A 72,089-nucleotide genomic window follows, 5' to 3' on the forward strand; every position below is an offset into this window, starting at 1 on the left:
ATAAAATTGTTACAAATCTCTAGTCTGCAAGATAAAATTAAACTAGTGGCTTAATTTTGTATTTTCTTTTCCTTTAATTCCATGAAAACTTAGCCAACATCTATAAAGACCATTTTTGGAAAATACTTAAGAAATTTAGTTCTCTAAAGCTTTTATTTCCATACCGTAGTTTTAAATCTAAAGGTATTTTCAGCTTTTCAAATTTTTTTCTCAAAATAATATGACTAGAGCACAAAATATGAACAACAGGTACTGTTTTTAATTCTGACTCCATCTTATTTATACCATCACTGAATAACAGTCCTTCTAGTTAAAACAAAATATAAGCAAAGATTAAGATTTCTGGTCATTTGTTATTTTATATGAACACAGAAAATAATTATAGCATATGTTTATATATTATTTATTTATTTAAAAGGCTATCAATTTTGCATCTTGACTGTTCATAGAGCAAGAAAAAGGCACTATAGAATCATCCTGTCAATGTAGACCATTTGTATAGTAACTAAAAATTTACACAGAATCCACAATTCGGTAGTATGAAAGGTCATTTATCAAGCTTTAAAGACAAAATAATTAATCAGGAAGGAATATGCTTCGTGTGCTTTCAGGTAGAAATATCACATCTTCTTTGCAAGATGAATAGTATTTCACAGTAAATAATAATGTCTAAAACATGATTAACCTCAGAAAAATTGATCTTAGAACCTTGACAGAATATAATGTTTATATTGATGAAGCTAAGTCTGAAGTTTATCTAGTAATTTCCATTCATTGTTTTAAGAAAAAAACTGACATAGAAGATTATTCATTGGCTCTTTAAAGACAAATACTCTCAGTATGATAAACATTCATCCATTTTCTGTTATAATTTCTAATAATTTGAGCTAAATGAAATAAATTAATAAAATAGAAATTGCAATTTCACAGAGTTCCACCTAAATGTATAAGCAAGAAAACTAAGGAATTGAAGAGAAAGAAATAAAATGTAAAGAAGAAAGCTTGTTTAGTAAAGTCAGACAATACTCTAATTGTGTCATAATCAAATTATTCTAAAAACAACTGAGGAAAATCACAAAAAATTTAGCACCCAAATGGCTCTTACACTTTGAAAAATTTACGTAAAACATTATGAAGTTTAAACAACCAATGCACATGTGACATGTAAATTTTATACTTTGACTTTGTGTTATAATCAGGTGTCTAATGGACAAGAGATTAATAAAACATTCTACTCAACACTGAATAGTTAAGCATAATGAGTGGATAATTCTGATTATAATTTATAGAAATTAACAATGCATTTGCAAGAAAAGAGATACTTTATTTTTCTCTAAGAGTTGACAATGGCAGGGCTTTCTCACCCTTTTTGGACTTAAATTGTAAAATCATTTTGTAGGGACTGCAGATGGTCTATGAAACCTTACACCTGAAACTGCTCTAAGTGAAAACCCAAGGAGCAATTCGGCATAAGTTATTAACAATGTGAATGTTTATCATATATTCTAAGTAATGAATCAACTACATAACTGATGGAGTTTGAGGGTCAACTATTTATAGTAATTTAGAATATTGATACTGATCTGAGAACAAAAATGATAAAAACACTATTGATCTCAGCTTCAGTTTGGTAACATAAAATAGGTAGAATGTCAAAACCAAGTGAAATGTAATGAGGCAATTTGGCAAATATTGTTTAGATTAAGATATTTATAGCTCAGAACTAAAATATTCAAAGCCCTTGGTATAGGGTATAAGACGTTATTGCTAATAAGCCTTACATAGAGTCACATTAATCCTCAAATAGGACTGGCTGTGGTATGAGCCAGTCCTACTGCTGAATAGATTATCTTTTCTTTGACCCCTTAATTTGTTCAGAGTGTTACTGTGTTTTATCAGTGCTCACCACTTTGGAGGATCAAATGTATTTTATTAAAGGAACTTGATCATAATTTTTTTATGGGTCAAGGAGGAAGAAACATAAACAGCTCCCCTTCTAGCATGCACACTACAGCAAAATAAAAAATACTACATGGCAGAGAACATTAGATCTCTGGTACAGATTTTAAAACATGAATGCAAAGTCTCTCCAGTATCCAGTATTATGACACATGTAGTTTGCTCGTTTTATGAATTTGACTTCCTCAAAAAATAATGTCGCATAGTAGAAAAACTGTTATCCAGTATTCTGACTGGTACAGACCCTATGTGAATTAACTAAGAAATTTTAAAAAACAAAAGAGAAAAAGCATCTTTCTACATTGTTTCTGGTAGACAGATATGACTGAAGAATGTGAGGGTGTTGGCTAAGCCCATGGTTTTCTTCTCTCATCACTACACATTCTCTTCCCCTTGTCCACACAGATGTAGCCCTCACCAATCTGTTTCTTCTAGGCACCCTGAATTCTTCCAGGCTACTTGTATTTGGTTTATGGGTAGGCATTTTATCTGAGCTTGTCAAATAAGAAATTTCTTTCCTGAAAACTTGGATTTAGACTCAGTGGCAACAGTTAGAGTCTTAATATATATACAAAATACACATATATACATGTATGTGTGTACATGTATGCATGTATGCATATACTTTTTTTCACTAAAAATCGATCTGTAACTAGTGCTGGATTGTTCATTGGGCATTATAGTCTAAGTGATTTCATCAAGGTCCATGTACTAAACACCATCTACAGTTGAAAAGAACTGTGTTAGTTATGTATTGTTGCATAACAAATTACCACAAATTTAGCAGCTTAGCAGTTTCTGTGTGTCAGCAGTTTATGTGTAGCTTAGCTGAGTCTTTTGCTTAGCATCTCACAAGCCTTCAGTCAACATGTCTTCCAGGCTGGCTGTATTCTCAGCTATGTTCTTGAGCTATAACTCAACTAGTAAAGTATCTACTTCTAAAAAACTCTTCCAGGTTTTTGGCAGAATTTCTGTGCAGTTCTCGATCTTAGGGCCCAGCTTCTTACTGGTTGTTGGAGACAGGCTGCCCTCAGGTCCCAAAGGTCACCTTCAGTTGCCTGCCATGTGTCCCTTATCTGTGTGGAGTTCACAACACGACTTTGCTTATTCAAGGCCAGCAAGAGAATCTCTTCAGGCTGCTAAGATACTTATATACCTTAAACATGGGAGTGACATTCCATCACCCTTGTCATAGCGTATATATCATAAGTAAGTCATAGGTTTATAGGTTCTGCCTATAGTCCAGACGAAGGGATTTGGGGAGCCTAACTCATCAAAGGCCTGCCTAGTGTAGGTTTGCCGTTACAACCTAATGAAAATAGCTTTATTTGATCTCTCTCCTAGGCTCCAGACTACCCTACATCTCTTCTTGATGTTGAATATAGGCATGCCAAAATGAAAGTGTTAAAAAATTTGGTCTTATCCCATATGTAACCCCCAGCCAAACCTGTTTCTTCATTTCAATTGATGATACCACATTTTATACTTTTCTCAGGGCAAAATCATCGGAGTCATTATGATTTACCTCCACAGCCACCTACTATATTCAATCCATCAGTAAATGTAGTTGGCTCAACCTTCAAATCCCAAATATAACCACGTATCATATATCACATGTACTATTCGCTACCCTAGCCATGAAAAGTCTTCCTGTAAGGCTCCCAGCTCTGGTTCCCTATAATTGATTCCTGGCACAGAAAACAGTTATATTTAAAATAAGAATAAGAGAAAGCAAAAGAGGGAAAAACATGAAAAGGAAAGATAAGGTAGAAGATAGAGAAGAGCACAAGAAGAATAGGAATGTGAAGGAGAAGAGAGAAAATTGAGCATGAGGTGTATGTGAGAAAAAGGAGAAAGAAGAAAGGAGAGTTGGGGGCTGAGAAGAAGGCTAGACAACTAGAGAGAGACTTGAGAGAGAACAAGATAAAGACACAATGGAGTTAACCTTCTTTCTTTACTACCATCCACAAATGATCTATCACTAAATTCTATCCATTCAACTTCATCATATACCTGAAATCTGTCCATTTATTATCACCTCCACCACCACTACTCTAATACAAGCTATTATCTCTTGCCTGGACTACTTTGAAAGCTTCCTAACTGGACAACCTACTTCTGTTCTTGCTGAATCCCACAATCCATTTGTCACATAGCAAGCATAGCAATTCTTTTAAAATGTAAACGTGTGCTATCATTTCCCTACCTACTCTCCTATGGCTTCCCATTATACTGAGCAAATAATAACAATTCTTGATGAGCTGAACCCAGGCTAGTTCTCTGACCTTCATTCTGATTATGGTCCCCTTTGCTCATTCTTCTTCAGGTGCATTGGTCAACCCCAGGCAGGAATATGCCTCTTACTCTCCTACATCAGAACCATTGCTATTCCTCTGTGAGATGTTCTTCCTACACGTAGCTGGCTCCCTCCCTTTAATCAGCTTCCTGCTGGAACACCAACCTTTCAGAAAGACCTACATAAAACATCACCCCTTTATCTTCTTTTACTTTTTTTTTTTAAGATTTTATTTATTTATTTGACAGCGAGATCACAACTAGGCAGAGAGGCAGGCAGAGTGAGAGGGGAGAAGCAGGCTCACCGCTGAGCAGAGAGCCCGATGTGGGGCTCGACCCCAGGACCTTAAGATCATGACCTGAGCTGAAGGAAGAGGCTTCAATCTACTAAGCCACCCAGGCGCCCCTCTTCTTTTACTTTAATTTATATTTCTCCATTGCACTTACCAGCACTTGACATTTTAGTATATTGATCCATATTGGTTTTTTATCAGTGTTCTCCCACTTCCCCACAGGTATGCCCCCTGAAGACAAGGACTTGTTTTGTTTACTTTTGTATTTCTATTATCTAGAACAGTGACTAGCATATAAAAGGTATTCAGTACTATTTAATGAATGAATACAAGGCAACAGTGAATCTAGACTTATTCTTAAACCTCTGCCTGTTCGTTAGCATGAGAAAATATAAGCTAAATGTCCCTACTATCCAACTTAATTTAAACTGAGACTGACTGAATACCTTCAAAAGTCCCTTTAAGGGGCACCTGGGTGGCTCAGTGGGTTAAAGCCTCTGCCTCTGGCTCAGGATCCTGGGATGGAGTCCCGCATCCGGCTCTGAGCAGAGAGCCCACTTCCTCCTCTCTCTCTACCTGCCTCTCTGCCTACTTGTGATCTCTGTCTGTCAAATAAATAAATAAAATCTTAAAGGGGCGCCTGGGTGGCTCAGTGGGTTAAGCCGCTGCCTTCGGCTCAGGTCATGATCTCAAAGTCCTGGGATCGAGTCCCGCATCGGGCTCTCTGCTCAGCAGGGAGCCTGCTTCCTCCTCTCTCTCTCTCTGCCTGCCTCTCTGCCTACTTGTAATCTCTCTCTGTCAAATAAATAAATAAATCTTTAAAAAAAAAATAAATAAAAAAAATAAAAATAAAATAAAATCTTAAAAAAAAAAAAACTTCATTAAAAAAAAATTTCCCTTTAAGTTATAGTTGATCATTTGGACAACATAATAGATCTTTTAAATGACTGTCTCTATCTCCCCCTCTCTCTCTAAAATGGTGAGTAGGGACATGGATGACTAGGGAATGAGGCTCCTTGTGGCAATAAGAGACATGTAACTCTTAGGTAATAAATTTATTATGTCTTTTGTCTAGAATATTTTCTTCAATTATCCCCTCTTGTTTGATGTTTGCTTTTCATGCTACCTATATTTGACTTGTTTTTGTTACAGAAAGTATCAAAATTATAAATATTTTTATTTATATAGAAAATAAGCTATTTTCTGGGGCGCCTGGGTGGCTCAGTGGGTTAAGCCGCTGCCTTCGGCTCAGGTCATGGTCTCAGGGTCCTGGGATCGAGCCCCATGTTGGGCTCTCTGCTCAGCAGGGAGCCTGCTTCCTCCTCTCTCTCTGCCTGCCTCTCTGCCTGCTTGTGATCTCTCTGTCAAATAAATAAATAAAACCTTTTAAAAAAAAATAAAAAAATAAAATAAAATAAAAAAAAGAAAATAAGCTATTTTCTTGATATTTTAGAATTTCTGGTCATAAGTGGTTGTATGTTGCATACTCTTTGTCTTAAAATATTCAATAGAAACTTGATATTAATTTCTGATATTAAAAAAGCATGTGCTTGAATTGAATATGATCAAAGACACTGATTCCATAGAAACCGTTCCTTATACTTTTACTTGTGAATGTCTAAACTTGTTTAAGAAAAAGAAAAGGAGTCAGCCTGTATTTTGAAGATTATCAGCTGATGAATAGTACTGTTTGAATTTTCTTAAAAAAATGGATACGATAGTATATTAGATCATAAAACCCGTTTTATAATCAAAAGCATACAGAAAATTCTGTTCTGACCAGCACTGCCTGCCTAAGTAAATGGTTTTATTTCTAATATAATGAAAAGTGTTCTTGAGAAAAAATAATTTATCCTTTGAAGATAAGCTTTCTCCCATATATATTAAAAAACAAACGAACAAACAAACAAATCCACTTTGCTTTAATGAATCAGAGCTGCATGACGTATATTGACTCAGAAACAAGGAATTAGGTTGTTACAGTCTATACCATATTTGCTTAGATGGTGTTTTGAGAACCAACTCAAACCCTATCTTCTCCTTCATAACAGCCAGCAAAGCTATAAAGATAGGGGCTCTACAGCAACTAAATCTTGGCCCAGGAAACAGAATCCCTGCAAGACCCTAAGGGCAATTGGTGCCATTTCCATGTTTTTGCCTTGTTTCCACTACATCTAATAAATGAATTTTTGTACTTTCCTTCTAAGTGGTGCTAACAAGTTCTTAATTCACACGAACAATGTTGTTGACCTAAAAAGAATTAGAATAGACCTTCTATAATTCACTGCTACAAGTTGCCCACAGCAGATAAATACATAAAAGTCATACAGGAACCATGAGAGGTTTTAAAGAGTAGGGGAGGAAAGAAGGTGAGAGAGCAAAATGTGATTCAAGAGATGGAATTCAGAGGACATGCCTTGGTTTCCAAAGCTACAAAACAGTTGTGATAGCTTTTAAGATTTTAGCAAAACAAACAGAAAGACTTTGGCAAAATAAAGAAACTAGCATAATAGCAGAGACTATAAAGATCATTTGTTTAGGACAGCTGGCACTGAAGAACAAAGACCACCTAAAATAATAATTCTATTTTTTGCCAATGTCTAAGATAATGTACTAAAAGTATGTATGAGGGACGCCTGGGTGGCTCAGTTGGTTAAGCAGCTGCCTTCGGCTCAGGTCATGATCCCAGCGTCCTGGGATCGAGTCCCACCCTTGTTCAGCGGGGAGCCTGCTTCTCCCTCTGACTCTGCCTGCCACTCTGTCTGCCTGTGCTCGCTCTCTCCCTCTCTCTCTCTGATAAATAAATAAAATCTTTAAAATAAAATAAAATAAAATAAAAGTATGTATGAGTTCTTCACCTTTGTTCTTATCAATGCCTAAAGTTGTCAGCAAGAACTTCTGAAATGGTGTTTGAAATTGTGTTTATTACTTGACAGTAACTGAATTCCAGAATAAGTCATCACTTCCCACATAATTCTGTTGTGTAAGGCTGAATTTAAAACAAGTTATATTACAAATAGTCTCCCTTAGCATGGATGCACTAAACTTTCTGGTATATAAAAAATTAAAAATAAAGAGTCAGTAACTCTTAAAATAAATATTTTAAGTGACTAATGACCCTAGCATATGATTTTCTACCAAATCTATTCATCATTCATTATCTTATTAAGCAAGCCAGTTCTTTAATAATTTGGAACTTTAATTTTTCTTTTAATTCTGGGTTTTTAGCAGATTTACCACAACCTTCAAGTATTCAGTTTGGCAGAGAATTCATTAGGCCAGGTCCCATAAATATCAGTTACATGTACGTATCCACATATCAGACACAAAGATATCTCAGATTCTTGATTTTACAATAGACACCTCCTACGTATACCACAAACAGCCAGGAATTCAGCTCCTATATAGAGTTTTTCCACATTGATCTGAACAGATAATTCCAGATAAATAAGGACTTTAAAAGCAGAGGAAAAAGCCAAAAAAATGTAGAAAAATATATTTCTTTAACATATATTTCACTTGAAATACATGAATTTAAGAAGTTCTAGCAGTTCTCCAAATGACAATGTTTTCTAATATCAGAAAGAAATTTTATATATAAATTACATATAAATGCATGCATTATATTTCTAAAAATTTAAAGTAGTATTCTTAAATACAACTGTATATATCTTTAGCTTACCAGTTTCTTTTTTTCAGGTTACAAAGAATTCTTTGAGGTATAATTCACCTTCAGATAAAAAATATGGCATACTAGTTGCATACTTAATTATTCTTCAATTTCAGCTTGTGTTTTTAATATTGAATAGTAACTCCTAATCTTTTTTTTTAAGGTTTTATTTATTTATAAAAAATAAAGAGATCACAAGTAGGCAGAGGTAGGCAGAGAGAGAGGGAAGCAGACTCCCTGCTGAGCTAAGCCCAATGCAGGGCTCAATCCCAGGACTCTGGGATCATGACCTGAGCTGAAGGCAGAGGCTTTAACTCACTGAGCCACCCAGGCACCCCTATAACTCCTAATCTAGGGAGAGAATGAGTTAACTAAGATGTTATACTGATAGGTACATAACTATCTAACATAATTTACATTTTTAGGTTAGGAAACCAAACTCCATTCCACAGTCAAATAGTTATAAAGAAAATCCAAGTTATATAATAATACATGATTAGAAATTATCATGTGAAAACTATCAATGTGCTGACTTGACAACTTTTATGTGGTCTCCTCCAGCTTAATGTACATATAAATCATTTAAAAGAATGTGTCAAAACACATTCTGACTCTGTGGTTTAGAGGTAGTCTGAGATTCTAACAAATTCCGTAATGCTGATGCTTATAGACCATGGAACACGTTAAGTAAGCAAGGGAAGATTTTTGGAAACTCCTTACACACAGTATTTTAAATATTATAAATATTATCCTTTTATAAGCCATGCTAACCTCCTAAATATTAATCTAAATTAGCATGTGTATTAGACACAAGCTGAGGTGACTATCCAACTCACCTGGATGCTTCCAGTGGCTTTAGTACTAGTATCATTTCCAGTTGACTTCCACCCTTGTCAAAGGATATTGATCCAGTTAGAAACATTTGATCCATGAAGGCAGTAAGATTCTTTCTGGATGACTGTTAAAGCTTAGTCACGATAATGGAAGCCCCTCAAAACAAAAATAAATCTCAGGTTCCTGATACTGAGGTCCTTGCAGCTGCCTTTCTGAAGTTTGGTTGATCAATTCAATTTAATTCAAGTTAACTTCAATAGCTACCAAATAAGTCCTTCTCTTAATTTAAGTTAGTCAAAGCTGACATGTGTCTCTTGCAACCCTACAAACCCCAATAACACAATTTATCAGAGTAAGAATCAAAATAATAATTATTATGAACACCCCCTCTACTGAATACCATAAAATAGAAGTGCCAAAGTGCTATTCTATAGAATAGCCACTAGGTGTGCGTGACTATTTAAATAAATTAAAATTAAAGAAAATTTAAAATTCAATTCCACTATCACACTAGTCACATTTTAGGTTTTCTATACCTATTTATGACTAATGGCTATTGTATTAGTGCAGATAAAGGATTTTACATCACTGCAGAAAGTTCTATACGAAAGCACTATCCAGAGACTGGCATCAAATAAATTAACTGGGGTTTGTGAGTTAAGTCTGGAAAAAGATGATTTAAACATGTTAAGAAATCCTTCCATTGACCATCATACAAAGAACAAATTCATAAACTATTATCTCAACTCTAATTTCTCTTTTCAGAAGGAAACTCCACAAACTGTTCACTCCTCTGGGAATGCTATAATATTCTTGACCTTATTTCTATGACTTTGGTAAGTATCCTTATCTAATCCTTAGGGTCATTAGTAAACCATACAGAGTTACTATCTAATAAAACAAATTTTCATTAACATAATAAAAATTAAATCTAAACTGGAAATTATAAATGAAAAAAAGAAAAAGCACTGAAGTATTGGATTACAAATACTCAATTCATTATGCATATTCATATCATGTACAATATGCTAAAATATTCACATAAGCAAAATATCCTAAATTGAGACCATTCTCAAATAATTTTTTTTAAAAAGATTTTGTTTATTTGACAGAGAGAGAGAGACACAGTGGGAGAAGGATCACAAGCAGGGAAAGTGGGAGAGGGAGAAGCAAACTTCCCACCAAGCAGGAAGCCCAATGTAGGGCTTGATCCCAGAACCCTGGGACCATGACCTGAGCCGAAGGCAGAAGCCTAACAATTGAGCCACCCAGACACCCCCATCCTTAAAGAATTTAAAACAAATCAGCCTCATAGATTCACTGCAGACCGATGAGGAGGGGTTCATTTACTTTCTATTGGTTGGGCAATGATGACTTTCACTGACAGTACAAGATACCACCTTGGTATTTTATTTTACCTAACTCTAAAGTCATATGTCATCATACACCTCTACATTACACAGCTGAAGTGAAAAATTACATTCATAATGTTAGAGATTAAATATTTATTCTACCATCCCCCTGATACGCACACACTCATTAAGGTGTAACATCAACCTTACAGAGGGAAGATGGGTTACATGCATACATGGATACATATACCCATGAAACTGGATTCAGACATTTTTTGTTTAAATCTTCAGCCCTGTGCCTTCCAGTCATTGTTTTCTCCCTATATGAGAAGTGATAAGCCTGAAAGTGGCCACTTTTTTTGTTTTTCTCTTTTTCAAACTATACTGTTCTAAGAGGCAATAATTCTAAAAAATCCCCTTATTAATAAAATAACCAAATTATAGTTCTTTATCCATGTATACAAATGTTTTTATAAGAAAACCCAGAATATTCTGAAGTAAACTTACTTTGAAGACAGCACTTAAAAGCAGATGTGTTCTCTTACAAATAAAGTAACTCCTTTTCTGTATGACCTTTTAAATGCAAGACAGTACCTATAATCTGAGTGTTAGGATGCAAACATATTGACCATTTAATAGATTTTTAAATAGACCATTTAATATCCACACCAAAGTGTGGGTAATACTTAGAACATAAAGAATTCTGACTCTGGAATTTAATTATTTAGGCTTTTGAATAATGCAGGAAAGTTTTTAGAGTATAGATGATCAATTAACTAGTTGATAAAAGCAGTATGCTAATGAGACTTTGGTTCCTGTATACATCAGTTAATTTCAGTGCTTTTAATATTTCTTAAATTTTAATATTTCTTAAATTTCTTAAATCTTAAAACTGTATTTTTGTGTGTTACATGTATAATATGTGTGTTTATGAGAGAGAAAAGGAGAGACTGAATACAAATGATCCCTATATTATGAAGAATTGCTATGAGTATATGTGTTACTCACATTAGATCAATATTATTATTTATTTGAAAATGACACTTAATCAGATTGCTTGTTAATTAAGTTACAATGTCCTCTAAATCTGGAGTCTATTATGGTTTCCATTATATCAAAAGCAATTCTATAATTGATAAAATAATTTGGGGGGGCTTCCCAGCAATTTACCAGTACTGATTCCAGGTATTAAATCAACCTATTCAACTGAATGTTGTCCAATTCCATATAATTGGCCTGTGCTCTCCTAACTCAAAAAACAACACTCATTAAACTGTAATACATCTGATTACCTTATATATCAAAAGGAACATGCATCTAAGTGATACAGTAGCTGTGGTGAAAGAAAATATTCTCTTCCCTGTTGGAGACCATAGAAAACTAAAGCTGATAGATGAGTCAAATCCACGGGGGAAGCTCTAATAGAACAGTAAAACAATATGGACAGTGCTCCTCTGCAGAATTACATTCCTGTTAAATTCTCTCTAAAACTGTCCTCAATGACTCCTACACTTGGTCACATTAGAATACTTATAATGTGTGATAAATGGAAGTAAATCTGTTTCAAGTATGCTTGGTCATATTAAAAGATCTGATGCTTTGCCATTATTCAAGTGTTCCATTTCTCTCTTCAAATTTAAAACATACGTCATGATGTTACCATTAGCATTTCATGTTTATACTATTCTGCATTTTCCTAATAAAATTATTTATTACTCTCCATACTTTTGAGTTACCACTAATACAAATTTTATTTCAAGTTGATGTTAATATAAGTAAGGAAATATTTTTTTAGCTGTACTATAATTACTACTGCTTATAACGTTTGCAAACATCCAAGGTAAGTCAGAGAAAGGACACCTTCAAGGCATTTCTATTGCAACAAAATATGAGTTTGGTTAATGTAACTTTTAAATTTTTTGATGTAAATTCACATGAATATAAACGTGAGTGCTTCAAGAGAATATTTCTGTTCAATCTACATAAACATCTTGATTTATAGTTGGTGAACTACCGAACAAGAAGATGAGGGTTTTTAGAGAGAAGAGGCTTGTGGGGTGGAAGTACATGGAGAGATGAGTAGAAAGCCAAGAAATTTAATTTATAATTACATGAATAAATAAATATATAAATAAATAGCCATTGTATGAATCCTTAACCTTAAAATCTAGGTTTTGTAATAAGCACTTTCCCACTGGGAGGTGGAGGAAACAAAGGAGAAACAATGTTTAACAGATGTTGGGTATTCCCAATAAGAAGAGGAGGATCTCCTTTTCGCTGCCTCTATGGAATGGTGCTATCCATCAATATAGCACTACAGTCAGGCCATGTGGTTCACTTTAATTAGTGTCCTCCTAACTGGCTATTAATTACCATGTTGTTATATAATAAGTCTCATTATCATTCCATAGTTTATGGTTGCTTCCTTCCTTTCTTCCTTTTTTAGACAATGCTTCATGAGTCATATGAAGGAGTTCCAGTGCTTACAAGAGCTCAGAGCAGTAACGTGTTTTTGTTGGGGTCAAAGTATTGATAACTGGCAGGGAGGGAGTAGACAATAAATGAAACAACACAAATGAGGATCATAAGTAATAATGAGTGACTACTAATGATGAGTGGAGCTGGCTGGTTAGTTTTCCATATCTCAGGGTTTAGCATCATTTAACACTAAAATATACCTGGTTCAAATTATAGTAAGAAATATTTCTCTCTTTGATAAGCATTTATTCATACAACAACTATTTATTGTTCACCTATGATACTTGTGGAAATGTGGTCTGGGATAAAATTACTTTTCAAACTTCCCGATAAATGTGAATTTTAGTTCCCCTGCCTTTTTCACTTATACAAAAGATAGGTATTTTCTGATTTCACCCCCATGAAATACTTTCAAAAGGTGAATGAAACACTGTAATTTAAGAAAAACATCCACATAACTTAAAAACACATGAAGAAATCTTGAATTCAAACAGTGTAACTTGGAAAGCAGCCTTGTATACTTACAAGGCTTATACTTTTGTTTGGAAACAACACATGGTCTGCCCATTGCTACACCTAAGAGATGTCTATGCTACTTATACATCTTATTAACAATTTCATAGATCTACAACCACATGGTGATCAGAAATTTCCTAAGGTATTTTGCCAAAACGAAATTAATTTTACTCTTATGTGAGAAAATACTAATTTGGGGTATAGCTGAAAGTATTATTTCTCACCTAGGTTCTACGTGAGGTATCAATACAGAAAACAGGTCAGCGGAACTTTGGAATGCTTTGTGCCAAGAGGGAAAAAAATAATCTTATATAATATCAATTATATAATTAAGTATGCAGGCCATTATTATAAACCATATCATCTATTGGCACCTAGGTCTTAATTTTTTAAAAGAAATCCTTCAGGTTATTTTTTCTACACTACACTAAAGCCACTTGTTTTCAGATAATTGTGGACAAAAATTTTGAGGTTCAGTCATCTATATGTTCAGAATTATCTATAGGTAATTGATATCTGCATAAAATAATTTAGAATTAAGAATCCACGGGTTATTTTTAATCCACAAAAGTATCATCCTTAATATATTTCTGCTCTTTTCAGCTACATTATTTCATTCAAAATCAGTAGAATTCTGTACCTCACTTATGACTAAACCACTTGTGCAGTTACTCAGAGAACAAGAACATCCATAAAAGAAGAGAGTTACAACATATTTTCCCTAAAAAGAAAAATAAGCTGTATCTAGAAATATAAAACTGGCACTAAGCACTTTATTAAAAAAAAGAAAGAAAGAAAAATATCAACCTTCACAAAAATTATAACCAATAAAAACAATGCTGAAAACAGATTTTGGAGACTTAGACTAAGAATTTTAAAAATATATAAGCCAATAGGGAACACAAGCTTTGAAAAACACAGCAGAATATTTAACATACTTGGAAATCACAAGACACGAATCCAGACTTGATTAAAAAGGTGACATTCTGACAAAGAATAGAGTGAATTTTATTGCAATTTCTCAGTGAAAAAGGAATATGGAAATTCATTGTCTGTTGCACATAATTGTGTTCCCTTTTATATAAGTTCTCATTCTATAGTGAGTTCAGTTCAGTGATTCTAAACAGAAACATAAAGTGTTCATAGAATCCTAATAAAAGAATCCTCCCAGGCACATTTGCAACAATGACCTCTATGTAATTAGCCAACTTCTGGTGCCAGGAGTACAAGAAAACAAGTAAGAACATTCTCACAGATGATTGTTTTTAACAAGGCTTATTTTCGTTTGGGTGTTCTCCTCACTACATACGCATGCCTGATCTCTCACAAAACTAAACCTTATAAGAATGTCAAGGTTAGAAGCGAAGCGAGGTTCTGTAATTTTCCATTAGTCATCAGGTAGTAGATTTAAACAGCAGATTGTGTCATTCAATTGGTTTACTTGGCTGTTGCCAAAGTCTATTCAAATGTTCCCTGCCTGTTATTTACTTTTGTATTTGTAACTCAAAGTATTGCTGCCAAGAATTCTATGACCTCTCCAAAATATTTTAATGCAAATGGGTTCGAAATGTCATCAAGACAATTATATTAAGGAAAATGTTCAAGTAAATCCACAAGCAAAGCGGGTGGGTGGGCTTCCATGTAGATCATTAATTCTTAAGAATGAGGATAATAAAAGTAAGGCACTGATGATACACTATGTATTTAACATTAGTTGGAAAATAATGATTAAGCAGTAAAAACATAAAACTGTGATTGGAAGGTGATGAGCACATTCCAAGCAGAAAACAGAGCAGATATGAAACCACAGGGCAGAAAGAATAAGAAGACAAGAAATGCAAGAGAGCAAGGACTGCAGAGTCCTGGCAGTGTTTGTACTTGGATTTTTTTGCAGAAGCCGTCCGTATCCTGTTAAATAGCCATCACAGTCCACGGTCAAGCTGATATGCCCAAGGTCAGATACTCAGGGGCGAAATTTTGCAACAAATGTGACCAGATGAATAAAAGGGCACACTTGTGTGGAATTAATCAGCCAGCTCAGCAGGACCCATTTCTCATTCCTTTTTTCTAGTATTTGACAACATTCTCTAACTCCTCTAGATTAGAGTGCAAATGGCATGTTGCTATTATCATCTGATATCAATTCCTTTAAGCCACTGTCAACTTTGCCTTTTGGTTTAGAAGATTCAATCTGTATCTACTGTCTGTTTCAAAATTCTGAGTATCACGTATGTATCTCATATCTCATTGTAGTCTCTTTGTCCAACCAAATCTTAAAAATAAATAAGAAAACTAACTATAAATATATAGTTATATAAATATATAAATATATTTATATTTCATATAAATATGAAAGAGAATTTAAGTTATAGAGTAAACAATGATTTTTATGACATTACTATATATTGAATTTAAAAGTTTCATCCAAATTATTTATGATCAGATCAGCCCCGTGTATAGGAGAAATTGCATCTATTCAAATACAGTCGAAGCATCAAATCCCATTTATTATTCACCCTATTATTCCTATTATTTTAATGTACTTTTTATAAAATTAATTTTATAAAATTAATTTATTTCAAGATTATGCAACGCTAACATTTATTTCAAAACCAACATATGGATCCTCTATTTCATGGAGTAGCATTGTGGAGACAGTACAGTGAATGATAAAAATACACAGACAAAAGAAGGAACTTGAAAGTTCACACAGGTACTAAAGGTCAGAAGAGGCAATAGGTTCAAAATTCAGGAAAACAGTTTGGGCAACAAAGAAAATGAAGCAAAAAGACCAGGGAACACAGGCCAGACGAAGGCAAACCTTCTGGAACAACAGGAATTTAGAGTCAAACTCTGAATATTAATGGGAATTATGGGATACCAACATCAAATAGGGCCTCAAACTAATGCACTTAGAGGGAACTTTGAGGGAAAAAATATGAAGTATTGCCTCAGAAATGAAAAGACAAGACAGGGGTGCATGGGTGGCTCAGTCCATTAAGCATCTGACTCTTGATTTCAGTCCATGATCTCAGGGTCATGAGATCAAGACCCACCTTGGGCTCTGCTTGAAGTCAGCTTAATATTCTCTTTCCCTCTCCCTCTGACCCTTGTCCCACTTGTGTTGTATAAACAAATAAATAAATAAAATCTTAGTGGGGGGAGAAAAAAGACAAAACAAATAGGAACCTCCAGGCTGGAAGAAGGAAAGAAGGCAAAATGTGCCTAATTGTTTGATTTTTTTAAAGCATAAATTTTAATTTTTTTATTGAAGTCTAATTTACATATATTAAAAATGAAGATCCTAAGTGCTTCATTAAATATGCAGGGCAATCTTATGCAATCCTTTAACTATTCCCCACAACAATATAAAGAACATTTATATAATCCCAGAAAGTTCCTTTATGCCCCCTTTCCTGTCCATTTCTATCTCCACCTGAGGCAACCACTTTCAGATTTCTATAACCACATATTAATTTTGCCTTTTCTTAAAATTTATGTAAGTGAATCATTGTACGCATTTCTTTTTTCCATGTAGATTCTTTATAACAAATGTACTGATGGATATTGAGTGTAGGGTACATGGGAATTCTCTGGTACTGTCTTCTTACCAATTTAGGGCAGGGAAAGATTTATGAGAAGATATATTTACTAAATTACATATTAAGTATATTATTTATTAAAATATTTATGGGCAGGACTATAAAAGCATAATGATATATTGGTCGGTCCTTATCAAAATTAAGTATTTCTTCTTACTAAGTACCCATCAAATAGGCAAGTTATAGACTGGGAAATATAATTATCTGACAAAAGATTGTGAATATATAGAAACTCTCACAAATCAAGCATAAACAGACAAAACATCCAATTAAGAAATGGGCAAAAGAGGGGCGCTGGGTGGCTCAGTGGGTTAAAGCCTCTGCTTTCAGCTCAGGTCATGGTCTCAGGGTCCTGGGATCGAGCCCCGCATCGGGCTCTCTGCTCAGCAGGGAGCTTGCTTCCTTCTCTCTCTCTCTGCCTGCCTCTCTGCCTACTTGTGATCTCTGTCAAAAATATATATATATAATCTTAAAAAAAAAAAGAAATGGGCAAAAGACATGGCAGATATCTTGCAAGAGTATACAGAGTAATGGACAATTGGAAAATGAAAAGGTAATGAATACCATTAGTCATCAGGAAATGCAAATTAAAATTATAATGATACACTGCTGGCCATCCACTTAAAGGGCCAAAAACACAACCAAAAAAAACCTGAAAATGCCAAGTTCATCAATATTGGTTTATTAATTATAACAAAGTTTACATACTAATGTAAACTATTAATAAGACGTAGGGGTACATACAAACTCTCTATTGGTGAGCATGTGGAGCAACTGAAATGCTTGTAAGCTTGGGGCGCATGAGTGGCTCAGTTGGTTAAGTGTCTGCCTCTGGCCCAGGTCATGATCCAAGGGTTCCCTGGAATCGAGCCCCACATTGGGCTCCTCGCTCAGCAAGGTGTCTGTTTCTCCCTCTCCCTATGCCTATTGCTCCCCCTGCTTGTGCTGTCTCTCTCTCTCTCTCTGTCAAATAAATGAATAAATAAAATCTTAAAAAAAAATTGCTTTTAAGCTGTGGGGTATCTGAATGGCTCAGTTGATTGAGTGTCTGACTCTTGATTTGCCCTCAGGCCATCATCTCATGGGTCCTGGGATTGAGCTCTGTGTCAGGCTCTACACTCAGTAGGGAGTCTGCTTGAAGATTCTTTCCCTCTGCTCCTTTCCACACTTGCATACTTGCACTCTTTCTAAAATAAATGGGCTCTTGTGTCCCTTTGATACACCACCTCGTTATAGGGTTCTATGACTTGTATGCATGTTTTGTTTATTTCCTTAAGCAATTTCTTATTTTCTGTATAATTCCTGATCCAATTCTAGAATAATCCATTTCTCCCAGGAGCTTTAGTTCCTTTTATTAAGTAATGGTATTAGAAATCAAGGTCTGACTACTAGGTGTGCTTGTTGCCACTGAGGTGTTATTGCTTCCATGCCCTCTCTACTGATAAGGAAAGGAAATCTATGTGTGTGTACTAACGTGTACATATACAAGAATCTGTAAACATTTCTGTTATAACTATCTGTATTAAGCTAAATATAAGTTTATACTGACATATCCAATTGTAACCCATATTGCCTTGATTATTGTAGCCTCTTCCCCTTATTCATTTGTAAATTCCCAATCCAGTATTGAAAACCCTGGCTCCACTTGTCTGCCATCCCATCATTTAATTGTTCAATTCCCACATATATGTATCCTATAATTGTATGATATCAGAAGTTCTGTATCTCCTCCTGCAACAATTTTATGAATGACAGTACAACGTCTATGTACATTTTCTTTTGCTTTGCTGACTGAAAGACTTAACTTCCAAAGCTACAGTTTATATTTTCCTGAAATATTTAAGTATTTTTTTCCTAAATGTTGAATTTAAATTGGCATAATTTAAAAAAATATATTCTTAGGTCACTTCAAAAATGTCATTCCATTTTCTAAGGCATTCATTGTTTTTGCTATAAAAGTCACTACTGACTCCCCCCCCCCTTATCATTGTTCCCCTCTATTCAGTATGTATCTTTTTCCTATAACTGGTATTAAATTTTTTTTATATGATTCTCTAGGTTTTCCCTGGATTCCAAGTACATGTGTGCTAGGTCATTTGATATTGTCATGCAGATATCAGACACTTTTTCCACCTGTCCTTTTTTTTTTTCACTCCTTATATTTGGTTTGTATAATTTCTACTAACCTGTCTTAAGTTTATAGATTCTTTCCTCTGCTGCATCAAGTTTGCCAGAAATACCATCAAGTGGAATTTTTTATGTCTGATATTTTACTTAGTCTATTTCTTGCATTTCCTTTTTTTTAAACAGTTCCCAATGTGTCCACCTTCTCTACAGAGTCTGTACCATATTTATCATAGTGATTTTAAAGTCCCTTTCAAATAATTACAACAAATGGGAGACTTTTATATTTGCCTCTATTAGCAGTTTTCTCTTTAGACCCAGGCACATATTTTCTTTTGTCTTCACGCATCTTGTAATTTTTACTGGATGCTAGATATTATAAAAAAAAAGAGAGAAGAGTAAATAATATTTGCTCTAAAAAATATCTTGCCACTTTTTCTATCAGCCTTCTTGTTTGGAAGTTTTAGTCTATTGAATCTCTAGAACTGCTGAGTCTAGACTTTGTTTAAGCTCTAACTAGACTCAATTCATTCCCTTAAAATGTTTTTGGGTTCTCAGCACCGGCCAAACTTTGTAGATTTTTGTACCTGATAACTCTGTTAGCTCAAATTTCAGCTTCCAACATGTCCAAGGGTTACTCCCTTTATCTCTCAGTCTTGCCATCTTTGTGTCTTAGTATAATTTTCTCCAACCTGTTGCCCTGCCCCCAGCTTCTAGAGGGTTACTGCAGTAGAGTTGATGAAGGCTGGAATCCCTAAAAGACTGCTCCCAGCAATCCTATCTCACTCCCCGCTTTTCACATACTTTTGAGCACTCCGACCTTTGGAACAAAGTCAGAGGGTGGGTACAGACTGACTCTGACTGGAGCTCCAGGAGATTGTTATCTTATCATTCCAACACACACTCAATCATTAAACATTTGGCTGACCTCCCTTCACCTCCGTTTCTGGTGCATTCATGTAGTATAAATGTACTTTACGTACCATAAACTGCTCTGTAAGAAATGAAAGCAGCTGTCACTTTCTTTTCTTTTCAGAGGTTGCTATTGCTTTTTGGATTAAGATTACTAGAGTTTGTGTCCTCAGGTCTTTGACAAGCTTTTTTTGTGTTTTGTTTTAAATGATTTTTAAAATCTTCTCTGGCTTGGGGAGGCTGGGTGGCTCAGTTGTTAAGCGTCTGGTTTTGGCTCAGGTCATGATCCCAGGGTTCTGGGATCAAGTCCTGCGTTGGGCTTGTTGCTTGGCCAGAAGCCTGCTTCTCCCTCTCCCGCTCCCTGTTTGTATTCCCACTCTTGCTGTGTCTCTTTCTGCCAAATAGGTAAAGTCTTTAAAAAAACAAAACAAAAAAAGAAATCTAAACTAAAAATAAATCCTCTCTGGCTTGTGCTTGTAAAGTGGAGCAAAAGTTTCCTGTAACTTTTCAGAACATCTCCTCAAGGATTTCTGGATCCAGTTCTCCACTTTGCCAACAGTGGTGATGTTCACTTACTAAAAAACCGAAAATACTTCCTTCTTTTCTCTCCTAACCATTCAATTTTACTGATTATTCTTCCTTGCATTTATGTTGTAGAAAGCTATTTGGTCCCCTGTGACTCATATCTGGCCTTGTTTCTTACTCCCCAAGTCTCTCACTCCAGTCATGTTTCCCTTCTCTTCTATCTATGCATACTTGAGTCTCCCTGTACTTTGAGAAAAAGTATGACCTTTGGTAGGAAATATATAAGTAGAACTTACCTTAAGCCTTTTAATTATTATTAAGCTCAATTCTTGGATTAGCACCTACCACAGATGTATTGCCCAGTCTTCCTAGATTCTTAACTTGCTTTATGTTGGCTTTCTCACTCTGTTTTTAAGGATTGCTTCTTCCTAAAACCTTTTGTCTCTTTATTACTAACCATCTTGTCTGTTCCAGCTGCATTCAGCTTTTGGACTTGACTAACTGCCCAGCTGAGCACATAAAACTTGCCATCATTCTCTGACTTCCTCTACAGCTGTGGCCACTAGAGAAAAAAAAAAAATTGTCATTTCCCCTTCCCTCCATCTACCAGAACTCCAACTTGAATAGTCCCAGTGTCTTTCAAATAACTTATTAGATTTGTTGTCTCATTTGGATTGCTGTTCTGATCATTTGGTTTAATATATAACCTCAAAATATGTTATGAGAGATACTAAGATACCAAAACTATGAGAATACATTATTTGAATCTCAAATAATCTTCAATTTGGAAAACATATGGACATATATTTTTAGTACAGTGGGCTTTATCTCTTCCTTGATTACCAGTAGCTATTCCTAATTTAAGGACAAGCTTGGTCCATCTCATCAATCTCATTCCACCAGTTTGTCAGGAAATAGAATATATAAAACAAATCATTAAATTTCAAGTTATATAACTCTATTCCCCAGCTACATCACTGATTTTGTTTAAACTTAAGAACTCCTTTCTCGGGGTACCTGGGTGGCTCAGTGGGTTAAGCCTCTGCCTTCGGCTCAGGTCCTGGGCTCGAGCCCAGCATCGGGCTCTCTGCTCAGCAGGGGGCCTGCTTCCCCACCTACCCGGCTTCTGCCTGCCTCTGTGCCTATTTGTGATTTCTGTCAAATAAATAAATCTTAAAACAGAACAACAACAAAACCCTCCTTTCTCTGGAGCACCTGGGTGGCTCCATTTGTTGGGCGTCTGACTTGGTTTTGGCTCAGGTCGTGGTCTCGGGGTCATGGGATTGAGAACCAATTTGGGCTCTGCACTCAGTGGGGAGTCTGCTTGAGATTTTCTCTCCCTCTTCCCTTACCCCTCCTCCTTCTCATAAATAAATAAATCTTTAAAAAAATAAGTTACAAAATTAAAAACTCCTTTCTCCAAATTCTATATTTAACTCCTTCCATAGTCTCTCAGGAAATGCTTAGTGATAATCAAATCATGTTGACTCTGTTTTCCAATTATTCCTCCCTATTCATTTTCTCCTGTTCACCAGGCATCATTATGTTTGCTCTGGATTCTTCTCATACTTCCTATCAGGTCTCTCAGCCTCTAATATCCCACCCACCCCCTCCCCATTCATTTTCATCAACAATTCCTGAATAATATTTCTAAAATGTATACATGACTTTATTTATTTATTTATTTGTTTTTTAAATGGCAACTAGTCCTTAGCAACACTCAATTTGGTAATTATTTTTTTTTTTTTGAAGATTTTAGTTATTTATTTGACAGGGAGAGAGATCACAAGTAGGCAGAGAGGCAAGCAGAGAGAGAGGGGGAAGTAGGCTCCCTGCAGGGAGCCGATGCTGGGCTTGAGGCTGGATCCCAGGGCCTGGAATCATGACGTGAGACAAAGGCAGCCACCCAACCAACTAAGCCACCCAGGAACCCCTAAAATTTTAAACATAACCTGTCACAGATGCTCTACTTCTAGGTATACACTCTTAAGAAATGTAAGCAACATGTCTTAGAAAGATTTATACATGAATGTTCATAGCAGGTTTGCTTATATAACAGACAGAAAGTTGAAAGTAGCCCAAATATTATCAATAAGTGAACAAACTGTGGTATATCTTTATAAGGGAATACTTAGTAATAGAAAGGTAGGGACTATGCCTGAATCAGGCTCTCTGCTCAGCAGGGAGCCTGCTTCCCCTCTCTCTCTGCCTGCCTCTCTGCCTACTTGTGATGTTTCTCTGTCAAATAAATAAATAAAATCTTAAAAAAAAAAAAAAGAGGAGGGACTATGGTACTTGCAACATGTTGGAAAAATCTCAAAATAAGCAGAATGAATGAAAAAATCTAGAAAAAGCAGAGTATATATTATCTGATTCACTTAATGTAAATTTTTAGAAAATGTGAGCTAATCTATAATGACAGAAGATAGATCAGTGGAAGAATAGCAAGATGGAATTACAAAGGACACAAGGAAATTTTTGTGTTAGTGAATATATTCATTATTTTGATTATGGTTATGGTTTCACAAGTACATGTGTATGTTCAAACTTGTCAGGCTGTACACTTTAAACATGTACAGTTAATGGTATCCAATTATACCCTGATAAAACATTAAGGAAATAAAAAAATAAATTAGAACTCTCCTACACATTCCTCACCTTCTCCAGGGAATCTTCATCAATCTTTTAGTGGTACTTAAGCAGCATTCTTCTATCATTCACATACTTATCATATTTCATTATTCCATTGATTTACCTGTTTACCTCACTAGATCTTAAGCAATAGAGAAGGAAAGACATTGTTTTTGAGGTTGATTTCTTAGAGATAAAACAGGTCTTTTCAGAAATCATAAATTGTTTCTGCTCAAAGTAGAACACTGACTTGAATGGGCATTGTTCTGTACTGATGCCCAATGCCCTCTTCTATATAATAATATTTGTTACTCTTTTAAGGTCATTGTTATTAATTACTAATGTATAAAATTTGAAGACTAACCTGGAGATCAACAGAATTGAACAGGCAGTTCAACCTCAAAAAATTGAAAAGCTGAAATTAGAATGTTAGGCACATATATTCCAACACACCTCTTATAGGTATGCCAGTTTCTACATGCCTCCTCTGTCTTAAATATGAAACTAACCTGGTCATCCTATGCACTTTGGTGGTTCATGAAAATTCCCAAAAATCTTTGTTAGGGGTCCCATGTTGGAAAATATAAAAAGTAATAAGGTCAATAGGCCAAACTAGACCAAACTGTCATAATTTAGGAGTCACAGTGTGGAGGAACTTTAGATACCAGTATTTAGAAAGAGAGAACAAGCACAATTAAAGGAAAATTAAAGGAAAGTTTGGGGTTAGCACAAAAATCTCAACAGATATTAAGATAAAATGTAATTGATATTTTCTCTCTAAAACTAGAGCTTTTTGGCTCTTCATAATCAAAAAATCCTAGGAACTCTGCTGGTGTTTTGTGTTACTGTATGCAGCTATGTTGTCTAAAAGAGTTGTCTTAGCCACATGCGGCTATTAAGAACTTGAAATGTGGTTACCCTAAATTGAATCGGGCAAATTTCTGACTTCATATGAAAAAAGAATGTAAAATATCTCATTAATTACCTTTTATTACACATGTTGAAATAATAATGTCTTGGACATACTGGGTTATTACAATTAATCTTATCTATTTCTTTTTATTTTTTCTAACACAGCTACTAGGAAATTTTAAATTACATATATGGCTTGCATTTATTGTTGACTTGCGGTATGATGGAAAGGAACCATGTTTAAACACTTGGCAAAGGGTTATAGAGAGAAGCATCATCCAGAAGCAGGGATTAGATAGGACAAAGTGATCAAAACATGAGCCAGGAGCAAAGCACATAAAATAATCATGGTCAATTATCAACAAAGTTGTAAGCCTCTCTCTTCTCAGATATATTTAGAAAAATTGGGGAATGCACTCCCTTGAAGAAGTGTAATAGAACATAAATTCTCTCCTTGGTGAGTAGAGATTACACTAGGTGGAATGGTCACAGAGGAAACTTTATTTACAGTAATTAAGATCACTGTGAATAATTTCCAAAGTGATAACTCCCTGAGTGGGGTAAATGAGTTTCTTTTACTTAGGGTGAGGATCAATATTCAGAAATGGGAGTTTTGTCATCAAAAGGAAAGGTGGGCATAACACTGCACAGGTATTCTTAAAAAAACACCCCTATATACCCAGTCCTATGTTATGTTAATAAAGCTTGTGCTACTCCCAGGATGGAGACTTTAATATAATGAAGCAGAGGTAACTGTTGGACAAGGAGAAGGGGCTATGGGCCTGCTCTAAGAGTAATTAATTATAAGCTGGTGTCTTGGGCTCCTTTTCTCTGGTAAAGAATGCAGCAACCGGCTTACTTTTGAAACAACACAGGGAATTATGGGGGCTTTTGCTACTATTTTATTGTCTCTGATATAGTTAGGCTATGTCCTGGCTTGTTAAAGATGGTAGTTTTTGCATTCTCTTTATTTCCTTATCGTTAACTACTGAGGTTTTTGCTGTTATTTGTAATTTTGACATCTGGAAAGCTCTGTTAGAAGTTGTGTTAGGGTGGGCACCTGGATGGCTCAGTCATTTAGGTATTTGCCTAAATAACTGCTTGGGTCTTCATCCCAGAAGTCTCACATGTGGCTCCTTGCTTGAAAAGCCTGCTTTTCCCTCTGCCTGCTACTCTGCCTATGTATGCTCTCTCTCTATCAAATAAATAACTAAAATCTTAAAAAAAAAAATGTTAAGGCAAATAGGCAGTAAGATCACAGAAAATCGATGGGGGCCTAAAAAGACTTCTCCTTCTTCTCTACTTATTTAAAGTTCATTTGCCTCTTAATGTAAAGGGTGACTTTAGAAGACTGGAAAACCAGGTGCTGCAGTAATTTTTCCTTGGGTGCCCATGGTTCTTGGTCACACCACTTCAAGGAATGAAGAGGTAGGCCAGACAGAGTGGTGGGCATTAAAGCAAGGTTTATTGAGTGATAGCAAAGTAATAATACAAAGCTCCCAAGAAAGAAGCAGACCTGAGAGGATTGCAACCGCAGTTTCTAAGTCTAGGGGTTTTTTATGGGCTTCTTAGTGGGCTGTTTTAACCTGATTAACAACCCCTCCCAACCCCGGGGCCTGACATCCAATCAAGTTGTCATCTATCAATCACAGGGGAAAGGGTGGAGGGCTCCTTCCAGGGTGGTGTAAAATCCTCTTAGGGTAGTTTCCTCTTAGGGCGGGGCTGCATTGTCCCTGCCTGGCTGCCTCCCAGCTCTCCGTCATGGGGAGTCACGTGTGGAATCTCTGGTCAGATATTTTGTTTCTCATCTTCCACTTCAGATTTAATATGCAATGAGAAAATACAATGTTATTTAACTATAGGATTTAGCTAGATTTTTAAAAAAAAATTACTTTCAGGTAGGGAATACTAGATATGGAAGTGATGAGCTTGATATAGGCGGTCCCTTAGGACTTAAAACTTTAAATGTTTAAATAATTTGATTTTTATTCATTCATTCTTACATGAAAATCATTGTTTTATATTAGAGAATTACTTACATGGTTAGGGCAAATGACCTAATGCCATAAAAGCAACAAATCTACTTGGACATCTTTCCACCATTCCTCACTTTGCTGGCCACTGAAGCAACTCCAAAAAACCCCTATAGCCAGAATCACGGGTGTCCCATTTCATAAATGGGACATTCCTTCAAATGTTAAACTCGATTTAAATAAGAGAATACTTTTTGGACAGAGGAAGTTTTTAAAAACTGCAAAAAGAGGATTAATCTGTTCAGTTTTCTGAAAAGAAATGTGGTGTCACCTAGTATAGATACATGGCTGATTCCTGTCTCTGTATCTCTAATTCTTAACTGTCATTTCCCAAAGCCACTTTTGAAAGCAAGGAGAAATAATGGCTAGCAGATATAACACCATTGTTGTACTGCTTTAGGTCTAAATACAGTACAGCCATCTTTATCTAATTGGGTTTTATAACCCATTTTCTTGCCATTTTAGTCCTTATTAATTATTTCACAGCCAGGATTTTTAGTCTGGTCTTAATGCACAGACTTCAAGAAAATCTGTGAACACTCTGAAAATGTATGCAAATACTGTTGTCTATCTCTTTTCCATTGGGACAGTAGAGTCCCCAAGATTCTGATTTGTCATAGCCAAGCTATTTATTTTGAAAATTCAAACGATTTTAGGGGAAGATGCCATCCCCTCTCCTCCTCCTCCACCTTTGGAAGATTTAGCTAAAGAGGGGTTGACAATGATTTAATCAATACCTCATTCTGGACATTTAGGTTAAATGAACATACTTTGTACAGGAATTCTTGTTAGCTTTAGGATAAATTCCAAAGGGTGAGACTGCTGAGCTAAAGGATGAGATAGTTAAAATATTCAATACTTTTTTTTAAAGTTCATTTATTTTTAGTAATCTCTACAACCAAGATGGCACTGGAACTCAGGACCTGGAGATCAAGAGTCCACTCTGCTCCGACTAAGCCAGCCAGGTGCGCCAAAATCTTTAATATTCTTCATACATACTGCCTTATTGTCAGAAAGTTATGAGATTACATTTTCGCCAACATTGTGTGAAGTTTATTATCTCACATGTGGATATAACTTGTATTTCTTACTTTTACTTATCTTCATATTCCACGAGCCAAACACACCAATCCCGCTAGAAGAGAAATAAAGTACTATTACTTCCTTCTTTGGTTACTATGCATGCTGTGACCGTGATTGTAACAACAGCTAATATTAATTAAACGTAAAATTCTCTGAAGGAATTTGAGCTGGGATCTCCTACGGCTGTAACCACTGAGTTAAGGGCACTGGGGTGGAAGATGGTGGCCCATGTGCAAAAACCAGAAGGAAAACCAAAGCAAAGCAAAACAAATCCCCCAAAACACGGCTCCTGCCGCGCTTGGTTTCCTTCTACCGGGCAAGAGGTTCTAAATTTTAAACGATTTGAATTTTCAGCTGCCAAACCCGCGTCTACCAACCAGTTCATCCTACTCCCAGCATCGCCAGCATGAGCAACGACTAGCACAGCCTGGTCTAGACGGCAAATATTTTTTCCTCCTTTGCAAAAGGAAAAGGCCTAATAGGGGAGGGCGGAAAAAGGTGGTACTATTGCTTTTAAATTTTCCAGGGCTAGACTTTTACCTTTAAGTCTTGAAAGACCTAGGTAACAAAACCCGGAGAGTGCACAGTCACAGCCGCTGCGCTTCCGGGATTTAGCCGAGTCGAGGGAGGACGCATGCGTAGTGCACGCTCCTAGGTCACTCACTTCCTACGACAGCGCTCTGCGCAGGTGCGGACGCAGGTTGCAGCAGCGCTTGGCCTCAGCTGATGCTGTCGTCCTGCCGCCCCTCCCCCGCCCCAAATCCGCGGTACCCCGGCGCTTGTAGGCCTGTCGCTCCAACCCCCGCGATCCGGACGGCAGACCCCGTGACCCTGTCCTCGGGCCTGTGGGCTCCGGAGCAGCTCGGGACTGCGCAGCGACCCGAGTGTTGGTGAGCGACCCCGGACGCGCAGCCCCTCGGTCCATATTTTGGAGTGGAACTGTGCGGCGGCGCCTTGGAAAGAGCGGAGAGGGACGGGGAGTTACGGGCGGAGAGGCCGCAGGGGAGCTGGGCCAGTTCGGGCACCGAGGAGGCGCTCAGGGTTGGCTGATGGCGTTGTTGGTTGTTGTGTCACCTCCTACCGGGGTCCAGCCTCTTGCCGACGGGGCTTTAGGCTTTGGCCCAAGCCCAGAGCATAAGGTTGATCCAGGCGCCCACACCTTGTACAGCCAGGTGGCCCCAGGTTTTGCTTTTCTTGAGTTTTCTCGCACGGTTCCCTTGATCTTATCTTTAACCTTTACAGAGTAGGCTGTGTACCCAGTCTTGTTTATGTAGCTTAGGAATGGTGCTGGCTTTCTTCGTTATCACAGAAGATAGTGACCCATTTAAATTGGATGGAGTGCTGTACTTTTTTTTCTTTTTTCTTTTTCATCTCTTCTTGCTGTCTTAGATCCATGTTGGGTTTTCAGTGGGAAATTATGATAAAAACATTGAATACAGGGAAGAGAAGGGGGTTTAGCACCTAATGATAAACAAACCAGCGAGTGTCCAGGAATAGAAGTGGCTAAATATTTCTACACTGTGAGGAAAATCCGATAGGGAGGGTGGGGGGTATCTGACGAAGTCTGGTGCTAGTCAGTCTTGCTGAAACACCTGTTAAAGGCAGACTCATCAAGACATCTGTTAGATACACATAGAAGACAGGCCCAGACTGAGAGACACTTGATCTTGCCTTGTGTCTCCCCTCATCTCCCCACCAAAGCATTCTAGTGGGATGCATTTTACCCTTGTGTGTTAACTGAGATCCCAGAAAGGATGCTTCTGTGGCCACACTGCTGAGGCGCTCAGTCCCTGTCCAACTGATACTTCACATAGGTCACTGTGTGGGGAGAGTGATGTTAATTCACCCCTGAACCACCTGTGACTGGCATGTGTTGGTTTGGCTTGGACTTAATGTCATTAGACAAACCAAGAGAAGATAATGCATTTGCAAAAGTTACAAGCTCATTTGTTTTTAAATTTAACATGTACAATGTATATGGAGATTTTTAATAATAAAATTGTGAAAATAAGCATCTTCATCATTCTACACTTTTATATTTGTCTGCTAGTTGTATAATTTTTTTATTCTCCTGTTTACACTATGTTTGAATGATCCCCAACACTTGGATGGCATGCCAGTATTAAAAAGTGAACTTTTTTTGGTACTCCAGTATGACTTGAATTGTTGTCAGTTTTCCTTACTCAAATCACTGAGAATTTCTAAATTTTTAGAAGATTATTTATTTATTTGACAGAGAGAGAGAGAGAGAGAGAGATCATAAGTAGGGGGAAGGGGAGCAGCCGCTCCTCCTCTCCCCCCCAGCAGAGAGCTTGATGCTGGGCTTGATCCCAGGACGGTGGGATCATAACCCGAGCCACCCAGGCACCCCATTGAGGGTTTTTTTTGTTTGTTTGTTTGTTTTTGTTTTTTAATTTTTAAAAGATTTATTTGTCAGAGAGTGAGCGAGTGCACAAGTAGGGGAAACAACAGGCTCCCCACAGAGCAGGGAGCCCCATGTGGAACTCGGAACTCACTGGATCCTAGGGTCCTAGGATCATGACCTGAGCAGAAGGTAGAAGCTTAACCACCTGAGCCACCCAGGCGTCCCTCAGTTAGAATTTTTAAAAGAAATGCTCATCTCTTTGTATGAATGTCTATATAATAATCCATTTTTAGGAACTGATAAAAGATAGACGGTCTAATTTAGGAAGAGAAGAAATGTTTTTAAAAATGTTTAAATGTTTTATTCATTTTCCCTCACAGTATCAGCAGGTTGGATTATATGGCTTTTAAGTTCTTTTTCATCCTTAAAATTGTATGACTCCGGGCTCCTGGGTGGCTCTGTGGGTTAAAGTGTCTGCCTTCTTCACAGGTCATGATCCCAGGGTTCTGGGATCGAGCCCCGCATTGGGCTCTCTGCTCAGCAGGGAGCCTGCTTCCCTTCTCTCTCTCTCTCTTTCTCTCTCTGCCTGCCTCTCTGCGTACTTGTGATCTCTCTCTGTCCAATAAATAAATAAAATCTTTAAAAAAAAATCTAAAATTGTATGACTCAACTGCAGTGCTATTGCATTACCTCCCTGCAGAGGTTATTTTGCTATAGGTATGATATTTATAGGTACTACTACTACCTATTCTTACTTGTTTTAAAATTTATATTAAATATAAATTTAAATTTTACCCATGTTATTTTTGATAGCATCATACTAAAATTTTGGAAATTAATGTACTAAGTTTTACTGTTTTGTATTGGTGAATTATTAAATATCTTTGAATATTAATTTCATAATTTTAAGTGTGCCAACTGTTGAATGAAAAAAATGCAGGATTTGGTTTTTGCGTTGTTTATGTTTTAAATGTTAAGGCTAGAAATGTGAGAATGAGAAGAATTGTGGATTTTATTTATCACAAAGGGGCATGAATTTTAACAGACTGAAACTTACTTTGAACTTGTAACCAGGGGTTAGGCCCAAGGAAACCTGGCTCCAGGAGTCCCAAACAGACCAGGTTCAGCCACTCACCACTGACAAAAATCCAAAAGCAGAGAAAGGGGTGGTGGTGAAATAAGAAAGGAATTTATTTCAGTGAGGCCAACATGGGGAAGACGGGGGACTGAGGTCTCAAAATACTGTCTCCAAAGTGCAGAAAATACTTTTGAGTTTATATAAGGAAAATGTGGGACGAAACTGGATGGGTACATGCAAGTGGGTGGTAAAGGTCAGATCCACCATTGTCTTGGCATCAGTCCTGCTGGCCCCTTACTGCTTGAGGGGCTTGTTTGCCTCCCTTTATGGGATGCTTTGCCCTCAGTATCTTTGGCCTGCGTTTTAGAGATAAGCTGGAAAGAAGAATTTAATCAATTAGAAAGTACAGACTGAGGTTTAATGGGAGGTAATTGAAGGCTTTGAACTTGCCTGGTGATACATATAATAAGTAATCATAATTTGCCTAAACCAACTTTAGCTTTAGCACTAATTGGTTTAAAGATAGAATATGTTTTTGTTTTATGTTTTTGTCTTATTCTAAGAAAAGCGAAGCCCACTTTATTTTCAGAGAGCCCTAAAAAAGTATAGACTTGTAAAATTTTAATGTTTGAAAGCCTATTCTCATCACAAGTCTGATATATCATTTATAATATTTTATTAGAAAAACACTTTGGAGGTGGGTGCCTGAGTGCTTCAGTGGGTTAAGCCTCTGCCTTCAGCTCAGGTTATGATCTCAGGGTCTTGGGATCGAGTCCCTTATTGGGCTCTCTACTCAGCTGGGGGCCTGCTTCCCCTACCCCCCTGCTTGCCTCTCTGCCTACTTGTGATCTCTCTTTTGCTGTCAAATAAATAAATAAAATCTTAAAAAAAAAGAAAAGAAAAGAAAAGAAAAACACTTTGGACTTTTGGATCCCTTGTTTCAGATATTACTTTGATTAAATATAATTCTAATCAGAAAGTAATTTGAATATTCCTGTGAAGTTTGCTCTATATTAATTAGGTTGTTATAAAATCTCATATTTTAAAATCTCATAAAATTAGGTTGTTATAAAAATCTCATAATGTTCTTGAGTATACTTTTTTCCTGAAATTTACTGTAAGATTCTTCTTTTTCTTTAGACATGGGAAAGTCTTTTTCACATTTGCCTTTGCATTCAAATAAAGAAGATGCTTATGATGGAGTCACATCAACTGAAAACATGAGGAATGGACTGCTTAATAATGAAGTCCATAATGAAGATGGAAGAGGTGGAGATGTCTCTCAGTTTCCGTATGTGGAATTTACAGGAAGAGATAGTGTCACTTGTCCCACTTGTCAAGGAACAGGAAGAATTCCTAGGGGTATGTGTTACTGTGTTGTTTTTCCTTTAAAGAGTAATTCCAGGCATTCACACAAATAATATAAAACCCATAGATCTAAGCACAACCCTCTGTGTTTCCGAAGTCTTTTAGAATTGAAGTGAAAACTGTATATTAGTTATCTTCAGTTAAAGAGATACAAAGAAGTAAATCTAAACATTTAGAAAAAAAGACCAGAAACATCTTAAGGTTCCTAAAGCAGTAATGAAAACCACCAGTCTACCTCTAGTACTTTTTCCTTTCCCACCTGCAATAGCAGATATGCAATATGTCTTGACTGAAATTTTTTAGACCTATTGGGAATCAGTAGAGGTGGTAATCATATGTTGGGTTTTGGGAACAATTTCAGTAATTTGGTGACCTAATATTTTTAATTCATTATCTAAAGAATAGTAAGAAGCTAGTCATGGCCCAGTTAGTTAGTTAGTTATTCTTAGGAGGGGGGAAAATCAGTTTGTGGCATATCATAGGGAAATTCAGAAGGGAATAATCTTCATGTGCAGTTTGTAGGCTAGACAGACTTCAGTAGAAGTGGAAACAATAGAAATAATACAAATACATTGTGTTATTGTGTTATTCTTATTTACCGGTTGAAGTTGATAGGTATTTCTGCAGAAAGTGGAAGGACAAAGTGACAAGGGAAGACAGATCAGTTTATACCAGTTTCTTTAAAAAAATGCCTTAGGTTAGGGAAGTTTATGAGTTGGGCTTTGAATGTGATGGTATTATCTTTTCAGAGAATGAAAGGATTTTTTTAGGCAAAAAGATTAGTGCCTCTGGCTCAGAGGAGGGAAAAAAGGACTATTTTAGCAATCTGGATATATTTTTAAGGTACAGCCTATAGGCTTTTTTTAGCAGCCTGGAAATGGATTGTGGTTAGTAGGAAATCAGGATGACCCTGGAAGTATTTTTGTCTGAACAGCTGGAAGAATGGAGTAGCTGTTTATTAGGATGGAGAACAGGTTTGTGTGTGTCTTCTGGTGAGAGATCAAGAACTCTGTTTTAGAGATAAAAGTTTTGGGATGCGTATTTGGCATCTAGGTGGATATGTTTAATAAGTAGTTACAGTAAGTGTCTGGAATTCAGGTGCAAGCCCTCAGCTGGAGTCATCCGAATACAGGTGGTTACTTGAAGCTGAGTTGGATGAGAGCACCAAGCTTATCAGTGTGAATAGAAAAAAAAAAAAAGATACCCTAGTGCCAAACCTGGGGGCACTGGGACATTTCAAAGTCAGTGATTTGAGAAAGACTTAGCAAAGACAATGAAAAACAGCTATAGTAGAAGGAGGAAATTTTGGTCTCTGGTGTCCTGGAAATGAATGTAGAAAGTGCACCTAGTAGGAGAGAGTAAGGTCCTGTTGGATGCTACCAACAGATCAGGTAATGTAAGGACTGAGAACTGACCATTGGATTTGGTGATGTACATGGAGACCACTGGAGACTTTTAAAAGAACAGCGTGGTGAGTTGCATAAGCATGTAGAGCATGTACAGAGTGGGATCAAGAGAGTATAGGAGGAGTTAAGTTACATAGTGAGAAAATAGGTATTTTGAGGAGTTTTACTGTATATATAAGGAAGAAGAAAGACGGTAGCTGGAGGGCACTGTGAGGTCAGGAAAGGGATTTTTTTTTTTTTAAGATAGAGTGAATAAATGTATGCTGATGAAAATAATCCATAGAGAAAAAAAACAATGTAGGAGATGGGGGAATTATTAGATGTAGTTCACAAGTGTAGGGGGCTGCTCTCATAGGGGAGCATCTGCAGTTTAGGCTTTGTAGTAGGGAAGTAGAGTATATGGACACAGAAACAGGTAAGGTGAGTGGATGTGGTAGTGGGAGCTTGTGGAAGTTTTTTCCTGTTTGCCCCATCATGAGCTAAGAGTGAGGATAGAGAAGAAGGTATTGGAGATTTGAAGCGAGAGTTGAAGTTATAAAGTTGTGGTTTTGGAGAGTCAGATTGAGAGTGTGAACTAGGAAAATTGTATGATGGTTGACATCTTGAAAGGCCACTTGAGATTAGTGATTGAAACGAGGCCAGTGAGCATAGTTGCATGTTTTTATGTATCCACATTTAGCTGTATCAGCATGGTAACTAAAAGGTTGCTTTTAATAAGCAGGATTATAGTTTAGTCAAATGAATACCGTCAAATAAGACAGGATACATGTACATACGGAGAGAGACATACATACATAACATATATTTACTTGTGGGCGTGGGGAGGTAGTGTAAATGAGTGGAGACTTGTAGAAGGGGCAGGGAGGAATAATGGAAACATTATAGGAAGCTTTAAAAGAGAATTTGACTGTAGCGCTTTAAGAGTTAATACAAAAAGTCAAGTTCTGATAAGATTGCAGAATTGGTTTATTAAAGATCTATGTATCCATTAAAGTATATGGATATAGCCTAACCCAAGATGTGTGACCTGAGTTGTGGAAGCCTCATTTTGTATGGGCTTTTGAAGCATGAGACGTGTTATGTATTGATTTTGGTTTTCAAGGAGTATAGGGCAAAGGATTTCAGGACACAAAGGTAGCAGATAGTTCTTTTGCTCTTACCCAGGTAACCAAATCAGAATCTAAGCAGGAAATAGAAGTGGAAGAAGTTTTGGTACATTCAGATCTCCTGAAAGCTGAGCCTCTTGAGATCTTTTTCAGTAAAGTCATTACTCTTTCTCATTCTTTGTATTATTTGTATTCATAAGTAGATATCAAGCTATGAAAAATACATTATTTGTTTTGGAATTTAGTGTCTATTAGATAATTTTTGAAAATTTTGAGCAGTTTATCAGAGAGATGAGAGCTAGATGGTATTCTGGTCCTTCTAAACCAGACTTGGATAGAAAGCCACTATATTTTAATTAATCATATTAATAAATTTCTAAACCTATTTTTACTTTTAGGGCAAGAAAACCAGCTGGTGGCACTGATTCCATATAGCGATCAGAGATTAAGGCCAAGAAGGACGTAAGTGATGATAAGAAAATAGCAAATTTGGGGGGTATTTTTCTGCTTTTCAAATTACATATAATCACTCTAGGTTAACTATTAAAATGAAAAACGTTATCAGGTTCTTAAATTATGCCACCGATGCTTCACGTCATTTAAAAGAAGAAGGATTTCTGATTGGGATAAGGCCTTCAAAGTGGCATAGTGTCTCAATCTTCTCAAATCTATTTACTAAAACAGACAAACCTAGAAAAGCAGTAGGAAACAAACATTTTTATTAAAAATGGGTGTTAAGGTTCTCCTACTCACCCCAGATTAAAAATGGAGCAAGGATCAAAACATGTTAGCAGCTGTGTGGAATTTGTGAAGGGAAACAAAAAGAACTGCTAAAGGTCCTCAGAGTTCTGAGACAAAGCAAATGTTCTGATATGCAAGTCCCAAAAGCAAAAGATCCCACTCAGAACACTTCCAGCAGATACTTCTGGATAACCTGGAAAATGGGAGGACTCTTGGTGTGCTGCACCTTGGAGAAAGTGCAGAAAAGGTCAGAGAGAGATCCACTAAGGGCCCTTATGATCAGAAGGAACTAGACCATCTTGATCCTCAAAGACCTTAAGAAAACTCACCAAAAGCTATTGTAGTAGGACAGACATATCCTAAGGAAAAGCCTGTGAGGGACTGAATCCATTTTGTACAGGGAAAGAATAGGGAAAACGGAAGAAAAGTTTCAAAAACTGGAGAGAGAATCTCAGAACTATAGAAGTATATATACATATAGGCCATCTTACAAAAAAAAAAGAAAAGAAAACAGTTAATTTTGTATTTTAATAGAAGATGGAGTTTTGAGCAGTGAAGCTAGGAAGGCCACCCTGGCTCATTCTCATCGCCTAAAATGGAAGCTTCTATTAAAAGTACAAAAACATTTCATTTAAAGATGAGCAACAAACAAGTATTGCAGTGAAGCATCATACAAAGATAGTGTTAAAGTGAAAATGCTAATAGATCATAGAAGCATATCAGAAAAACATGAAAACTAACAATATTATAAATGTTCTTAAAGAAATTCGAACTGTAGAAGCTATGAAATGCAGGAGTCAGAAATTGAAAAGCTCAGAAATGAGATGACTAAATAACATGAGGACGTGAACCTCTGAAAGAATTAGGAAATATTAATTTCAGAAATGGAGACAAGACCGGAAGAACAATTGGAAATAGATACCATGAAAAGTATAGCAAAGGGAAGAGAAGTTACAAAGGAGGAAATGAAAACACACACACAAATTAATGAAAAGTAAGGTAACCATAAGCAAAGATTGAACACTCATATAATTGAAGCTCCTGAAGAAAAATCAAAGGAATCAAACTGAACAAATACTAAACATTCAGTTCAAGAACACTTCCTGGGGATGCCTGGGTTGCTCAGTTGATTCAACATCTGCCTGGGTCTTGATTCCAGGGTGCTGGGGTGGAGTCCCACATGAGGCTCCTTGCTCAGCAGGAAGCCTGCTTCTCCTTCTGCCTGCCACTCCCCAGGCTTATGCTCTCTTTCTCTAACAAATTAAAAAAAAAAAAACAAAAAACAAAAACCACTTCCTCAAGTGAAACAAGACATAGACCTACATATTGAAAAGACATGCCATGATCTTCAAAACATTATATCCGGACTTCAAATGTAAAAAGCAAAACAAAACAAAACAAAACAGAAAAACCCTTTGAAAGACCCCAGACAGAAGGATCAATTAATTTATAAGGGATAGAAAATCAGATTGGCCTGCTTCTTACCCACAGTACTCCAAATAAGTAACCAGAAGAGCAGCCTATTTAAATATTCATTGAAAAAAAAAATAAACAAGATTTTAAAAAGGTTGTTCTGACCCTTTATTATAAAACATATAGTAGATGGTTATGAATGTTCAAGAAATTAGGCTTAAGTCCTCTATAATCTCTGGATGGAAAAACTTTACATAGGATTCAGAATCCAGTGAGACAGAAAAGATTAATTTGAAAAAACCTAGATTAACTTTTACAAGATGAAAACAAAACCTTAAATGAAGCCAGAATACAAATGGCAAACTGGGAAGTGATGTCTGCACCTTACTACAGATACCATGAACGAGTAGTCCAGAAAAGAGAAATAGAGTTCCTTTAAACATGTGAGAAGATGTTCAGTCTTGCTCATAAGAGAAAAACAGATTAAAACAATAGTGAAATACATTTCTTATCTGTCAGATTAGGCAGAACTCCAAATTTTGACAGTGAATTGTTTGGCATACTCATAACTTGTTAGTGAAGAGGAATTTGTTGTTATCTAGGAAAATTACATACGCATTTACCTTTTGGCTCAGGAATTCTCCTTTGAAAATTTTTTTCTAAGGATAATTGTCAAATATAGTAAGCGGCTTTTATGTAAGTTACTCACTGTGCCAGTGTCTGTAATTGCAGAGGACTAGAAATAATGTAAATAGCCAGTGATAAGGTTCTGGTAGAATAAGTTATGCTAAGTCTATATGTGATAAAATGAAATGAGGAAGAACTCTGTATTTTACTAGAGTTGATATCCAGAGTACATTTTTATCTGAAAACACACGTGCATACAGAGAAGGAGGGAGAAACAGTGGATTGATAAACCAAAGACTAATAAAATGATTACTCTCAGAGTTTGGGAGGGAACTTGGAAGAGGGAATAGTAAGCAAGTGAGATGATCATGTGTATGTATATGTATTTATATTTGGGGTTTAGAAGTACGTTTTTAAAAAATAGAACTTAAAAGATAAAATCCGAAGTAAAAAAAAAAAAAATTCCTAAAATTTGAAACAAACTGAAACAAATGATTCTAATGATTCTGACTATATCTAGTTGGTGGCATAAGTACAGGTGAAAGAATAACTTTAAGTGACTTGAAAATATTTTCATTTTGACTGATGTGTTCTAAATGACAAAGATGACAACAAAAGTTTGAACTGCACTCAAAAGCTGCATTGTTAGGAGTAATGTTAGTATAATTTTGAAACTTACACGTAAAGCCAGGTAAGTAAGTGTTTACTAATGCCATTAGGGATAAGATCCTTAGCATAAAAACTAAGGGGTAAAAGTACAAAATCAAATAAATTTGATTTTTCTCTTCCAAGCAAGATGGGATCATCACAGGGACTAGATACATTCTTCCATCTAAAACAGCTAAAAAACTGGACAGATAAAGTGAAATAATATTTCTAGATAGTGGACATCAGGCAGTACAAGGACAGTGGTAACAGAGAAAGGGAAAACAAATGAGGTAAGCCCTGGGATTATACCACCTTACTGTCTAGGAAAAGATACCAGAGCGCAGCACAATGGAAAGAATCCAGGCAGAGCTTAGCATTCCCCCTAAACTGAGGAGATGCATGGTATTGGTGATCTAGGAGTCCAAGACTGGAGTTAGTAGGTCAGAGTAGGGTGGAGAGCTACACTGGGTAGGTGTAGGAGGGTAGAGAGCTATACTGGGTACTCCTTGAGTGTTTCACTGAGTACTGATCAGTGTATAATATGTGAGGAAAGTACTGGAGGCTGAAGAAAGAACCACACAAAACAGAGCAAAGGGGACAGTTCTCAGAGCCCACATGAGGCCAGGGATAGTTTCCACCAGTCTTTGTGGAAAATCTCATAATTCATAGGGAATTGTGTGGAGTACTCAAATTATTTCCACAGACCTAGAAAGAAAGAAAGAAAGGTGCTGTGGGCTTTGAACTGAGAGTTACTTGGTGGAGAAACGAGGAAAATTTGTATTTTGAAACCCTAGTTTTGAGGGTAAACTTGAAGATAGAGGCAATTTTTGTCTCTGGAGATTGGAAATAAAGAGGGAGAGATAGAAGAACTACATTTCAAGGGCAGTTAGAAGAGTAGAAAAGCATGGAAAGTTTATTTTTTCTTTTCTTATATCTACATACTATTATCCCCTTTTCTGATTTTCAAGAAACAGTTTAACGACATCATCAAAGCAGAGTTGATTAATGTAAACAATATTTTTAAATCTGAGTACATAAATACTTTGGGATGAGACTCAAAGTCTTAGTGAGACTTCATGAGATTGATGAGGCATGTGGTTATGTCATTATGTTTTTAAGGGCTTCACGGGTTCTGATGAGCAGTCACTTCAGGGAATTATATAATGGCAAAACCCACATGTGAAAATTCTGCTTTAGTGAATTTAGAAGGGAGTCTTGAAATCCATATTTTTATAAAGTTCCCCAGCTTTTCCCCCAGTTCCACTGTGCAGCCTGGTTTAGGAAACACAGTTGTATGTGCAGTAACCCTGAAATCCCTGTCTCCAAAAAGGAACATACATCTTTTAAGGAGAACATTTCAACACGTAATAGACCAGATCCAACCCAACTAAATACTTTTATAATGTAAAAGGTTGGTAAAATTATACATCTTTTCCTGCTAGTGTAACGGGAAAAATTGACGTTGAACATACCTTCTCTGAATGTTTCATTATGTAATTTTTGATGCATATGTATTTCAATACTCATTTTTCTTTTCAGAAAGCTGTATGTGATGGCTTCTGTGTTTGTCTGTCTGCTCCTTTCTGGATTGGCTGTGTTTTTCCTTTTCCCTCGCTCTATTGACGTGAAATACATTGGCGTAAAATCAGCATACGTCAGTTATGATGTTCAAAAGCGTACAGTATATTTAAATATCACGGTAAGTACAAATTCACATTAAAAATATTTGACTGCATTCCTTTATGATATACACCTTTGTCCCTTTAGAGAATATTAAATGTGACACTGGTCAGTTTGCTTTCTGTATGTCTGCTTTTGATCCTCTATCATTTCTAGTTCTGCTGAAAATGGCAAATAATAATTACTGGCAATTGTATATACAGAATTATTTAGCATTTGGAGTTGCCTTTAAGATGGTAAAACAAACAGTTGCTGGCAAAAAAAAAGAAAAACATTTACAATCTGTTTACTTTTCAACATTTGACTCCAACTAATTCCTAGCAAAATGTTAAAATAGTTGATTCTATAAATGTGACAAATGTACCGTTTTCTTTTCCTTATATTTGGTGACATACAGTTTTTGCCATTTTAACAGACTATTCCTTTATGGCGTTTAAAGTACAAGAGACTGATTTCTCTTATAAATTAGTATGTGGGAAAATATCTGCAGTGTTTTCCTGGACACTCGTTTTTAATACTCTACAGCCTTCCCACTCCTGAAAACAGGAAACAAAAAAACCTCAGAGAAGGTCTACCTGTTTATATGTTAATATTTGTTTGAAAAGAAGCATGGTTTGCAAACCACTGAATTATTAAAAAGGAACATGTATTGGTTATGCCATTAGCAATTATGTTTGGGTTCAGGCCTCAGAGTGCATCTGTGTGGCAGTGGTTTGTTTGGAAGAGTGATACTGGACTTTAGTTGGTTTTCTTTGCAGAGGTGGTACTGTATGCGTGAGGTGGAGGTAGAGATAAAGCTAGTTGTAGTTGAGGGGAGAGGTTTGGAGGGACAGGAGTGTAGAGAAATGGTATGTTAAAGTGAAATTACTCATTAATTGAAGGAAAGAAAGAACTTCCATGGGTCCATTTATTCTCATTGCTTAGCACCAAAAGTTGTTAATCAGATTAAGGGCTTTTTAAAAAAAAAAAGTATCTGTGGAAAAAACATGTACATAAAACAACACAGTGCTAATTGTAAGTCAATTTCATATGACTAGAGAATTACTGTTGAGTATTTTCTCATTTTAACAGCCATTTGGAATGAGGAATGTATTTTTCTTTGTGTACAGTTTTTTAAAAGTGGCCAGATTTTCTTGGCCAATCTCCAGAACTTGTTTTAGTATCAAATATTATAAATGTATAATAAAAGTCATGTGATATTCCCTTTTATATATCAGTGCATTAAGATGTAAATATCATACTTCAGTAATTATTCAGGAATTCCCACTTTTTTGAGATACATTTAACTGAGAAAGACAGAACATTAAATAAGAAATAGCATTATCATATTAGATAAACATTAAGTTTGACTGGAAAACTGTGAGATAAAAGGTTGAGTTTTTCATAGGTTCTCTGTCAGTATTTTGGAAAACAGAATTATATAATATTACTTTTGTTTCTTAAAATGAGAAATAGACAGTCTTACTACTTTCTCTGTTACAGTAATATTTGTCTTTCTGCTTATGAATATGTTACCATTATACATTTGACACCCTTGATGTCTTTTTACTTCTGCTACCTAGACCTATTAATATATACATATATTTGCTAATAATGCATATATACATTTGTATACACATATACATTTATAAATGTAGCAGGATATTTTCATATACACGCGGATATTTTACCTTGAGAGCTCACTAAATTTTCCCATGTTAAGGGCCCTCATGGTCTTCTATATGGCTGTATTGCCATTTACTCAACCATTTCTTAATAGATGTTTAATTTTGCTTTTACTAATACTCCGAAAACATCTTTGTACTTAAACTTTGTTTCCATTTTAGGTTATTGCTATAGGATAGATTCCTAAATACAAATTTGCTAACTAAAGATCACAGATCATTTTAAGGTTTTTGATAATAAATCATCATTACTTAAAAGCTAATGATTGTGGTCTCTTGACTTACAGATTAAGTGGATTCTCACTGCTTTCAGCAACAAAATGTCTGAAATGTACCAAACTTTGTCTTTTTTTTGGCCTGTCTTAATGTTTCTTTGTAATTCTAATGCTCAATACATCTTTTTCTAATTCTTGTATTTTTGTTGTCAATCAGTTTTTCGTTATTGATCCCTTTAATAGCTATGGGCACTTCAGAGAAAGACACATACCAACGTTATTTGCATGTACAAAGGAGTCCATGATTTTTCTGCATCCCATTCTTCGGCCTGTATCAGAAGGCCCATTGACTTCAAATAAACAGTCCCTTTTCTATAGTGTCTAGAAGTTAAATTGACATGGGTATTAAGAGCTAAGTAGATGAAACTTTTATATATTTAGATAAAGGTTATTTCTACTACATTATGGAATTTTAATTCTCCATATAACTAGATTAATAAATAAATGTGCTCATAAAAATCACTGATTGCTAGCATATTCTCTTTTTATCCTTTTTTACTGAGACTGTTTCTCTCTTTTTCACTTACCCCATAATTGCCATTCTCCATCTTTCTCCATGTTCATATTAATTTATAAGCCCACATTTAGCTTTTCTTAATACTTATTTTCATATGTACATATTTTATGCATCTTGGTTTTCTCACTTGTTAATTCCTTGTAGAAATCTCTCCTAATTTTCTGGCTTAGAGTTAATCCATTCTTTTTAATGGGCTGCATAATAGTCCATGTAATGCTTTAGTACTATTCAGTCATTATTTTTATAGCCGGTCATTTAGTTTATTTTCAGTCTTTTTTTGTTTGTTTGTTTTTGCCACTGTTGTCATTAACATCCAGTGTTTTTATTTCTTTAGGATAAATGCTCAAGTACGATTGCTAGGTCACAGGATATACATTATTTTTATATTAATGGCTATTGCTAGATTTCTTAGCAGAATGGCTGCAAGACTTCACATGTTTTCCAGGAATGTAAAAATAGACCCTTTTGCTCATATCCCTGCCAGCAATAGGATTTGTTGCTGGCTACAGGTTTTACTAGTTTAATGAATATAAAACAATATTCCTTTTGTACTAAAACAACTTTTTCCCAACTCTAAATGAATTTGAGAATTTCTAAGTAATTTCTAAATGATTTCTCATCATTTATATTTGTACTGTTTTGATTTATTTCTTCAATATGCTTTGCTCTTGTTTGCTTTATTATTTTTTTTTCTTAAGGCTTTGTCTTTTTAGTTTGTAAGGACTCTTTGTATAGGTGGTAACCATTACAATCTGCCTTACAAATATTTAAGATTTATCATTTAGTTCCTGTAGATATTCTTTCATGATGACTGTTTCAGATGTTTTATTTTTTATCTGTTGTTTCTTGACTTAACATTTTTTTCTTCATTGGCCGTTTTCTAAAATAATTTGAGATAATAGTTGTGAATTAGAATTGCAAAAGTTCCCCCACTTATTAAGAATAGAAATGATGTAGCTCCATTTCTTTCCAACAAACAGACTTGAATCTATCCTATTTCTTCTTCAAAGGAACCCAGTGGAAATTTCTACTTATATACAAGTTAAAATACCAATTCTTTTTAAACAAAATTTATTTAAAGTACTATTTAATGTTTTAAATGGTCATCTTTGTATGTAATAGAATAAGAAGTAGCTTACTGATAATGTCTGTAAAGATAACCTGTATATTAACATTCAGCAAAAATTTAGATGAAATTTAAAAATTATTGTTATAGAATTTTTGCTAAGGCCACAAATACATTTTCTAACATTCATTTTGTATATTCCTATAATGTACATTTTCTGGGCCTGTTTTTTTAAATTGTATGTTTATTATCAGCATAATATAGCACTCATCATAAACCCAAATAATCAGTTCATTTAATGTCTGTCCTATATTATTTTTGGCAATACTTTTCTTCCTCCTAATAACTGAAGCATGGCCAAAGCTGAAGTCTTATTTAATTTTTGAAATTACTTTTTAATATTAATTTTGAATACATACTTGGTATGCTTATACATTTTCTGTCTTGTTTCTTTTGCAGAACACACTAAATATAACAAACAATAACTATTATTCTGTTGAAGTTGAAAACATCACTGCACAAGTTCAGTTTTCAAAAACAGTTATCGGAAAGGCACGCTTAAACAACATAACCAATATTGGCCCACTGGATATGAAACAAGTAAGCTTCCATCATGAGATACTTCACAGGAGTTCAATGAGTCTTGACTTTGTCTCTCATATTAACTTGAGGGAGGGGAGAATTTCCTCAAAAACTTGACCTTGACATGTGTCCCTTCCATGTATAAGAGAAAGTCTTAGAAGCAACTTTGCAAAGGGAGACATTTCTAAACTCTTTGAAATTGTGAAAGGTGTCTGAAATAGTTGATGCTTTGCCCCTCTTTCCAATTGGCTTACTTTCATTTTTTGCATTTCAGATTGATTATACAGTACCTACTGTCATAGCAGAGGAAATGAGTTACATGTAGTAAGTTTTGATTTTTAATAATCTTCTCTCATTAGATTATAAAGTGAGGAATAAAGTGTATCGATATCTTCTGAATTACCTGCCATCTTCGCAGTCAAGAAACCACATTTGGAATATTCCCGGCCTCTCACTGATCTCTTTCTGTTCTCCTGTGCCAACATATATCATATTTATTATGTGCATTATGTACCTATATACCTAGTTTTGTTTTTTACTGATTTTTCAGAATTAAGACAAATATACCATGTCACCTTCTAATTATTCTGAGAACCGTATTCTCATACACTTTAGTATGTATTGACTTTTTAGTATTGGAAAACTGAAAGTGCTAGTACTTTATAATACTCTTGTTGGTTTGAAGTTCTGAAGCTTTTCATTTGGGTCTGATTATTGACTCTCATTAAGTTAAAAAAAAAGGATAAATTTTTACCATCTTTTGATAATCAGGCTAACAGAATTCTGAGTAACAGACTGTTCACTACAATTTCAAAAGGTGAATAAAAAGTGACAATTATTTGTAGCCTGTGTTAAACAACTCTACAACTGCTGTAGTAGGAAAGCAGGTCTGTTTCTAGAATGAAAAGTCATGAAAATATTTATCATTATTTGACGTATAGAAAATGTTTGATCAATAAATGCTGTATCTTCTTTTTTTTAGATTTATTGATTTTAGAGAGCACATGCACAAGCGGGGGTGGACATGGAGGGGGAAAGGGAGGGAGACAAGAGACTCCCTGCTGAGCAGGGATCCTGACTCTGGATTCGATTCCAGGACCCTGAGATAATGACCTGAGCTGAAATCAAGTCAGATGCTTACCATGTGAGCCACTTAGTGCGCCACTTTATATCTTCTTTATAGTATCTCTGTTAGCTCTAATATGGGAGGAATCATAATTAAATGATTTTAAATTTGTATTATTATAGCCTGCATTTATTCATATTGTTTTTTCTTTTTAACAGTGATTTCTGTACACTGATATCCATCAAAGTGCATAACATAGTACTCATGATGCAGTAAGTATCAGTTTTTCTTGAGATTTTCTTTGGTAAACTTTAGATTTATAACATTGGCTTATAGCATATACAACAGCTTTACAAATATCAGTTCATTTGGGTTTTAAACCCTGCAAAGGTGTGATGAGATGAATAAATATTATTTCACTTGACAAATGAGACAGTGGGGAGCTCAGAGGTGAAGGATGACATGGCCCCTAAGTAGTGAATCTGGACCTTGCAGGAATGCTAGAAAGTGGAAGTGGGTGGATTAGAGAGGAGAGCAGAGCGCAGCCTCCAATTTTCTGCTGCCTGTGGTAAAAAAAAATCCTCAGCAGTAATGAGAAGTACTGTTACTGGTTTGAAAGTTTGGTGTTACTCAAAGTCCTTAAAACATTGTAGGCTATAGGCTTGGTATTTGGGCCATTAACTGACATCTGAATACATTTTCCTGTGATGAGAGAACTATGATTTTTTTTTTTAAGATTTTATTTTTTTATTTATTTGAGATTGAGAGAGTGAGTGAGCAGGAGGGAGAGAGAATCTGAACAGACTCTGTGCTGAGCACAGAGCTGGGTGGAGGGCTCGATCTCACAACCATGAGATCATAACCTGAGTTAAGACCAAGAGTCAGACGCTCAACTGACTGAGCCATGCAGCGGCCTGTATATAATTATTTTTAAAAGTGAAATGAACTTACATATTTTTGTCTAATGATAAGTGTCCTGGAAACATTATATTTGTTTTGTATAATTATTTGAGTAGGGCTGGCTAAACCAGCATTTATGTTACCTGTTGGGGAAGTAGTCCCCAAGAGGCTCATGTCCACAATATTAAGTTACCATTAATCAGTCTCTCTCAGGAGAAAATTTTGGTTATATAAAAGTATTCTCACTTTGGAAGACTTTTTTAATGTAACTGTTGGATGTTTCTCCCCATTTCAGTTTTATTGTTGTTGTTTTCTTTTTTAGAGTTACTGTGACAACAACGTACTTTGGACACTCTGAACAGATATCGCAGGAGAGGTACCAGTATGTTGATTGTGGAAGGAACACAACTTACCAGTTGGGGCAGTCTGAGTATCTAAATGTACTTCAGCCACAACAGTAAAAACTGAAAGAGCTGCCAATGGAGAAGAAGAAATCCCTATTAATATTTTCCTGAACTCTGAAGGATGAGGTACTTACTTCCTAATAGGAGATCTTAAATTGAACAAACCTAAAGTTTACATTTCCATTGTAGGGGTACAGTTGAAAGTATGTGGACTTGTACATTATTGCAATACTCTACTCTGTGTTCATGGTATCTGTACCAGGATCTTTTACTTGAATCTAAATTTGCCGGTTGATTTCTTCTCCTCCTCTCCCCAAAGGATAACATTGAGACTTCCCATGTGGGACAGTAAATAATTATTTACAATTCACAACTTCAGTCACCACTGGAAACATAATTTTGATGATGAACGGAATTTGAGAAACTTTATTTCTGAATGTTTTTATAGAAAATTACTGAGAGCCTGTTATTCATGAAAGACTTTCAAAAAATAACCTTTTTTTGGTTTGTTTTATAAATTTCCATTGCTACATAGTAGTATTTCAAGATATTTTAGCTTTTAGCTAGAACATTTGTAGTTTTTCATTTGTTGAAATTCTACTCATTTGCACGTTTCTGTCAGTCTTACTTCAAGCTAGTGCTTGCATAACACTAGAAACCAAAATAATCATTGCAAAATTCTGTACCTAAAATTTTTTAAAGCCCCATTTTCACATATCTTTTCATATAAGTAAGTTTTGTGAAATTTTTGTGTAGTCCTCAAACATAGTTAATGTACAATACTGTAAATAAACTGTGCATGGCTTTTATACAGCTTTAATAAATGTCAAATAAAGTACAAAGTGGAGTAAGTTGCTCTTAAAAATAAAACAGGAAAATGAAATTCAGAAACTTATAGAATATGAGTCTGGTTCCAATTACATATGGGAATAGGCATAAAGTAGTTTTGAAATAAAGTATTTTGATGCTCCACCTTTTTTTTAATGTTGCTTTTCATGCTAACAAATTGTGGAGACACTTTTCACAACTCTTAGGTACCCAAGTCACCCCCATCATCCATTTTATGCCTGTTTTAAGGAGGAAATCATGTCTTTGGTAGAAGTTATCCAAGAAATCTTGGTCATTAAATGATGGTGGCAATATCAAAATAAAACCTATATTACCCTTTTTAAAAATTTAGTAACTTTACATATCACATGGATACCATGCCTCTAGCAGTTACATTTTAAAATTTTCAGTTTTTCGTTTGGATTTTATTTAAAATTGTTTTCAAGTGTAAATTACTAACTTTTTCACTTTGCTGTTTTATATTTTCAATACCATTTTCCGTTTGGACTTCTTGCCTTTTCACCTGACAAGTTTCTGATTACCTTGTAAATAAGTACCACTGAGGGTAGGGGCCGACTGTGATACCAAAAATAAATAAATAAATAATAAGTGGCTTGAGATTAATTTCTTTCTGTTCCCTTGTGACAGAAGTCAGGTTCCCCGTCCCCCAAAGTGCCTAACTTAGGTCTGAAACATACGTCTTTATCAGTCGGACTCTCTCAGCTGTAACACACAAACTTTAACTATTTAGAGCGAATGAAGCCTCCTTTTTGCCTTGAAACACTCAGGTCTCCCTTTAGCTTTCATATCATTTTCTCCATGTTTTCCTGAGTGAATATTTTAAATGGGTGGAACGCACAAATTTCTTTCTTTCTTTTTTTTTTTTTTTTTACTGCTTGTCTTACCTCAGTCCATTGCTAGCACATCCATCTTTGCTATTAAAATCACCCCATTACATCTGTTATAGACCTACTAGTCAGACCAATCTTAATGTGTTTTTCTTCTGTTTTTTAACTACTCATTCTCCTTGAAGCTGCACACTTCCCTCATATATTGTTTGTTATTTTTCAGTTCATTCTCATTTCATTTTCCCTCATTCTCTGTCTTTTGACATCTTTTAATGAGTATTATCTAGATCTTTTCCCTCAAAATTTCTAATCCTGTGACTTTAGCCAACAGTTATTTATCTTAGGGCTTCCGAGTCTTTCTATACATCTCTCAGGTCACCTTTCTACCTAGAGATAAGAGTATTCCAGTGACTCTCTGTGTAAAATCATAAAATATTTGAAAAATTTTTATCATATTCTGTTCTGTTGTTCTCTCCTTGTCCTCATGTCCCATTTACTTCAGAATCACCATTCGTTTTTTCAAAATCATCCTTCAGATATGCCTCCTTGAGAAATCAATCCTGATTTATTTTTCTGCTCTGTGTCTTTTAACCTTGGTAAAGTATGTAGTGTAAATTAAATGTATTTTTTAATTATTTGTGGTTCTGGTAACCTGTTAGAGTGCATGTATGGATTCTACTGAGGAGACGAAGTAAGGGAACATTTGCTTTCAGTGACTTAGTTGTGAGTATTTTTTTTTTCATTTTTTAAATTAAAAACCCTTTATTATACCTATGTTTCCATGAAATATAAGGTAGAAAAGGCTAGAATATAAAATAAATGAAAACCAGTAGTAGAGGAAAAAAAAAAGGATCATCTGTGACTACTTCCAGAGACTTTTAAGCAACTTATCAGAATAAGCCTGGAACAAAACAGGCTTTAAATTAATAAAATTACCAAAATACATTCAGGTGAGATAGAATTATAGCCATTGAACATACACACAGGGAAGAACGAATGAGCACTGTCTAGTGAATTTTTTCTTACATAGTGATAGGGTAGATAACCAATACATTTTTTAAAACTGCTCTCAGATCTTATTCAAAGGATATGGTAAAGATGTTACATTTTTTCTGATATTCTCAAGAATAATTTTCTCTTAAATTACACTTTTAATAGACTGGTCATTCTAACCAGATCCAATATTAGAACAAAGTCCCTGGGTATTGATATTGCATGTATCTAACATGCCCTTCTCTAGAGCTCTTCCATGTGTTTTTCTTTATATAATTTCTCTAGTCCTGTGAGTCAAACAAAACTGTGCTAGGATCCTCATCTTTTAGAAGAGGAAGGAGAGGCATGGAGAAGTTAAGGGACTTGTGGAAGATCACATACTTTGTAAATAGTTTTATTGGGGCCAAACCTAGTTTTTCGGTCTCTCATGTATGTGCTCTGTCATTTAAAAGAGTCTACTAGGAAGCCCTGTTGACTCAGGTTAGTATGATTAAAACTCAGAGACAACATACACTTAGTTAATAGTGACAATCAAAATAATATGGATGGTCTAAGATTTGGGTACCTTTAACTTGGTACCTGATATATTCCTAATGAAAAATGAGCCCTTGTACAATATTTTGTACAATATTTTGGTATAGCATAATTGACAGCTGATTTCTTCTGTTAAAATTTATACTCCTTGATCATTCCAGTAACAATATAGCTGATAGGTTGTTGGAGTAGTCTATTTATAAATAGTAGAGATTAACGTATGTGAGATTTAAAAGAACAGTGAAAAATAGATACCAGGAAAATTGCTTGAAATTGCTCGATAACCATCTTTACTATAGTACATAACTTGTAAATGTGGCTTTATTTGTGAGCAGTTTTTCTGTGCCTTTTTGTTTGTTTAGGCCAGTGAGATAATTATTTTCTGTAAGAGTTCACGACAAAGTAAAATTAAATTTAGATCTGTAGTTTGGAAGTGATATGGTACAGTGTTAAATAGACAGAAAATGATTGCCAAAACACAATTAAAAGTATCATTATTGCAATACAGATCTGGGTATTTTGTTGCAGGGCATGTCCCCAACTCTCTTATATATACCAATTTTTAAAAAATTCTTAAATAATTCTTTATAATGATTCTATTTCATTTAATAAAATAGTTTGTTAGATGCTTGAACCCAAGTAAGTCACTGTTCAGTATAACAAATAGTTATTAGTTACTGTTTCAGATACTGTAGTAATTTCTTATGTGCATTATCTGATTATTACTCAGAAGCGCCCTCGAAAGTAGATACTGACAATGCCCCCTTGTTTTATATCTGAGGAGATCTAATTCTAGAGCAGTTAAGAAATATGCATAAACTTGGAAGTGGCAGATTTGAGATTCAAAACCTGTGGAATTGACCCAAACATCATTGCTCTTACAATTAGCATGTTTTCCTTCCAGCCTTCGAAAATGTTTTGTTTGTAAAAATATGTTGGTTGTTTCACTTAATATATAAGAGTTTGAGGTTTTTGATAGTATTTTTAAAAATACTATTAGGATACTTTATTATTTTGTAGATCTTTGGTATGATTCAAATGGTTTATCAATGAATTTTAAGGTTTTTAAAATTCATACTTCTCTGTTACACAGGATTTTTTTCTTTTTAAAAGAGAAAATTTTAAATTTACGAATATACATCAGACTTCATTGGTAAGCAGTATGAATTGAATTTCACAGTATTAGGTTGCAAACTGAAGGTTACTTATCATAGTGTCATGATTTTTAGGTCATAATATCTGAAAGCAGCAACTACTTGACTCAAATACATCCAAGAATAATCAAATTTTATTTCTCTTTTTTATAAAATCAGATTTTAAATGAGATGTTTATCTGAAACTTATTTTAAGGAAAATATAGGTGTTTGAGAAGATGGGGTTAAAAAAACTGTTAGACATTATTTCTTTAAAAAAATTTATTTTTACATGAAAACAATATATTTGTAATGTGCTTCGATCAAAAATTTTACTTCTGTATCCCAGATCTACCTACTTCAAAGTAAAAATTTTCACTTAGCTGAAATTTCTGATTAGAACTTATATTTGTGCATTTTTGTGCTTAGTGAGAATGTAAATTTCACAGTGGATTTTTGAAATTTATCCTTACTTTGAATTAAAGCAAGTGATATATTTATAAAATTACTATAGGGATGAAAATGTTAGTTTCCATTTTTTTAAAAAATGAGTGTGATCATGTTTTTAGTTCTTTTTACACATGTTTAGCACAGGCTCTAAATTAAATACCTGTGTTGACCCTAAAAATATTCCATAAATTAATTTAACAAATATTTGGAAAGTTTTTCATAGCTTAATAGCTCTTCTAGAAGGAAATTGTTGCCTTCTGTTTAATTACATTAATTGAAATGTATTTAAGAGAAATGTTTTCAGCATATTTTATATACTAAAAAACAAAAAGGATTAGTATTGGGCCAATGGCCAAGAGGTAATATTACTACCATGTAGACTATTACTATTCAAATTGTCCCACCTCCCCCAGAATTTTAGAAACTAGAAGTCTGGGAGATACTGTATCAGCTGTGGTCAGGTGATTCTAAGTGCTGTAAGTAAGTACTATTCATCTTTTAATTATTGTGTGAGATGGAACAAATGCAAAGTTACAAAAGATGCATAATTTCATTATGTAATGGTTTTTTTAGGCATAAAATATCAGCGAGTTATGCCTTATGTTTTGTTGTATATTTCCTTTGTAGAACTAAAGTAAGATTTTGGAGAAGGATTTAAAATGCTTGCTGACTTGATCTGATTGGTCACATATTTGAATGATGGCATTACCGGGTAGATTCTAGTCCATGATTCTAATTGTGGAATAAAGAATAATACAGAAAGACAGACTATGCTTGGGCACTTACTCTTTGCTATTATCATGTGTTAGCTTCCATCATAACACACTAAATTTCCAAGTTGAGCAGTTCTGTAATTGTAATTATTGTTGCTGTTCATGTAACAAAATATGCTTATATTAGTAAAAGGAATAGAAGTGCTATTTTTTTAATTACTTGTAACTGTTGCTCTTGTAATTGTGTATGACAGAATAAAATTTGTAAACATTTTAGCATGAAAAATAAATTTGTATCAGTCAAGTATCTTGGTCTTACTTTAAAAATTCCCTTGACATAAACAAATCAGTGCAGATATTGAAAGTTGGTTAGCTTAAAGCTGTCAGATCCTTTTAGTTCTTACCTGAATTCCACTTTTGCATCATCTTTAATTTCTTTTTCTTTTGTCCACTTAGCTTTCATTCTTTTGTCAAATGCTGTCTGTTCTACCTCTGTAATATCTCTGGAACCTGTTTCATACTTGAAATCTCTATTGCTATTACTCTGTCATTATTTTACTGAAAAAGAGCCCAATTCCTTGCTGTTGGTATTAAGAACCTTTCATTGTTTGTCCACACCTAAATTCATATTCTTTTTCCCTGTTATTGCCCCTCACCTGTGTCCAAGCCAAATTGAGATGTTTGCAATTCCTTGGAAATAGTTCCTTCCATTATCCATGATTTGCTCATTGTGTTCCCTTTTTCTGAGAAAATTATTTGACCCTTTCTTTAATCCTCAATCTTATCTATTCTTCAGTGTTCAGCCCAAGTGCCCCACTTGACTTTCCAGCTCTTCCTCCATATTCAGACATTTGGTAGCTTATCTCCTGTATGTGTCACAGTTTTTAAAAGAATTATCCAATCACAAGATTTTGGTTTTGTTTTTGAACTCAAAACTTTTTGCTTGAACTGAACTTAAAAAAAATTTTTTTTTTAAGATTTTATTTATTTATTTGGCAGAGAGACAGAAGGAGCAGAACATAACCACTTAGTTGGGAACAGAATACATGCAGTCCATGACTGCTTTTCTTCAGTGGCCTCTGAAACCAACGTGCAGCCACTTCTTTAGTGACAACCTAGAGCAACTTAACAAAACTCCTTTCGTGTATGACTAGAACATTTTTAATAACTGGGCAAATACAAGCTTAAATTTATATCTTTTTTTTAACGATTTTATTCATTTGATAGATAGCGAGAGAGAGAACACAAACAGAGGGAGTGAGAAAAAGAGAAGCAGGCTTCCCACTGAGCAGGGAGCCCATATTGAGCTTGATCTCAGGACCCTGGGGTCACGATTATGGCTTAATGACTAAGCCACCCAGGTGCCCCTTAAGTTTATATTTTAACTGTATATTTTATGGATAGCTTTAAAAGTGAAAATGAAGGGAAAAATGGAATTCCTAACTTTCTAATTAGTGATTTTCCATTTTTACATATCTTTCTAATGGTTAGTTTTCAAAAGGAATTTTGATTTTTTTTAAAGGTTTTTTATTTTTTATTTTATTTATTTGACAGAGAGACATCACAAGTAGGCAGAGAGGCAGGCAGAGAGAGAGAGAGAAGAGGAAGCAGGCTCCCTGCTGAGCAGAGAGCCCGATGCGGGACTCGATCCCAGGACCCTGAGATCATGACCTGAGCCGAAGGCAGCGGCTTAACCCACTGAGCCACCCAGGCGCCCTCAAAAGGAATTTTAAAAAAAGATTTGAGACTTTGGGCAATGCGTATCAGCTTAAAGTGATTATATAAGGAATTTAGTTTTGTTTAATGAATTCTAGATTCATGAATAGAATATATTGATAATATTTTTTTTAATTACAAGAGACTAGAACTACAAAGAATTCTAATCCCATATCTGCTTCAGATATTTAATTCTTACATTTTAAAGGGTATACTTTCCAAAAAACTGAGTTTTCTGCCTTCTTGATAATTTGTGAGCAATTTCTTCTACTGTATAGAACAAATGCAAATGGAGATACCAGGCATATGTAACAACCTATGTAGAGTTAAGAATAAGGTTAAAGTCAGATATTTTTTTTTAAGAGAGAGTGTTTATTAGATGTAAATATTCATGTATGGTGGATCAGTCATTAAGCGTCATTATGGGTCTGCCTTCAGCTCAGGTCATGATCCTGGGGTCCTGGGATCGAGCCCCATGTGGGCTCCCTCCTCAGCGGGGAGCCTGCTTCTCTGTCTCCCACTCCCCCTGTTGTGATCTCTCTCGCTCTCTTTCTCTGTCAAATCAATCAGTCTTAAAAAAAAATTTGTCTAATTTGAGTGAAAACCTTTTATCCCAAGTTACTTGTTCACATTAATTTTAAAAAATTACATCCCTACTTGTTTATGTTTAACTTCGTGTCCTTAGCAGATAATTTTGTGGGTTTTTTTAGGTTAAGCAATATGGAATTTTCTAAAACTACATTATGGAATAGTCTCATTATTTATCACACTTAGTTTAAAAGTAGCACCTTCTTCAGTTAGCATCTTCCTTATAGAGGCCACTTTGAGGCAAACAGGCTCCAGAAAGGGCCACAGGGATGGCCTGGCTGAATAGAGATGGGCCCCTCAGGTTACACAGCTCAAAACCTCAAAATATCCATAGGCCCTAAGTGACCAGTGGGCTGCATAAACCAGGCAGTTCCCAAAAAAGGGAAGATGCCAAATGTTGCTAGACTTCCTCATCTCCCTTTATAAACAGTCCCCGCCCACTGCCTCCTTTCACACAGCCTCGCCCTTGCTGTCCTGCCTGCTGCTCCTTTGCAGGGTATTCGGTAAACTGTTTGCTCAGCTTTAGCGGAATTCTTTCACTTGCTGTGCCCCTATCCCTGACCCCCAGCTTCCGCCTGATCATCGCTCCACATTTGGGCTCCCCCCCCATCTGATCCAGAAACACCCTGTTTAGACACCACATTCTTTCCTAAAATACTAGTTAACTTCTTTTATAAGCCTATGCCTGGTTAAAAACCACCACCACAACAACAAAAGACAAAAAATAGGGATGCTTTTAACACTCCTGAACCGTGGAATCCCCCAATTCTTCTTTCTGTCCCTTTTATTTTTTCCATAGCACCAATCATCATATTCACTGATTTAATTGTTTGTCTGAATACCTATGCTAGAGTGTAGTAAACACGAGAATAGGGATTTCTGTATATTAACTGCTGCAGTATTCAGTGACTTACCTACCACTCACATACTCATCAATGGAAGAAAATCTAAACAATAATTTTAGTACAACATCTTTTATTTGTCATAGTCAATATGAAAACAGTCTAGATAGAGCGGGTGTTTCATCATTACTTTATCATTAGTGACTTCAGTGGTGGCATCTGTGACTTGATGCAGAGAGGAGGCCAGACATTGCTATTGTATCAAAAAGTCAGCTCATTCCTTATGTAGACTTCTACTGTCAGTCACACTGACATTTTACTATATAAAGAAGATTGTATGAAAGACCACAGTGATTCATTTACATAATCTGCATTTTGATACTATTTAAATTGCCAATAATTTTCCTGTCACCTACTGTGATTGTGATTTATAATAAGTCATGGATTTGGTCTTCATCACATTCCTGGCACTGATGTCCTAAAACCTTTGGAATTTCTTAAGTGGTAAAAGTGATGAAAGTGCCTTCTGTTACTTATAACAAGCTCCTTTCCACCACACCGAATTTGTATTAATGAGATGGTATTTGGAAAGTCCCTCTTGATGGGCGCTGGTTGTGAGGAAACCAACTATGTGATTAGAGGTTGGAACTGTCAACCCAACCTCTGAGATGAGGGGAGAGAGACTAGAGACAGAGCTCTGTTACCAGTGGCCAGTGATGTGACCAGTCATGTTTGTATAAGGAAGCTTCTATAAACACCCAAAATGACATGGCTTGGAAAGCTTCCAGGTTGGTGACAGCATCTAGATGCTGAGGCGGTGGCAAATCTCCATTCTTATGGGCACAGAAGGACCTGTACTGAGGACCTTCTGTACCTCACCCATGTACCAATTTATCAGGCTGCTCATCCATATCTTGTATAAAAAACTGGTAAATGTAAGTAAATGTTTCCCTGAGTTCTGTGAGCCATTTTAACAAATTACTGAATTCAAGGAAGGGGTCATGGGAAGCCCAGGTTTTAGCCAGTAGATCCAAAGTAGAGCCGACAATCTGGACTTGAAACTGGGTGTCCGAAGTGGGGGCAGTGTTGTGGGACTGAGGCTTTAACCTGTGGGATCTGATGCTATCTTCAAGCAGATTGTCAGAATTGAGTTAAATTTGTGGGATACCCAATTGGTGTTCACTGAAAATTGGAGAATTGCTTGGTGGTATGGGAAACCAAACCACCCACTATTACTTTTTATCCCACAAGTATTTTGCCTTCTATCCATATCTCTGATAGGAAACAAAATGCCCTGATAGGAAACAAAACAATCTTTTTAACTGGAAGGCATTCTGAAACTCGGTGACACTCTTTCTGCTGTTACCTGAAGTGGATGATGGCTGCTGGTAACTCACAAGAGGCAAAGAAAAATGAGCTAATTTTATAAACCAGAAATGTGATTCTCAGATGCAGAATATTAAAAAGCCAACGATTTCTGTAAGAGCCATTCAGCACTCTGGAGGAAACTTGATCTGTAGGAATAATAATAAGCTATAATGATAATAACCAAGTGCACCTCACAGGGGTACTAAGCTTTAATGACTCAATATTTGTGGAGCCCTTTGAGTACCTCCAAAGTTACATAAGCATAAATGAATAAGTAGGGACATCATATACCATAGTTATTTCTGCATTAAATCTCTCCTGATAATTTCTTATCTTATAATATCTTATAAGGTAGGCACTATATGAGGCTAATATATGAACAAAGTTATGGAAGAAATAAAGCACAAAGTAATACATAGTAGTGATTTCCAATGAAATAATTACACTCTCATAGTAGTGGAAGAGAATGGAGTCATTAATTGCACCTCTATTCCTGGGTTGTAAAGTAGGAAAATGAAAATCTGGAATAGACAATATACAAATGACTATAAAGAATTTGAAAGAACTAATTTTTTAATGGAGGAGACAGCTAATTTTTTTACACTGAAGAAATTAGAATGATAATTATAATTTTGTTTATTACTTAATAGACATTGTATACAATTATTTTTATGCATCTTCTATTCCTCCTTTCCAGTCTTCCTTCCACCACTAACATTGCTTGCACAATATGCTAGTACTTTTAATGTTCCTAGGTTTTAAAAAAAATCTTCAAAACCCTGTGTATCTTACCGTATTTTCCAAGATGCACCACTATGATTGTAGGATTTCCCTCATTTAAATTTAGGTAGCTAAAGAGAGAGTACATTGGCTCAAACAATCTCTGCAACAAGTTTTGCTGTAATTGCATGATCTCCACCAATGAAAAATTAATTTTTCTCAGTGAGTATCATCTTTTAAAATAAAAAATCCTCTGAGAGTATTCTGTTGAGCCTGCTCTTCCCATCCTTGCATTTTGCCTTTCCCTTACGTGACATCACTTACCTTGAGATAAAGGGAATTTCTAGAAGGAAAGGAAAAATAATAAAATAATAATGAACACAGTTAATGGTTCTACATGTTGAACGTCCTAAATTCCGTCACTCTGGTAGCAGTGTGACTGGTACATTTCTTAGATTTGGACAGAGGGCTCTATCCCAGCAGCTGCTGGAGTTGTCCTTCACCATGACACTCCCTATAGGGCCAAGGGCATGTGGTCATCCAGAGACCATGTTCCTCCTTCTAGACCATTCCGTGGGTACTTAGGACTCTGCATGTGTCTGTTCCTCAAACACGGAGCCCACTTTTCAGCCGACTATGCATATCTTCACACCTCAGAGGTGAAGAGACAGCTGTTAGCAGGAATGTCTGTGAATCTTGAATTTGAGGGTGCCCTTCGGGCCCTGGGGGCTCAAGTGTGGAGTGCCCTTGGGGAGGGAAGGAATGAGGAGGAGAAGTTGGGGTGAGAATGGAGAGCTGGACAACCAGACAACCCATTCCTGCCATTACTACATTTAGTTGTAGAACAAAGAAAACTCTGAAAAGTCTCAAATAGAATATGGTCTTTCAGCCTTAGACTTCTTGCAAGATTTTTTAAGGAAGAGCCCAGAGGTAGAGCCTGGGATTACCAAGTGGTCAGAGGAGTCTAGGCCTGGACTGGGTGGGGTAAAGAGAAACCTTAAAGCCTTCAAGAAATTTCCTCTTCCCTACCTTGCTCCACAATGTTTTTGGGGAAAAATGAAATTAATTTTGAAATTATGCTATCCATCTTACCGTTCCTTTACTCACATTACAAAAAAAAAAAAAATTGTTGTAAAGCTGTAGTTGTTTTTACAAAGGTAGTAAATACTTAAGAGTTTGTTGGCCTATTTATTGTATTTTTTATGTTTGGACATGGCTTTACTCGGTACTACTTTTGGCATATGACTGAGGGGAAATTACTGATTCAGATGAGTATTTTTGTCATACTTTCATGTTACAGTGCAAGAAAAGGGAGAGAGAATGGCGGAATCTCATGCATGCTATGACGTTTTCCTAAAACTGTGCTGCCACCCATTACAAAATGACTCTTTCTCTCAAAGTTAGCAAAGTACTGATCTATATAGAAAATGGGAGGGCGCCTGGGTGGCTCAGTGGGTTAAAGCCTCTGCCTTCAGCTCAGGTCATGATCTCAGGGTCCTGGGATCGGGTCCCGCGTCAGGCTCTCTGCTCAGCGGGGAGCCTGCTTCCCCTTCTTTCTCTGCCTACTTGTGATCTCTTGCTGTCAAAATAAATAAAATATTAAAAAAAAAAAAAGAAAATGGGAAAATGATTAAATTCCTAATCTGCATTTATAAGTGACTATTAATGTAGAAAGTCATGATACAGTGTAATAAAAAGTATTATGGAACTTTCTCTGAGGCAATAGAAGAACTTAAAAAATAACCCTTCATTTTATATATATGAGGGAGCTGAAACCCAAAGCTTCAGCCAGGGCCCCATAATTGAATAGTGTTGGTGCCAGATTCCTAATCTTGGTATCTTTGTGTTATAACCCTCCCAAATGGTTGATCTGTCATTAATACAAAATGCCCCCCAAAGCTACTTAAAATCACATGTGGACTATATTTCTGTTCAGACTATCTTAATTTATATATGGGTCATGTTTCTGTTAAATTAGGGTAAACATTCCCCTGTCCAACATCTGTATATTCTTGGTTTGTTACATGATTGCTTACTGGTTTAGATGGAATTGAATGACTTACTAAGCAAATATTGTGCAAACCTAAGGAATTCTGTGTATAAAAAGTTAACTGGGTACTCACGGTCCTTAGTTCTTCAGTTGAGAACTGTCACTAGACAATGAGGTGACTGCTGAAAGAAAGTGTTTTCTTTTTGGGGGGCAGTATCCAACAGAAACTTTTATTCAGTCCTAAAAATATGTGTGCTTTAAATCTCCGATTAGTATCACACCCAGTTCTGAGTATTTGACAAAAACATCAGAGTAGATGGTTCTGTATATACTTTGGCAAGGAGCTGGCTTAGTTTTTTAGAACATGAACAATTAAAAGGAAGCTTAACATTATTATCATAAAAAATACATTAGCAATTAAATTTTAAAGGAAAATTCGTACTCTATTTTGAAGACAATGTTTCCAATTTGTCTGCAGCAGCACTAAAAATTGATTGTGTGGGAAGGAATGATTTCAACCTTATATTGATTTCATTTGCATGGGAAAGGACAATGTGTCTTTTAAAAAATTGAGATGCAACTTACACAAAATAAAGTGCTCAAATCTTAAATATACAGATGAAGTTTTTATATGTTGACTTACCCATTTAACCAGTACCCTAATCAAGATACAGAACATTCTAGACCTCCTTGGAGATTCCATTTTGGCCATACCCCGAGTACTCCCCTGCCACCACCACCACACACAGCATACTCGGATCTTGATCACTACATCAGTTTTGTTACGTTTTGAACCTCATCAACAGGGTCATACAGCAAGTATTCTTTTGCATATGGCTTATTTCACTCAACAGTGAGTCTGTCAGATTCATGCATGTCGTGTGTGTCAGTAATTAGTTATTTTCCATTGCTGTGCATTAACTGGTAGATCAGGGAGTATATTTAGCATTTGTAGAAACGGCAAAATTTTTTCAAATTGGTGATAATAGTAAAAGTTCCAGTTGCTCCACATCCTATCCCATCTTCTTTTGGTCTTTTTCATTTCAGCTACCGTGGTGGATGTGGAGTGGTTTTAACTTACATTTTCCTGATAACTAATTTTGGTACCTTTTTATATATTTATTGGTTCTTTTGATACTCTCTTGGGAAGTGTTTAATTCTATTCATTAATAATTGAATGTTCTTTTTCTCACTTAATAGTAGGAGTTCTTTAGGAGGTTTGGATGTGAACCTGTTGATATATATATATTGGAATATTTTCTCTGTTTTGGCTTTCCTTTCAGTCTCTTAATTTTAATAAACAAAAGTTCTTAATTTTAACAAATGTCAATAGTTTTATGGTTTACTGCATGCATATATTTGACTTTGTATCTTGTAGAGGTTTGGTTGTTTCAGCTTTTACATTTAACTCTGTGACCAACCTTGAAATAATTTTGTATGTGGTATAAAATAAGGGTCTAGGTCCTATATTTTTTCAGATATTATTTATTATCTGAGAGAGAAAGTGAGTGAGTGATCATGAGCAAGAGGGAAGGGTAGAGGCAGAAGCAGGCTTCCCCCTGAGTAGGGAGCCCGATGCGGGGTTCAGTCCCAGGAACCTGGAATCAAGACCTGAGCCAAAGGCAGATGCTTAACTGACTGAGCCACACAAGCACCTGGGTTTAGGTTCTTTATTTAAAAACAAAAATATGCATAAAGCAGTTGACCCAACACCATTATTGAGATCATCATGTCTCTCCCAAATTGCAGTTGAGATGCATGCAAGAAACAAGGACAGATACAGCATTTCCTTTGGAGGAAACTGATCTATAAACAAACAAAATAACAAAAAACAAAAACCAAAGAGAGAAGAGAAAGAAAGCAGGGGGAGAAAAGAAAACCAAAAAGGGACACTCTGAAAAATGTCTGTTTGAGGGTGCCTGGGTGGCTCAGTGGGTTAAGCCGCTGCCTTCGGCTCAGGTCGTGATCTCGGGGTCCTGGGATCGAGTCCCGCATCAGGCTGTCTGCTCAGCAGGAGCCTGCTTCCTCCTCTCTCTCTCTGCCTGCCTCTCTGCCTACTTGTGATCTCTGTTAAATAAATAAATAAAATCTTAAAAAAAAAATGTCTGTTTGATACTAGGGCACTAGTTTTGAATTAACAAATGAACTCTGAAAAGTGTATATAAATATTCTAAAATAAAAAGTTTATTTAAAAATGTATGCAAACTTCCAATTTCAACTCTGACATGTAAGGAATTCAGAAAGTGTCACTCAGATTCTTGCAACAAGAAAAACGCTGAAAAAAAATGAAAATCATGATTTATCTTGGGCTTGTCGAGGTGCAGAGCAAACCACCATGCAAAATCTGTAGAGAGGCAAATCCAGGTAATCCCAGATGAAATCAGTTTACCTGCAACAGAAGCTGAGTTGTAAACTGGTAAGAACACATAAATGTCACTTTGAAGAATTGTGGAATGCAGAACATGACCTACTTTTCTGGGGTTTTATCTACAAGTTTTATCTCCATGCTTGCTAATTTTGTCTTCTCCCTGGCTTAGTCTGCTGCTAAAACTCTTCAATGTGATTAATTCCAGATACTATGTTTGCTCTTCTTTTTTTTTTTTTTTTTTAAGTATTTTTATTTTTGAGAGAGAAAGAGAATAAGCACAGTGGTGTGGGTGGGGGATGGGCAGAGAGAGAATCAGATTCCCCCATAGGCAGGGAACCCCATGTGGGACTCAATCCCAGGACCCTGGTATCATGACCCAAGCCAAAGGCAGACGCTTAACTGACTGAGCCACCCAGGTACCCTGTTTGCTGTTTTGTTGTCCTAAAATATCCATTCAAATTTTTATAGATTGTAAAGTTCTACAGAAATGATTAATTTTCCACCCATTTCCTCATTTTCCTCTCTTATGTTTAATATATTAATCATACTTATTTTGCAGTCTTTTTCTTCAACTTCATTTCCTTAGTTATCTCTGGGTCTGAATCTGTTGACTGTTTTATGTCTTGAATATCTACCTTAGCTGTCTTCTTCCTCCTAGTTTTTTGTCCTCATAAGGCACAGTTCTGGCAGCTTCCAATATTTCTACTTAACCCCAGCCCTTCTCTGCTAGAACTCCCAGTGCTGCTTATTACACATGCAAAGCTTGAGTTGGCCAAAGATTAGAGGGAAATTTTTATGCAGATTTTTGGGGCTTAGTGCAGTTACCCTGATTCTCAAATCCCAACTGACTGTGTAACTCTGAACTTTGATCTTTATTTTCTTTCACTCTGTGAGACTGCAGTCTCTAGTTGGGCTGTGTTTTCCTGAATTATTGTGAGAAAAATGCCTCGGTCAGAAAGCCAGTGAATGTGGGGCTCACCTTACCATCCGTCCTTTGCTCACGGATCAGAGGTAACCCTGTGTGATAGCTCTTCCTTGCCTGCAAATTGTTTTCTAAATTTAGAAGTTTTTTCCAGTTTTTATTATAGTCACAATGGGAGTTTAAACCTGTTCCCAGCTCTTCCCTAGTAGCCTGAACCAGTCATTAAATTTTGAACACTAATTTATAAGAAAAAAAATCTTTTTTATATGTATTTACAATCACATAATAGATTTTAGCTATTTTTGAAATACTGTGTTTTATTTCCCAAACTTTTTTCCTCCTTTAAATAAAGACTGTAAGTTATAATGAAATAGAGAACAAGGACCCAAATTGTTAATGATAGTGCAAAGTGTTTTCTCTGAAATATAAAACAATTAGGGTAAAATATAATTTTAAAATTAGGTCTCCTTATGAAAGATTAATTGTATGTGCCGAATACTTGGTCCTAAACCACTGAAGTTTTTCAGAAGATAAATGACTAAGCTTGTCAGGGGCCTACCAGGGAAGAAAAGATGATACATTCAAATTGGGTAATTTGAGGAGGGCACCTGGATGCCTCAGTTGGCTGGGCGTCAGACTCTGGATTTCAGCTCAGGTCATGATCTCCGGGTTGTGAAATTGAGCCCCACTGTCAAGCTCTGCACTCAGCCGGGGTAGAGGGGCAAGAGAGGGGGATGTCTGCTTGAGATTCTCTCTTCCTCTCCCTTTCTCCTCTTCTCTCCTCCACACTCTCTCCCCCACCCCTGGAGTAAATAAATAAATCTTTCTTAAAAAATAAGGTAATTTGAGGAATGTTTAACAAAATGACCTGCTTTTTAACAGTATGTGGATAAGTATAGGGAAACCACAAGAAATAGTGCTATACCTTGGGCCTAGTAAATCCTGGCCCAAATACCACCCTTAGGACAGAAGTGGAAAGCATAAAAAGGGCTGTTTTGAGAGGAATTCTTTTTTTTTTTTAGGATTTTATTTATTTACTTGACATACAGAGATCACAAGTAGGCAGAGAGAGGGGGGGAAGCAGGCTCCCTACTGAGCAGAGGGCCCGACGTGGGTCTCAATCCCAGGACCCTGAGACCATGACCTGAGCCGAAGGCAGAAGCTCAACCCAATGAGCCACCCAGGCGCCCTTTTTTTTTTTTTTTTTTTCTTTTTAAACAGAGAGAAAGAGATCACAAGTAGTCAGAGAGGCAAGTAGAGAGGAGGAAGGAAGCAGGCTCCTCGCTGAGCAGAGCCAGGTGCCCCATTTTGAGAGGAATTCTTGACAGGTGCTGAGATCTAGTCAAGGGACTCCATCAATTCATGTCATCCCACAGGTAGGAAGCCAGGGAGAAAACATATTCAGACTTCATTTTCTTCCCTTCCTCTAACCTCCCACTGGGGCTTACCCAATTGACTAGCATGTCCTACAACAAGGGATCTTGTTGACAGAATCCATACAAATCCAGTTTTCCAGAATACAGAGTCGGGGAACACAGTGTTTCTAGTTGAGGAAATAAAAACTGCCTAGCACACCAATGACAGGGTTTCTTTTTCCCTTATTAATAATCTCAGCCTAGACTTATTTTTTTCTCAAATGAGATAATAAATTCATGACACACACAATGCACACACACATGCACACAAACACAGCAAACTATATCAAAGTGACAATGAATAAAGTTCTCAAAAAATGGACAGAGTCTTTGTTTTTGTTATCTGTTGAATTCTCAAGTCTTGAACAAAGTGTGATACACAGTAGATAATGAGTATTTGTGTGACTGAATCTTTGATTAGAATGTAAGACAGAATAGCAAGTAGGAGTGTCTTTGAAGAGATACCCTCAAATTTTATCATATAGACCAATCCTTATTTTTTCTATCCAATAAGCTGATCCTACTGTTACAGAATTTCTGTCTCATATAATGAAATTTTATTGAAATATGGCAATTTTAAAATTTGAGCTGCTGCTAAGAACTTTTTGAATACTTTTTAAAGTTTAAGAGGTAATGTCTTAACTGACTGGTTATTTATTCAGAGTAATGAAATAGGAATTACTTTATACTAAAAAATTATGTCCTTAAATTATTTTAATGGACTGGATCATTTGATTATTTATAAGGTAAATCACTACATGTTTTCATTACATCTAAGCTTTTATTACCAAACTACAAAAATTAGCAGGCTGTTGACTACAAAATTTAATTTTATTTCATACTGTAATAAAATGATATGAAAATTCACCACATGAGACATGCTTATTTTATTTTTAATTGGGCATAAAACATGTTTAAACTAGGAAGACAAATGCCTTTATAGGTCATTAAAGAGCAATGAATTTTCAGGGCTTCATTCAAATTTAATAAGTTAGCTAAAGGATTTTTTTTAAGAAAATAATGGCAAAATATAGCCTATATTGTGAAAATATATTTTACTGAGGATGTTATCAATGGAAGGGAGGTTAAAGCAATTCTGTCTTTCCTTTTATTATCTGTGTGATACAGTTAACATTTCACCAGTGGTTTCATAAGTTGTTTTTTTCTAGTAAATGATATTAAGTGAGAGATTTCTTACAGCATTTGTGAGAAATTAACCTTTGATTGTGTTAGGGTACTGAGATTTTCCATGGTTTATTCCCACAGGATTTCCAAGTCTACCTTGACTCCTATGGGGTTATATTACCTACTCTGTTAGGTTATATTACGTACTATAACAGTTGTAAAGGCTTGGCCTACAAGAAACCCCATAACCATTACCAGTCACTCTCCATTTTTTCCTCCCCGCAAACAGCCATTACAAATATATTTTTGACTCTATGCATATGCCTATTTTGGACATTTATATAAACGGAATCATACAAAATGTGTCCTTTTGTGAGTGGCTTATTTTGCTTAGAGTGATGTTTTTAAGGTTCTTCCACATTGTACTTCATTCCTACTATGGCTGAAATATCCCACTGCATGCATACATCACATTTGTTTATCCATCCATTAACTGATGGTCATTTAGGTTGTTTCTGCTTCTTGACTATTATGAATAATGCTGCTATGAACATTTGTGACCATGTATTTTCGGGTCTCTTGGGTCTACTGTGAGAAGGGGAATTGCTGGGTAAAATGGTAACTTTAGGTTTAATTTTTTTAAAAGATGACAGACTGTTTCCAAAGCATCTTGCCCCATTTTATACTGCCACCAGCAATGCATGAAGATTCCAGAATTTCCACATTATTGCTAACAGTTGTTATTGCCCATCCTTTTGAATATAAGCAATCATAGTGAGTGTGAAATGATATCAAAACTGTGGTTTTGATTTGCATAACACCAGTAAACTAGTGATGTTGATTTTATTTGCATGTGCTCATTGGCCAAAATTATATTGTCTTCAGAGAAATGTCTCTTCAAATCTTATGACCATGATATAATTGGGTCATTTCTCTTTTGTTGTTGACTTGTAAGGGTTCTTTTATATTTTGGATACTAGCCCCTTATCAGATATTTGATTTACAAATATTCCCACTGATTGGGAGGAATGAGGATGGAAGAAGGAAGAACATTACTAACATTGGGGTAAGTCAAGAAGAGGAATGGTGAGGGGTGCCTGAGTGGCTCAGTGGGTTAAAGCCTTTGCTTTCGGCTCAGGTCATGATCCCAGGTCCTCTGCTCTGCAGGAAGCCTGCTTCCCTTCCTCTGTCTCTGCCTGCCTCTGCCTACTTGTGATGTCTCTCTGTCAAATAAATAAAATCTTAAAAAAAAAAAAAAAGAATAAGAAGAGGAATGGTGAGGCAGTAGTGATGGAAATACAGAGAAAATAGGGAAGATTTAAAGAATTGTTTTCTATATTTGATAATAACAGAACAGATGAAGGAGTTGGGATTTGCTGTGAGACAGAGTGAGCTGTAATCCTCGCTTCTCCTTTTGCTAGCGGGATAACCATATATTGGTGTTTTTAAAACATAACTGTACAGTTTTTATTAAAAAGTGGTTCAGGGGGACCTGGGAATCTCAGTCCATTAAGTGACTGACTCTTGGTTTTTGTCTCAGGCAGGACCTCAGGGTCATAAGATGGAGCCCAGAGTCCAACTCTGAGTTTAGTGAGGAGTCTGCTTCTCTGCTTCCTCTCTTTCCTTGTCTGCCCCTCCTCTCACTCATCGGCATGCACGCTCACTCTCTCTCAAATAAATAAATCTTTAACAAAAATTTTTAAATGGTCCATAAATATAATTTTTTGTTGGGTTTGGCAAGCAAACCCCGAGATGGCAAGTGAAAAGATTACTCCAGGGGCGCGTGGGTGGCTTAGTTGGTTAAGTGGCTGCCTTTGGCTCAGGTCCTGATGCCAGGCTCCTGGGATCCAGTCCCTGCATCAGGCTCTGCTCAGCAGGGAACCTGCTTTCCCTCTACCTCTGCCCCTCCTCCCTGCTTACTCTCTCTCTTTCAAATAAATAAATAAAATGTTTAAAAAAAAAAAAAAAGAAAGAAAAGATTGGACACCTTAGTAGAATAAAGGAAAGGGCCTGGCACCCAGATGGATGTTTTAGTGGCAAAAGGCCTGAAGCCAAACCCTGTCTTTGCCTTTACTGTGAGTTTAATCAATGCACCACATGCGAGGCAAGGAGTTAATGAAGTATGCGACCACTACAGGTACCTGTATTTTAAATATTTACTCACTAGATGAGAACCTGGAGCTGCAGTAGGAATCTGGCTGCTTTCAGCCAAAAAACTTGATTATTTATTTATTTATTTATTTTCAGCCAAGAAACTTTAAAGGAGGTCTAGAGTTCTGGGCGTTTCTCCTTTGGTTTTCAATTAGTCTCATCCAGAGAGACATATGCAACTCAGATTTTACCTCTCCAGGTACTATGAATGCTCACAATTTTTCAATCCAGATTTTTTCAAATGCTAAGGGGAGACATTAGGACATTTTAGAAGAAAACTTCTCTGTAAAACCTATGAGCAAATTCTAATGAAAGTTAAGTTTCTGGGAATTTTGAAGAAAAAACTGTGTCTTGTAGCTGTGTTCAGCTCCAACTGGCTGTATAATCTTGGACAAATTTATTAAGCATCTTCAGAAATCCATTCTCCCATCTGTGAGATTGGGATAATAGTTCTCTTATATGGAGTAAGAGGGAAAAAACAAGTAGTGGTTAATAGCATGTTTTTGAACTTCAAACTACCTGCATTCAGGTCATGACAACTATGATGTGTGTAACTTTGGGAAATTATATAACTTACTGTGCTTCAGTATCATCTGGGAAGATGAAGATAATATTTAACATCAAAATGATGTTATGAAGATTAAGCTAATACAAATTAAATTCAGCATGGTATCTGATAAATATAATCTCCCAATAAATATTAGCTATTATTGTAAATGTTACATAAGATAATTTATGTGGAGTACTGATTTTAGAGCCTGCATATAAAGGGTAATTAATGCATGTTTGGTGCTATCATTATAATATGCATTATTACTTGGTATCAGAGAAGGAAAAAATGTAAAGTTGAGGATGAACATGGTTATGGTTTTCTAGTTTGGTAAGGATGATGCTACCATTTATTATACAAGAAAAGTGACAGACCAGATAGAAAATAAAGATAATATTGGAGCATATTAAAACAGAGGTGCTTGAGAACATGGTAGAAATGTCCAGCATATAACTGATCATATTCATTTGGACATTGGTTAAAGGAAGGACTTGAAAACTACTTCAGATGTTTCCAAACTGAGAGACTGTTATTCTAGGCTTTAGTTGGAGAGGGGGCTGACACACTATAGATCCTTGGTTCACATGGAGGAAGAAGAGACTAGGAGGAGAGAAGCACAAGCTAAACCGATCACAAAACTGATTTGAGAAAATAGGAAGAAAGGCGTTGTATCTGTAAAGGAAGATTTTCAGTCACCCATCTTGGATTTATAAGCTCAGGAGAGTGTGTCTAAGGAGATGAAGTGTAGTGCTTATGGGTCATGAATTCTAAAGTAATGATTGCCTTTTATAACTTTTCTAGCTTTTTTTTCTAGCTTTTTTCTAGACAAATATACTTAGAGTAATCTATCAGTCAAGGTCCTGGTAAGAAACACAGGTACACTCAAGTCTGGTCATGAAGGAGAGCTTTTCGTCAAAGGACTTTACGATGGTGAAAGCATGGTTTAGAAAGAGCACCATGGCATGAAGCACCATGCCTGTGCAACTATCCACAACTAACCACAACTAACCAGGGAGGAAAGCTGTATAGACAAGCCGGCCTCTCAGCAGATCACGGACAGCCAGGTGCTGAAGATAAAAGAATGCCTGTCTTGACATTACTCTCCCCATGCTTTCCAATCTCCTGGCATTGTCCTATTGGCTGAAGCCAAAGCCTATGATCCAGGGAATCACTGATGCCTCCTGGGCTTGGCATCCTGAGGCCCAACGCAGGGCAGGCAAGATGGCAAAGATTCAGCAGGGATATGGGCAGGTAGTCAGTATAGCTATGGAAGGAAAACAAAAAGGAACTTCTCAAAAACATAAGTCTCTCAGGGGTAAATTAGTTAAATGTGCTAAAATAGCATATAGTTGTTTTTTTTTTTTTAAGATTTTATTTATTTGACAGAGAGAGGGAGATCACAAGCAGGCAGAGAAGCAGGCAGAGAGAGAGAGGGGGAAGCAGGCTCCCGCTGAGCAGAGAGCCCGATGCGGGGCTTGATCCCAGGACCCCAGGATCATGACCTGAGCCGAAGGTAGAGGCTTTAACCCACTGAGCCACCCAGGTGCCCCATAATATCATATAGTGGTTTAAGTGAGGTTTCAATTTGGGCTCTATTTACTCTATTAGACATCACTGATGTGTCCCACAACTTTTTAAGTAAGTCCATGGAAAGGTTTAATCGGAAATAATGAACATTACTCTAGAAAGAAAATCAATCTTATACATGATTACATAATAAGCCAACAGGCTTTAAAATGATGCTGCATGATAGCTGGCTTGCCATGATTGTCCAAGCCCCGTGGGGTTCAATATGAAAGTTCTGAAGTGGAATGAGAGGTGGAGGCAAAGCAGAGTTTCTCAATTGATTTTAATAATCTTTGAAATTAGAAATAGATGTTCTCTGACAAATAGCTTAACCATCGCAATTTTAGCTGAAGCCTTATTACACTGTAGCTTTTCAAACGCCCTGGTATTAAAGAAAAGTCGATTTTGTATATAAAACCTCCTCCCCTTTTAATTGTACATTATCCATAACCCATTTTCTAATTTAAAAAATCACATTCTGTAATGATAATGGATACTGAAAAATAATGATAACAAGTAAGTTTTTTTTACATTTCAAGTGAATTTAGAAACTTTTTTTCCCTCAGTCTCTCAACATTTGTTCTATCAATATAGCATCAAAACGCTGTTCTTTCCTCGCCAATGTGATAACTGATTGTGTATGGTTTATTGCCCACTCCTGGTTATCACTGGGGACAAAACAGCAAGAGGCCTTTGACACAACCATCTAAATTTCTAACTTAGTCTTTCCTGCCTCTATTACTAGCAGTAGCTTTACCTCTTTGTGATAATCAGGTCCCATTACCCCTCCCACTATAGTAACTCTTTGTCTGCTTGTCTTTGAGTATTAGGAATCCAAAATATCCAGGTGGCAACCACAACTGTAGGTTGAGTAGCCAAGCCTGCTGTGTCTCCTGACAGAAGCACTCCCTGCCCTACTCATCCCTAAACCAGTATTTCAAATCCTACAAAGCCTAAAGTTGGGGCAGAGTTTAAGCACACATTCCTCAAGTGGGTCAGTAGGAGTGATGATCAGAGAGTCACCTGTGCTCTCTTGCTTGGGACTCAGCCTCATGTATTTCTAGTTTTTGAGAAAATATCACCATACAATGGCTTTTGGTTTAACATATATACTACATCTTCAAGAATGATATCCCAACCCCCAACCACTCAGGGTAGCATCCAAAGGCTGAAGCATCAGCTGGGCATTTAAGAGGCCATTCCACAATTTTACTACCCTGGCAGTTTTTGGGTGATAAGTTTAGTAGAACCAGTGGGGTTCATGGGCATATGCTGTCTATTGTACCTCCTATGCCATAGAATGGGTCATCAGTATCAGTCACAACTCAACTCTGTGTCCAACAGTCTTGAGGAATCTCAGTATTCTTCTTCCATGGATGTAGAGTTACACGGCTACATGTCATGGATCCCTCTGGGGACAGAGTAGAAACAGTAGGAATACCTACTATACCTGCCATATTGTTACAGGATCTTTCCATAACAGCACTCAACATCCCTTTCAACTCAGAAAGAGAAATGAGTTAGGTGTACAAACTAGGCAATGGATCAATGATTTTTCCATTGTAGCAGGCCTACTCGCCTACTCTTGATATTTCTGAGTCATATAAAATGATAAATGATTTTGTTGGTTACTCCTCAATCTTGCTTCTAAAACAAGCCTGATATAGAGATCTTACTTCTAATTGTTAACATGTGTACTTCTTTGCCAGAGGAATTTTTCTAGCTGTTCCTCTTTGCCCGTGCCACTGGAATGGCACTTAACGAATGCCTGCCTTCTAGTCTCCCATAACACCCTTCAAACAATGACTAGTGGGAATTTGTAGATAAATATTACTGCTACTTCAGTGAATGAGTTTGAGATATGAAGCCATCACTGTGTGTGAGACCAGGCTTCAGTTGACCATAATAAAAAATCTCTTAATTGACTTTCTTTCCTTCTTTCCCTCGTTTTTCCACGACCCTACAATTCAACTTCCAATAAACTACTCGAACTAAAATCCTTGTTTTAAGGTCGACTTGGGGTAGGGAGAAGCAAAATTAAGACAGTACCAAAAGTAAAACCTTGGGACACAATAGTGGAATTGAATCACATCAGGTAAATGCCAGCAGGATCCCACTGCCGGTGGCAAATAGGATGTGATTGTCCCCGGGGTACTGTAGCAACAGTAAAACCTTCACCTGTGGTGAATTGGGGTGACATACAAGTGGAAAGTGACGCATAGGCTTAGGTAGTATCACTAGCACTTGACAGAAATGGGATATGAGATGAGGATTGTGGGGTTGGTTGGTTGGTGATAATTGCCATTAAGGTATGGAAAGAAGAGTATGATGGCGTATGTCATCTAATTCTTAAATCAGCACATATTGAAGAAGCCCCAAAGTCTTTAGGAGATCTGTACCTCCTGTAGATTCCCTGTGTGCTGTCTCTTTCCATCTTGACACAGGAAGTGCTTTAAAAACTGCCAATGGATAATCACACTAAAAGTTAGGGGGATGATATGCATGAGCCAGAGTAATTTGAAGAAAAGATCACATGTCAATAAATATGGCTAGGCTAACACTCTTAATTCTCTATCCTTTACTATAAAGATATCAATCAATCAGTTTCTCCTCAAAAATAAACTCAACTCTATACATGAAAATCTCTACAGTTCCCCTTTTCACTTGTCTTCTAGGTTACTGAGAGCCTAAAAAAAAAATGTTCACTTTCTTTTGATTGGTAGGTACCACCTTGTAGCTAAAAACTGTTTGAGTTTAAACTATGTTCCCCCTAAGAAATATTTCCAGTCACAGTGAGAATATAATTCTTATAGAGTGACTTATAATTTGACCTCAGAGACTCTTTACAACAAAAATCATACGCTCTTGTTAATTTCAGTATGGTGAAAACTGATGGCCTGACAATATGCACTGGGTAACTGAAGATTAGGCCTCTTTTTAAATTTTATAACAGCATTTTAATCAGTAAAAGTAATACTGGAATCACTTATATTCATAGAAATCACAGTTAATTTTTTAAAGTTTTAACATGTGTTCTAAAAAAGAACTTGTCTCCTTAAGATAACATCAATTTATCACAGTAGCCAAGTGTTTATTAAGCACATTCTTTTAATTTTTAAAATCTTGGTTTATTTTTAAAATCTA

General features: G+C 36.1%; 1 protein-coding gene across 1 annotated transcript; it reads left to right on the plus strand.

Annotated features, from left to right (window-relative positions):
• Window positions 1-27,973: 27,973 nt before the first annotated feature.
• TMEM106B (transmembrane protein 106B) lies at window positions 27,974-51,928 on the plus strand. The gene is made up of 8 exons (XM_004743428.3): window positions 27,974-28,109; window positions 31,803-32,024; window positions 34,941-35,004; window positions 39,511-39,670; window positions 43,633-43,773; window positions 44,030-44,079; window positions 45,040-45,093; window positions 46,044-51,928. The coding sequence occupies exons 2-8, from the start codon at window positions 31,805-31,807 to the stop codon at window positions 46,180-46,182; spliced, it is 828 nt and encodes a 275-aa protein (XP_004743485.2). The 5' UTR covers window positions 27,974-28,109; window positions 31,803-31,804; the 3' UTR covers window positions 46,183-51,928.
• Window positions 51,929-72,089: the final 20,161 nt, after the last annotated feature.

The sequence above is a fragment of the Mustela putorius genome, unplaced genomic scaffold, assembly GCF_011764305.1.
Source record: "Mustela putorius furo isolate JIRA1106 unplaced genomic scaffold, ASM1176430v1.1 tig00003845_pilon_pilon_pilon, whole genome shotgun sequence".
NCBI lineage: Eukaryota > Metazoa > Chordata > Mammalia > Carnivora > Mustelidae > Mustela > Mustela putorius.

Coding starts and splice junctions, on each gene's coding strand:
- TMEM106B (XM_004743428.3), top strand. CDS start 31,805: ATGGGAAAGTCTTTTTCACATTTGCCTTTGCATTCAAATAAAGAAGAT. Junction 44,080..45,039: donor GAGGAAATGAGTTACATGTA/GTAAGTTTTGAT, acceptor TCTTTTTAACAG/TGATTTCTGTACACTGATAT. Junction 45,094..46,043: donor AACATAGTACTCATGATGCA/GTAAGTATCAGT, acceptor TTTCTTTTTTAG/AGTTACTGTGACAACAACGT.